Source organism: Peromyscus maniculatus, chromosome 7 (genome assembly GCF_049852395.1).
Source record: "Peromyscus maniculatus bairdii isolate BWxNUB_F1_BW_parent chromosome 7, HU_Pman_BW_mat_3.1, whole genome shotgun sequence".
Lineage (NCBI taxonomy): Eukaryota > Metazoa > Chordata > Mammalia > Rodentia > Cricetidae > Peromyscus > Peromyscus maniculatus.
In genome coordinates this window covers 36,063,374-36,129,149 of record NC_134858.1, presented here as the reverse complement: position 1 = coordinate 36,129,149, position 65,776 = coordinate 36,063,374, and the positions used below count along the sequence as shown (strand labels likewise).

The 65,776-nt window shown below is 35.9% G+C and overlaps 5 protein-coding genes and 2 pseudogenes across 5 annotated transcripts; 3 read left to right on the top strand and 4 right to left on the bottom strand.

Moving 5' to 3' along the window:
* The first annotated feature begins 19,413 nt into the window (after positions 1-19,413).
* Positions 19,414-20,349, top strand: LOC102924700 (olfactory receptor 10D1B-like). Its single transcript, XM_006992594.1, has one exon. It carries the CDS (start codon positions 19,414-19,416, stop codon positions 20,347-20,349), a length of 936 nt encoding a protein of 311 aa, XP_006992656.1.
* A 5,833-nt stretch (positions 20,350-26,182) lies between these two features.
* Positions 26,183-27,061, top strand: LOC102924385 (olfactory receptor 10D1B-like; annotated as a pseudogene).
* Positions 27,062-31,261: 4,200 nt separating this feature from the next.
* On the bottom strand, positions 31,262-32,188 carry LOC102914793 (olfactory receptor 8D1-like). The gene has a single exon (XM_006992570.3). It carries the CDS (start codon positions 32,186-32,188, stop codon positions 31,262-31,264), a length of 927 nt encoding a protein of 308 aa, XP_006992632.1.
* Positions 32,189-36,633: 4,445 nt separating this feature from the next.
* LOC102924073 (olfactory receptor 8D2-like) lies at positions 36,634-37,552 on the bottom strand (annotated as a pseudogene).
* Positions 37,553-38,217: 665 nt separating this feature from the next.
* On the top strand, positions 38,218-46,720 carry LOC102914497 (olfactory receptor 10D1B-like). Its single transcript, XM_006992569.3, has 2 exons — positions 38,218-38,244; positions 45,770-46,720. The coding sequence occupies exons 1-2, from the start codon at positions 38,218-38,220 to the stop codon at positions 46,718-46,720; spliced, it is 978 nt and encodes a 325-aa protein (XP_006992631.3).
* Positions 46,721-51,439: 4,719 nt separating this feature from the next.
* LOC102914174 (olfactory receptor 8D1-like) lies at positions 51,440-52,366 on the bottom strand. Its single transcript, XM_006992568.3, has one exon. The coding sequence runs from the start codon at positions 52,364-52,366 to the stop codon at positions 51,440-51,442; it is 927 nt and encodes a 308-aa protein (XP_006992630.1).
* An 8,824-nt stretch (positions 52,367-61,190) lies between these two features.
* On the bottom strand, positions 61,191-62,204 carry LOC102923765 (olfactory receptor 8D2). Its single transcript, XM_006992593.3, has one exon. It carries the CDS (start codon positions 62,187-62,189, stop codon positions 61,263-61,265), a length of 927 nt encoding a protein of 308 aa, XP_006992655.1. The 5' UTR covers positions 62,190-62,204; the 3' UTR covers positions 61,191-61,262.
* Between the last annotated feature and the right edge of the window lie 3,572 nt (positions 62,205-65,776).

Here is a 65,776-nt window from a genome sequence, read left to right as displayed (position 1 = left end):
CTCAGTTAAAAAAATGATAAATCTAATACAATTTAATAATAGAATCATAGAACACTACAAAACCAAGGAATTTATGAATCTTGAGCATAGACTAAGAAACCTAAATAAATGCACAGAAAATATATTTGTCAGAATTATTGAAGGAATATTTCCAAATCTGAGACTGAAAATCAGTTTTCTTCAATAGAGAGACTCCAGGTATATCCACTATACTCCAGGCAGGCTTTATGCTCAGTAATAGTTGGCTAACACAAAATGGACTATATAATTTTATATTTTTCCTCTTATTTTGGCTTTTGTTTTGAGTTTTTGAGAGAGAAGGGGGTGAGAACATGAAATTCAGTGAGTAGTGAGAGGAGAAGGAGCTATGGGGAGGGAAGAATATTATCAAAATATAGTGTATGATAATGTTTTTTTTAAAAAAAATAATTAAACAAAATACTAGTTAGGAAATTTATGAGCATGAATAAGACATAAAGAAAGAAAATCAGCAATGTGAGGTGCACCCTCCCACACACACACAATGAACGAAACCAGAGAGAGTCCTCCTTCCAATATAATAGTGAAACACTAAACATACAGAACAAAAATTATTGAATGCCACAGAAAGACCAGATAACACTTAGAGGTAAACCCATCTGAATATCAACTCATTATTTTAACATGATCACCTCATTAGATGCTTAAAAGGCCTGTGACAAAATCCAACATCCTTTCATGATAAAAGTCATGGAGAATGTGGGAACACAAGATACATAGCCCAATATAATAAAAGCAATATACAAGCCTACAGCTACCAATATGTTAAATGAAGACAAATCAAATAATTTCACTAAAATTGTGAATAAGACAAAGATGCCCACTTCTCATTCCTGTGAAATATAGACTTTCATATCTTATCCAAAGCAATAATATAGGTGTAGAGTAAATGGGATAAAAATAGGAGAGGAAGAAATCAAAGTATACTTATTTGCTGATGAAATGATTTTATACAAAGGAGAACCTAAAAACCTAATTGGAAAACACATATAGCTGATAAAACATTTATCAGTGTATGTGGTGGTAATCTAATTGTACTGAATTATTATTTTGATTGTATGTTAATAAATAAAGTTGTCTGGGGGTCAGAGCTATTAGAGCCATAGCAAGAGTGTGGCGGTGGTGGCACACGCCTTTAATCCCATAGATATCTGTGTGTTCAGGGTCAGAGCTATTAGAGCCATAGCAAGAGTGTGGCGGTGGTGGCACACGCCTTTAATCCCATAAGATCTCTGTGTGTTCAGGGATATAGCCAGCATTGGAGACATATGCCTTTAAGACCTAGGGGGCTGTACATTCAGACAGTGACGAGGCAGTCATGTGTTTGGGTTTACAACCAATGAGAAGGCAGAACAACATACTATAAAAAAACGAACCGACAGGAAGTAGGTCTCTTTCGGGAAGCTGGGACACCGCAGGCAGAAAGGTGAGATTTTAGCTCTGAGCTCTGACCTCTCGGCTTTCTCCTTTATATTGTTTCTGTGTTTCTTATTTAATAAGACGGTTGGTTACATCTACATCTGGCCCCCAACGTGACAAGAATCCATTAAAAACTGCTTGGCTTTTCGGCAGGTCCGCTTTCCCGCAAGGGCGGCAGGCGGCGGCAGGATGCGGCAGGAAGCAGCCGAAGTCCTAGTCCGAGCTGCCGGCTTCCTAGTCCGAGCTGCCGGCTTCCTAGTCCGAGTGGCAGCTTCTAGCCCGGGGCCTAGGTCTGTGAGCAGCTTGCTTAAAGCCGGTGCTACAAACAACTCAGACCTGCCCTGCCGAACAGGGCCCTGCCTGTAAAGCCAACCCACGTGGTCGGAGCTTAAGGAAGCCAGACCCAGGCCTTGACTCGGCACAAGAGGGAACACGTGGCTGCATTTAAACTTTAGCCAGCTACGCTTTCTTGTTTTCTCTCTCTCTCTCTCTCTCTCTCTCTCTCTCTCTCTCTCTCTCTCTCTCTCTCTCTTTGGATTTACACCTGGGACACTAGGTGGCTGTTTTGAAAATCCCCTCGGATTTCTACTGTTCTACGCAGATTTGGTAAGTCATAACATATCAGATATTTTAAAGGAAACTATCTAAAAGAGAATTTTTTCCACATTAAAAAAAATGGGTTTTATGTGTACATTGGAAGAAAATTGGTTTTTGTTTGAAATTTTAGGCAGTCTGATAATGGAACAACTATATAATATTAGTATTGGTGGAATTATGCAGCTTATCACTATACTAATCCACATTTTAATATTTAAAAAGATAGTCAATTTAAGTGCCAGGATAACAGCTTTAGAAGAACTTGTTAAACCTGTAAAAATTCAGACAGAAGAAATTAACAGTAAAGTTGTTTCAAGTCGGAATCATAAGGTTGCAGAAAGAAAGCCTGTTTTCACACAGTCACCCTTAATTTATCCTGTAACCGTACAGCAGATGCCTGATCAAATGGCTACACAAAATACTTGGGCTCCAATTGAAATGTTGGATTTAAAAAGGTTTAAGGAGGCAATAGTATCTTATGGCATGCATTCCCCAAAAGGATGGCCTCTCATAGTTATTGATTTAAAAGACTGTTTCTTTTCAATACCCTTACAAGAAAAAGACAAAGAAAGATTTGCTTTTACAGTGCCTACTTATAATAATTCTCAACCGGTTAAAAGATTTCAATGGAGGGTCCTCCCACAGGGAATGTTGAATAGCCCAACTCTGTGCCAATATTTTGTGCAACAGCCATTGGAAGTGATATGTAAAAAATTTCCTAAATCTATAATTTATCATTATATGGACGATATTTTACTAGCTGACTCAAATGCAGATACTTTAGAAAGAATGTTTGAAGAAGTAAAGAAAATTTTGCCTTGCTGGGGATTACAAATTGCTCCTGAAAAGATACAAAGAGGAGATTCTATTAATTATTTAGGATATAAAATAGAGCTACAAAAAATTAGACCCCAAAAGGTGCAAATTCGGAGAGATAGACTACAGACTCTTAATGACTTTCAAAGATTATTTGGAGATATTTCTCATCTACGAACTATTGTTGGGGTAAAAAATGATGAACTGACTAATTTGTTCAAAACCTTAGAAGGTGACAAGGACTTAAATAGTCCAAGAGAATTATCACCTGAAGCTGAGAAAGAATTAGCCTTGGTAGAAAAGAAAGTGCATGAAGGACACGTGAATCGTATTGATCCAAAGCTGGATTGCATTTTGGTTATCTTACCTTCTAGGCGTTCTCCTACTGGAATATTAATGCAGAGGGAAGATATTATATTGGAATGGATATTTTTACCAAATAAACCAAATAAAAAATTAAAAACTTATGTGGAAAAAATCTCTGACTTGATTTACAAAGGAAAATTGAGACTTCGTCATTTTGCAGGCATAGACCCAGCAGAAATTGTCGTACCATTAACTAAGGAGGACATTGAAAAATTATGGACAGAAAGTGAACCTTGGCAAAGAGCTTGCAGTAATTTTTTGGGAGAAATTAACAGCAAATATCCCAAAAGCAATAGAATTGATCTTATAAAGAGAGCTGAATGGATCTTGCCTCGAATTGTACGGCAAAAACCCATATCTGGTGTTCGTACATTTTATACAGATGCCAACAAAGAAGGAAAGGCAGGTTACAAATCAGAAAATTTAAGTAAAGTGGTTCAAAGTCCATATAATTCAGTTCAAAAATCAGAATTGTATGCTATTCTGTTGGTATTAATAGATTTTTCAGAACCTCTCAACATAGTAACTGACTCTCAGTATGCTGAAAGAGTGGTGTTACATATTGAGACTGCAGAATTTATCCCTGATGCTTCAGAATTAACTTCACTATTTGTTCAATTACAAGATACAATCAGGAAAAGGAATCATCCTTTATATATAACTCACATTCGATCCCATACTGGTCTGCCAGGCCCTCTAGCACAAGGCAATGATGAGATTGATAAATTATTGATAGGAAATGTGCTGGAGGCCTCAGAATTTCATAAAAAACATCACGTTAATAGTAAAGGTTTAAAAAAGGATTTTTCCATAACCTGGCAACAAGCCAAAGAAAGAGTAAAGAAATGTCCTACTTGTTCCTTCTACAATCAAACGCCATTACCAGCAGGATGTAACCCAAAGGGTACTCAGAGAAATGAAATCTTGCAGATGGACGTGTTTCACTTTGCAGAATTTGGAAAATTGAAATACGTACACCACACTATCGATACTTATTCAGGATTTCAATGGGCAACTGCTTTGAGTTCTGAAAAAGCTGATTCTGTAATCACTCATTTGCTAGAAGTTATGGCCATCATGGTATACCTGCACAAATCAAAACTGACAATGCTCCATCATATGTCTCTGTTAAAATGAAACAGTTTTTTGCTTATTACAATATAAAGCATATTACAGGCATACCACATAATCCTACAGGTCAAGCAGTTATAGAAAGATCAAACAGAACTTTAAAGGATATGCTAAATAAACAGAAATGGGTAACAAAAACCCCCAGAAATAGACTGCATAATGCTCTTCTAACTTTGAATTTTCTGAATGCCAATGAGAAAGGAACAACAGCTGCAGAGAGACATTGGATAATAGAAAAAACTACAGAGTTAAATCAGCCTATATACTTTAAGGATGTGCTGACGTCAGAATGGAAACCAGGGTATGTATTACATTGGGGACGAGGTTTTGCTTTTGTTTCTACAGGAGAAGATAAGCTGTGGGTACCATCAAAATTGATAAAGGTTCGATTTGAACAAGAGAGACCTCTTAATTAGAGGAGGTGATAGTTCATCAACCAGCATGAACATCCAGTTTAAACTAACTTGTATCAATAACACATGCCTTTTCATTTAATCAGATAATAACTTGTCAAAAGAAAACCTCCCCAAAATTAGTCTTGGGGAAAGGTTTTTGTTTTTGTCTTTTAGGAGAATGAAGGTTAAGGAATCTGAAGAACACTGGACAAATGGGACAACTGAAGAAAAGGGACAAATCATCTATCCCAAGAAACAGAATGAAACGGTGTATGGGTATATATTATCTAAAAAATTTTATGTCTTCCTAAATGTTTGTTTCTGCTTTTCTCTAAAAATTTAACACTATTGGTTTTCTAATAGTCCCATTTAAATTAAAATTTAAAGCTGACTTTGGAGTTGGAGAATGGCTCTCTCCTTCTTTAAAATCAAGCATGTTGTTAAAAGGAAAATGCAAACTCCCTGTATCATGCCAGAATAAAAGAGCCATCTTCTGCTATGGTACAGGACAAAAGCAAAATTAATTAAGGGACTATTCTATTACTAATCTCAACTCTTTTGATTCTATTCTGATTCTTTAAACTTTTCTTAAAGTATAAATTTTATATCAAAATTTACAAGATTAATATATATATACATTTTAAACTTTGTTAAGATATGAATGGTTATATAGAGTACTAACTAATTCTAGAAAAAAGGCTAGCTGCATATATATGTTTTTGTGTTCGAGTCTCTTATCAGTTTTCTGTAGGAAATCACGGCCAGGCCTAACATCAACTGAAGTCTTCAGAAAGAAGATGGGGCTCCACAACAACAACAATTCCACGTGGACAATAATAATATCATTAAGCTGACAAACATCATCCACAGATCAGTTTTGAACTACAAGGTGCTCAGAGCAATTTTGAGATGACTAGCTGAGATGATCCAGTCTCAAAGACTACTTGAATAAGGACTTGAGATAAACCCTGAACTTTGGCATTATACACAGACTGGATAATGAAGGATATAGTTACCTCTCCTAGAATTTGACAATTAACCTAAAATTTTTCTTTCAGGATAAAGAAAACTTCGCCCATACCCAGCAGGAAGCAATTTTAAGAATATGACGCCCACATTCCCAAAGAGGTGGTGTGGGGCGGGTGGTTTTTTGGTCTTTTTAATGGGTTTTGGGTCTGGGATAGTTTTCAGTATTTAGGGGGGTTGGTTACAAGTTATTGTCAAGGGTTAGGAAAAAGGCTAAGCAAAGGAGATTAGATTTAAGGTTCTTGTTTAAAAAAAAAGAAAGAGAGAAAAAAAAAAGAAAGAAAAGAAAAAGACAATTACTAGTTTTAAATACTTTACATTGGATTGAATTGTTTTATATTGTATACAAATTTGAAATTGATATTGTTAGAAAATGCTATATGTATATTTCTAATTGTATTTATACCATTCATTTAACAATGTAATGCAAATTTTTGATCCTTGAATGTTATTATTATCAACTATTAGGATATAAAGAAATGAAAGCTAGTAGTTAGACATTATCATAGAACTTGTAGTCATATTAGATATGTTTTAAAAATTGAGCAGAGATGTTTTAGACAGGTCATCTTCAAACCCTTCAGAGATCTATAGAATATGGCATTTAAAATGTTTTAATAACTTAGAAAATTTTTCTTTTTTGAGACATGTCAACTCCTGGCAGTACCAATCTACTTTAGAGAAAATATGGGCATTGAAGAAACTGCATATGGAGTCAACTTTCATTCTGGCAAAAGTTAGCCACTGGACAACAAAGTATCCTCGAATCAACAGGACAAAATGGACAGACAGATCACGAAACAAGGGACTACTGATTCTTGCCCAAACAAGTGTGGTTATGGCTTTATCAAAAGGCATCTTCTGAGGCCAGGACAATATGGCTCCATCCCTGAAGTGGCCTTCGCATCCAGAAAAGGTACAGTGCCCTTTTCTTCGAAGGCAGCTTAACAGGCAGAGGGCCGATGGATTCTGTTGTACAATGGAACAGCAGCTGAAAGCTCATGCCTCTCAAAAGTAGACTGGCATTTAATAGAGGGATGTGGAGAAGAAGGGGATGCTGAGATGAAGCCATATATACACAGCCAAGAAGAATGGACAGCTGAATTAAAAAACTGTCAACAATTTCCAGAATTTAAAATCCTGAATCATGACAGGACACTAGTGGAATTCAGGTGTTTCTGGTACGTGGACTGCTCTCACCCAATGTGAGGTTGAACTGTTGACCTTGTGTACATCCTACTTCACAAATGAGTCTGTCAGATACACTAAGCCTATAGGCTGAAGATGATGCCCCAACACTGCGGAGAAACCTCAGGTGACTGCCCAGGCACCTGGCTGTTTCTGTCAACTCACAAAATTTTTTGGAAGTTGCTTGCATGCACTTCCTGTTTTTATTTTTGTTAGCTAATATTATTCCCTTCTTGGGTCTCTGAGGGAGTTGAAGATTAGTTAGTTATGGTTGAAGATTAGTTAGTTATAGTTGAAAATTAATTAGGATAGAAAGTGCATTAGATACATCTTGGATTTACCAAAATAGGATAGATAATGGAATTGTTTTCTCTGATTTGTCAAATACCTGTTTAGGTATTTATTACTTGTATATATTGTATATAGTTATTGTACTTTTGTATATAGTTTTTCTTTTGTTAGTTATAACCTTTTGCTTTTTTTCTTTTTATTAAAATAGAAAAGGGGAAATGTGGTGGTAATCTAATTGTACTGAATTATTATTTTGATTGTATGTTAATAAATAAAGTTGTCTGGGGGTCAGAGCTATTAGAGCCATAGCAAGAGTGTGGCGGTGGTGGCACATGCCTTTAATCCCATAGATGTCTGTGTGTTCAGGGTCAGAGCTATTAGAGCCATAGCAAGAGTGTGGCGGTGGTGGCACACGCCTTTAATCCCATAAGATCTCTGTGTGTTCAGGGATATAGCCAGCATTGGAGACACATGCCTTTAAGACCTAGGGGGCTGTACATTCAGACAGTGACGAGGCAGTCATGTGTTTGGGTTTACAACCAATGAGAAGGCAGAACAACGTACTATAAAAAAACGAACCGACAGGAAGTAGGTCTCTTTCGGGAAGCTGGGACACCGCAGGCGGAAGGGTGAGATTTTAGCTCTGAGCTCTGACCTCTCGGCTTTCTCCTTTATATTGTTTCTGTGTTTCTTATTTAATAAGATGGTTGGTTACATCTACAAGTGTATAAGAATACAAAACCAACACACAAAGACCAGAAGACTATATATGTATGTATATATATTTATATTATATATATATATATATATTTACTAATATATATATATTAGTAAAATATGTTGGAAAACCTGTATTTATTTCATTTACCCAAGGAAATGAAAGACTTCTATAATGTAAGTTTATGACATCAAAGGAAAAAAAAATCAAAGAAAATCACAAACAATTGAAATACCTCCGATACTCTTAATATTGTGAATATGGCATCCTATCAAAAATTGTCTAAGAGTTGAATACAATCTTTCTATTCATTCAAACTGAAAACATAGTGTTAAGTATTATCAGGAATCACAAACACCCAGTATATTCAAAGCAAAGCCTGGAGGTATCAGCACTCCATATATCAAGTTGGTTATAGTATTTTAACACAGCAATAGAAGCCTTAACTAAGATCATTACCATGCAGAACTCGATGGTATGACATTATTGCTGAAGATGCCACATACTTGAGAAGTCGTAGGACATGGAGAAGTCATCTTGGTACTAATCTGGAAGTGTCAGCTCTATTGGCGGGCTTTCAGAATGCTGAAGGGTTCTATCCATTCAACTGCAGAAAAAAAAAAACTAACCAACAGTCTTGCCTATTTGTGATCCATGGTTGGCCTAGAAAGCTTTGTTCAATGTTGCAGTAGTGACAAAAATGTTATGGTAGTAGCCAATAACTGGATTTATGGCCTTCTCTACAAGATAAACGTCATACCCAGTGTCATTAACTGAGTCAAGAACATGTGGCTCGGTAGACCATAAGCCCTAGAGGTGAACCTACTACTAACTGCAAAATTAACATGGTGTTAGTGGTGGAAAGATGGCTCAATTTTTTATTATTTCTATAATTAATTTGTTTATATATGCATGTGTTGATAGTTAAATGTATTGCCGTTGACAATTATTTTTTAACAAAATGTTATCTGTTAGATCAATTAAGAATATAAAACATAAGGGCTGGACAGATGGTGCAGTGGGTAAGAATGCTTGGTGCTGAGCTCCACAAAAACTCAGGTAAATGACTGGGTGTACATCCTCCTGAGGTGAGACTTTGTAAAAGACAAAATGTCCTGATGTCCCTTTGAGTGAATTCATTTTTTTCTTCCCCTGCTGGAAGCAAGGGGGAATTTTTCTCTGATCTCTGTAAAAACCCTCTCTAACTCCAGGAATAAAACTCAGGGTCTTTATTGTCAGAATTGGCTACACTCAGCAAGTTCTTGTTAACAGGTTAGGATTGCAACCAGGCACTGCTTTCTGTAACAGTTTTTGTTTATGGATATTTGTGTTAATGAGTTTTGAGTCTCCACATTCTTTTCTTTACCCATTTTGCAGGCAGAGATTTATAGCAGGACCTGAACTCCTCTGGTGCAAAAATTATCAAGTGTTTGCCTTTGATATATAATGTAACCTTATTTTAATTCAGCTGTATGATTCCTTAGAAATAAGACAGCTGCTTCTTCCTTCATGCACTGTAGTTTGATATTTGCTACATAAAGTAATAGGGGGAAATTGTTTATCTGACTTTGTTAAGCATGTTAATATCTGATATATGGATTACAGCAAAAGACTGCTGGCAATGGTGGAGAGACGGCAGGAACTGACCTACTCTGGTGATTGGATGGCCAGACACCCTGATAGTTGTGCCATAAACCCCATCCAAGGACTGAGGAACCTGGATGCAGACATCCACGGCTGGGCCCCTGGTGGAGCACTGGGAGTCTAATTAGTGAGAAAGAAGAGGGTTTATATGAGCGAGAATTGTTGAAGCCAAGGTTGGATAAAGCACAGGGACAAATAACCAAATGAATGGAAGCACAGGATCTATGAACCAAAGGCTGAGGGGCCCCCAACTGGATCAGGCCCCCTTAATGGGTGAGACAGTCATTTGGCTTGATCTGTTTGGGAGGCAACTGTGTGTTGGTGCTGGGTCCTGGGCTCGTTGCATGAGTTGGCTGTTTGAATCCTGGGACTTATGCAGGGACGCTTGGCTCGGTCTGGGAGGGGCGGAATGGACCTGCCTGGACTGAGTCTACCAGGTCGATCCCGGTCCTCGGGGGAGACCTTGATCTGGAGGAGGTGGGAATGGGGGGTGGGCTGGGGGGAGGGAGAGGGGGAGAACAGGGGAATCTGTGGCTATTATGTTGAACTGAGTGGTGTTGTAAAATAAAAAATAAAAAAAAAGTGAGATGCATGTTCTTAGATAAGAACAATACAAGTTAGTTATTGGCCGGGAAAGTTTGAAAGATGGCATGGGACTGTGACTCATAAGGGGTCAAAGAAACATGCCATTATTTCTAGAGAGGCAAACATGGCACACGTATTCTTCACATTATATCTTAATCTGAGATCCACTATTGGGAATCACTTTCAGAAGATGTCCCTGTGGCTCTGAGACCTTTTGCCTCTGGCACAGTATGGTTGAGAGATGTGCACCCATTGCCAGAGTTATAGTGGAGTATTACTAAGTGCTGAATAAACAGATGAGATGATCATAAGAATGCCAGGAAGATTTCTCCTAATCTGGAAGAAAAATCTCTGAGTGACTTTTCCCTCTCCTTATGTGTTTTTTTGAAATTAACTTTATGAGGGCTTGAAGGTGTAATGGAAAGAGCATTAAACTCACAGTTTGTATATTTGAGTATGCCTTCTTTACTTTGTGTGTGTACTAAAGTTTGCATATTAATGTCCCTATTTGGAAATTGGAGCTCATTACCAAAACATCAATGGGATTTTATTGTGTACTAAAGTTTGCATTTTAATGTCCCTATCTGGAAATTGGAGCTCATTAACAAAACCTCAATGGGATTTTATGAGAATTTACCATGAGATCATACACCCACTATAAATTAAAGCCATATTTTTAAAAACCCACAATCTTAAAAGCTACTCTTTATGAACACTAGGAGGGCAGAATTAATACTCAAAGGGACATTATACTGTACTATGGTGGGACCCAATCTGCACGCTAAGAAATATGGAAACTTGTTCAAATCACAGAAATTATTCATACTTGAGTATTATAGAACAGGATAGAATATAGACTGTGGTAAGGATTGAGAAAGTTAATTTGTATAAAGTGACTATTCAATGTCTAAACTTATTTCTTTTCAATGTAACTTGATTTTTTTTCAGGGGGGTTAGTATCTTGCATCTATATATAAAAGTATCCATGTGAGCTTGGCCCATCCTAAGATCCTCTTGTTCAGGGTTACTTTGTTCTTTGCAGTGGAATGTACAGATTTCTTTAGAATGTATACACATTAAAATGCAATTAAAATATTTTAGTATAACCATTATACCAATAATAATGCTTACTATTTTAACAATAGATAGACTTGCCACATCTAACCTAGAGGACTGTTCCTACTCATGAGCAATTGAAATCATGGGCTAGATGGTAGGATTAAGTAATCTTAAGCTTAAAAAGAAAAGTTGTGTTTAGCAGAAGTTTCTTCCTTCCTGCCAGGCACCATGGTCCTATAGGGACCAGTAGCTACTTATAAAATAATCAGTCAGAGGCTTATATTAATTACAAACTGCATTGCTTATGGCTCAAGCTTCTTGTTATCTAGCTCTTATAACTTAACCAATTTCTATTAATCTAAAAGTTGCCATGTGACCATGGTGTTATCAGGCTGCTAGCATCTTGCTGCTTTTTGAGCAGTGGTTGGCATATCTGCCACTCTCCTTTATCCTCTCATTATCTATCTTGGATTTTCCTGCCTGGCTCCATCCTGCCATGGCATAGCCCAACGTAACTTTATTTATTAACCAATGGGAACAGCATATATTGACAGCATACAGAAAGATATCCCACAGCACTTCCCCTTTTCTAGCTAATAAAAAGTATGGTTTTAACTTTAACATAGTAAAATAATATATAACAAAGCTGTTATCAAGCAAGAATTACAGTTACAATATCTAGTCTATTTATATTTGACAAAATTAAAAAATATTCTACTATCTATCCTATTTTGTGAATCTAAATTTTTATATCTAATTTTTCTTTTATCATAACTAAGGAAAGCTATAATTATAATTATCTAGTCTTCAACTCCATCAAAGATCCCAGAAATATATAACATTATCTAAGTAAACAGGAAGTTCATTGTAATCAACTTCCAAAAATCTAGAATAACAGAGACATCTGGCTGCCTGAACAGTCACCCAGAGTTCCTCTGCAGCATTGTGGCATCCATCTTTAGCCTATACGTCTAGAGTTTCTCAGTTGCTTCTCCTGCAGAATGTCTGGTAGTCTCCTCTGCAAAGCAGGAAACTGAAGGACAATCTTGCCTTATTTTGGTACAATTCAGTGGTCACTTTTCTATGGGTCCTGCATGTCCAGTTTATACAACATCCTGTCAAACAATCCAGGCAAAGACATTTTTTTTCTAGTGGTTAACTTTTGCCACAAAGAAGGCAAATTCCACAATGAGTTTCTTCGATCTTCTATCATCCTCTTTGAAATAATTGGTGCTGCTAGGAGCAGACGTGTCTCTCTGTCTAGAAAAGTCTAAGTTCTTAAAACATTTTATTGCCATATTCTGTAGGTCTTTGAAATGTTTGAAGATTACCTACCTAATTGAAATATATCTTTGTATATCTAAAAAAATAACTAGCATGACTATAAATTTGACTATCATAGAAGACTATTAGTCTGTATTTCTTAATTATACATTACAATTTAAATGAGTTGCATAACCATAATACCTTAAAAAGAATAGAAATATATACACAGTATAACAACATGAAATTTAAATTTTTATCAATAAACCAAAATCCATAACAATATAAAACATTCAAAGAAGTTGTTGCTCTTTAAAAGTAGATTCAATAATCTACCCTTTTATCCTATCATATCTATATCCCTATATTTCCTTTTCTTCTTTTGAATGAGTTTGCATTTATAATAAACCTCCTTTAAATAAGAATAAACATTTATAAATGATATTTTGGAAATTTGGGCATAGCTTCTCATACTACTTCTTGCTGATTGGGGGTGCTGGCAATCTTATGGGGTTCTTAAGAAAATTTCAGATATTTATCAAGTCCTGGGAGGACCAGTTATAACCTTTGTTGATAGGTAGGTAGCATCTGTTAATATTCAGGAGGCCTTGCTTGATCAAACCTGATTCATCTTAACCTGGAACAAATCCATAACCTCTTCTTGGTTCCTGTGGAAACAAAAGCAGAGCCCCCTTTCCAAAGCAACATAACCTTAGATCCAAGTTTTGAAGTAAAGATACTTTTAAAATATATATTTGGTTTAACTTAACAACACTTACAATCAAATGTCTTTCTGCAGTTAAAAATCCCAAAGACAATATTGTAGCTAGAGTTTTCCTACCTTGCTCACAGTCAGGACAAATCTTTGTCACCTGCCAGTCCCACAGCCGCTCAGACCCAATCAAGTAATCACAGAGACATATTGCTTACTAACTGTATAGCTGTAGCAGGCTTCTTACTGACTGTTCTTATGTCTTAAATTAACCCATTTCCACAAAACTATACCTTGCCACGTGGTTCATTGCTTACCGGCATCTTTACATACAGAACATTCCATAGTACAATATAATTCAGACTCTGTGTAATATTCATCTTTATGTGGCATATATATATAATTATATTTATATATTTATAATTATATATGTATATATAATTTTCTTTTTTTAAGCTTTATTTTATTTTTATCGCTATCTATATCCTTTCTCTTCTCACTCTAAGCCTGTGTACCTTTTACACACACTGTAAACCATTTAGAGGTTTATTCTATCTGAATCTGTCTTTTGTGTACCTATAATCCTTTTCTTATCATTGCTTTAAACTACAGCTTGGCTAGGACTAAAGCTTTGGCTTTGGATGCTGACTCTGACCATCTCAGCTTCCCAACATGGCAGAGGTACCTTTACTGCCAGCTCTGGGCAGGGGGTCTATGCATACATACATACATCAAGCAGCATGTAGCCCAGAAACCATTTTTTTATTAGCAATAGCTAAATCTGCCATCCAGTGTGCTGCTCAGCTTGGAGATGCCTCTGTGTACTGCAACAGGAATCCACCAAGCTGTAGGTTAAGCCCGCATGCTGCAGCATCTTTGTATCATGGCTTGCCAGAGAGATATAACTAGGAAGCTACACTTGACTTCATTTTAGAATCCTTTTTTGTTTTGGGTGGAAATTCCTGATATATATATATAATTTTCTTTTTTAAGCTTTATTTTATTTTTATCGCTATCTATCTACCTATCTATCTATCTATCTATCATTTATCTATCTATCTATCTATCTATCTATCTATCTATCTATCTATCTATCTATTCACAGCATACAGAAAGATATCCCACAGCAGTTGTGATTGTAGTATCATTTCATTTTGTGAAGAAATCTTCTTATTATATCTCTAAAAGATGTCTTTTGAAAAATACTTAGAGCCTCTCACTCATAGGAAACTCATTCATTAACAGGTGGTTTATTTCACTGAGATTTTTTTTTCTTGTTATGCTGAAATGAAACTTAAACGTTAATTGATGCAATATCTCTTTACTGCTTACTTCATCAAAAAGCCCATAAGCTTTTCAGGATTTCAAGTCAACCCCCACTTTTTTTTTTCTTTTCTCAGAAAAATAGCTCACAGGAGCTACCACAGCAGAAAGATAAAAGGCATCAACTATGGAACCAGGATTGAGTTTTAATCTTAGATCAGTTATTTCCAGCTGGATGAATAATTTGTTATACCTCTGTGCTTTCAAATATACCTGATGTTCCAAAAAAATTACCATAATACCTCACAAATGCTCAAACCATGTATTTTTTAAATTAAATCAATTCCATATGGGGAGGTTTATAATATTCCTTGTGAAACATAGTATAATTTTTTTGAGAAGAAAAATAGGACACAAAATAATTAAGTAATTGACCTATTCATTAAATTGTTTTAAGTTGTGATGTGCATGTTAAATAACTACAGAATTTCTGAAATGTTTATATGACCTAAATGGAAGTATTATATTACCAAATGCAAATAATTAAACAGATAACGCAGACAAAGAAAACAGCTGTCATGATGTCTCAAGGTAGACATTAGAGTCCATTTCCCAGGCTGGCACACAGGAAGAGGATGTAGGTATTACCCCTGTCGAAGCTTCTTTTATTTTGGATGACATTGTTAACTTTACTCTAATTGGTCCCTCAGAGCTATAAATGAATGAGTCAAAAATGTCCACAGGGATATGAAAGAAGGGATCCAAGGGGAAATAAATGTGTTCAAATCTGGTAGTATGCACATGGATATCTTATGCAAACATCGATTCTCAGCTCCTGAGAATGAAGTGCTCTCAACTCTTCTAAGAAGCAAAGAATGTAACTTAGTCATCTTTAGAACACTGGAAAATCCTATGCTATACAAGTCAGCCCACATCTGCAATTCCAGCATATTCTCAGAAATATTGTGGATAGGACACCCAGGAGGGCTCCACACTAAAGTCAAGACCAGCATGCTGGTAACAGCCTGTCCTGAACACTGAGGCTTGAGATGTAGTTAACAGCAAAACTTCTTGTCTAAGAACCTGGGTGTGTCCTCAATTTTTGGAGAAAAAAACTACCATAGTCCTGGTGGAAAAGTAAGCGTTTTTATTTTTATTTTTTTCTCTTTTCTCTAAAGCCTTTTGTCCTTTCTTCACTGAAGTGCTGACACCTAAAAGAAGAAATTTCCTAGATTTTCAGGGGTTTTTTTTGGGAGGGGATTTTTTTTGGAGACTAATTTTCTTAGGCATATGTTTTGATGTCAAAACAAATGTCAAAATAAATTCAGCTTAATGGTGAAGCCCTCACTCATACATGTGAGGATCAAGATTCAAGATTGAATAGTTTCTCCTTACAAACAGAGTAAATTGCCATCACTCTCATGTAAACCTGTAGAAGTGGCAGCCTACCTTTTGTGACACCTGGTTTCTTCACTTTGTAGTTTATCCCTTCATAGCAGGTGCACAGCAGTATCTAACTATGGTTTTATTTGCACTTCTTTGGTAACAATAATGGATGCCTTCTACAGTATTTATTTACATCCCTGTGTCTTACTTGGTAATGTACATGTTAAAGGTAGTTTTCAAGTTTTCTTGAAGCAGCTAAGGAATTACTTGATTTTTATCAAGTTAAAAATACTATAAATGTTTTTTTTCTATAAATGTTGGATATGCAAATTATTTTATTCACTATGAACTACTTTTTTTCATTTTCTTGTTGGCAAATATTTTGTTTTAATTTTTAACATTGAATCAGTTCCAAATATACAGTACCACAAATCCCTTAATGATGTTTGAAATATATCAAACAATTTTAATTCTTTCATTTAAAGCTTAGTAACTATTAGTGCCACATTTTTAATGTTTTTACTTACTTTTTTATTCATTTAACATACCAATGACATTTATTATTGCCTAATGATCTTATTTTAACTTCATTGATTTGCCAACTACTGTTTTATTTTTGTGCCAGAAGCCTGCATCACTATTCTATTACATTTTACTGCTTTCTGTCTTTAGTCTCCTGTGTTTTTAATAGTTCTGAATTCTTTTGCTATCTTTCTTGACTTTGAAAAAATACTTTAATTTTAAGTTAATTCAAACAACAATATTAAGAGAAAATCATAGATTACAAGTATGATTGTATGACAAACCAAGTTCACAAAAAATGATTCTGTTAGAATTCAGATGAATTTTATGTTAGAATTTGATGTTTTACATGATACATTATATGTACTTGATCCATGTATACACACACACACACACACACACACACACACACACACATTTATATAAGCTGTTAGTTATGAATCTATGATGATTGACTTTTTGATTATTTGTTTGTATGGATATTTAATTATTCTAGAATTGATGTTGAAAAGACAATTCTTCATTTATATTTTTTGCTAGTTTGTTAAATGTCAAATAACCATGTATTTGTACGTATGTTCCTGAACTTTATTCTGTTCTCCCTCTGCTTTCACCAATGGTATGTGATCCCAATTTATATGGCACCACAGTAGTATTAAAATCTGGTAATGTGAGCCTTAAAAACCTTTGTTTTGTAAAGTTCTTTTCACTTTATAATATTTTATTTTTAGTGCAAATAATAGGATCAGCTTGACATTAGCATTTTTAAAGATAATTAAAAATTATACTAATTTTATATTAGTTAAAGAAAAACTGATTTCTTTTTTAAGTTGAGTTTTTCAACCTTTGAATACAGCCTCTCTTCCACTCACAAATCCATTTGTTTTTTGACCAATATTTTGTTTAAAATATGATGATCCTGCACATATTTTTCTTTTTAACTAACCATAGATTCTTTTCTCTAATAATATAATCTGAATAGTTTCCCCTCCCTCTTCTTCTCCATGGTTCTCCCTACCTCCTCTTCACTCCCTTTCTGTCTCTCATTGGAAAAGAACAGGCTCTAAGTGATAACAGCAAAAAATAACAAAGTAAAATAAAATGAAAAACAGTTTATTGAAGTTGGACAAGACAAGACAACAGAAAAATAAAAGATCCCCCGAAACAGGCACAAGAATCAAAGACCCATTCATTCATACATTGAGGAGTCCCATAAAATTACTAACTGAAAACTGTAGTATACATTGAAAGGGTATTTAATTATGTTTCACAGAATACATTTTTTGGTATAATAAATATCATTGTTTAATTGAATATCTTTCTTTTATTTGCTGATCTGAAATGCAAGAAATGTATGTCTTTTGGTTTTGTATCTACTCATCTAATTGTTTTTATTTTTTTCTAAAATTTGTTCAGTCTTTGCACTTTATTTATTAATATGCAAACTGTTTTATTCCTTTCTATTTAGTCTCTTGCCTTCTTTCCCTCTTTCTTGCAATGGATAAGGTTCCTAGCGTATTATTAAAGTTTTTCTTTGCTAAGTATCATATTTTAGCACCAAATAATTTTTACACTTATGTTTTAATACTTTATGTGTCTCTACAGGGAATATCTATCCTTCCAGTCAATTCAAATTTGTATTTTTAAACCTCAAGGAACACCAAGGTTTTAATATCTTTAATAATTCTAACAACTAGATAATCTCAAAGTTGCTTCTTTTCCCCAGATTTGATAGCATTTTCTCATTTATTTGTTTTGTACATTAAAAAGCATCTATACACCAGGCAGTGGTGGCACACATCTTTAATCTCAGTACTTGGGAGGCAGAGCCAGGCAGATCTTGTTGAGTTTGAGGCCAGCCTGGTCTACAGAGCGAGATCCAGGACAGGCTCCAAAACTACACAGAGAAACCCTGTCTCAAAAGAAAACAAAAAGCATCTATACACTCAAGACTATTTATGTTATATTATAGACTTTGAGGAATACAATAACTTGTATTTGCTTGCCTGTATCAATCAATCCAATTAGAATCAAGCAAACAGTTCCTTTCCTGCCTTCTATAGACAATGATTCTAGATCAGTTTCAAAGGTTTTTTAACATCTTGCATTGTGTTTTTTCCTTCAAATAGTCCACGGGGAAATTATCATGAGTTGTAGCTGATACTAAAATTCTCCAAAGTTTTGTAATAACACTTTTACACATGTATGCTTCATAAAATGAACCAGCTTTGTTCATTTGCATGGTTCCTTTGTCTACATTCACACACACACACACACACACACACACACACACACACACACACACACACACACACACACACCAGGGCAGATACATCATTGCAGGCATTGTCTGCAAAAAGATTCTCTACAAATATATTTTGTTTTTATGTTGCATTCTCATTTTCCCAAACCTGTTTCTGTTTTTGTAGCACAGCTGTGGGAAGCAGGAGGAAGAGAAGGAAAAGAAGAGATAGTTTCCAACAGGGAAGGGCATGGGAGAAAAAGAGGAATCCTTTATACTTTAGAAAGTAAGACCTGTGTAATCAAGAATCACTTAAGTATTAGCATGTCATTATCCTGAGGAGCCATGACATAACTGATTAGAATGTTCATCTCAAAACAAACACAAAACCAAAACCAAAACAAAAAAACAAGAGTACAGTGGATGGCAAAAGCAGATATTTTTGTGTGTATGGGATTTTTACAGATTTTATATTGTCTGCTTACTTCAGAGGCCTTAGGAAAATGATTTTTGTTTTGTATGTAAATCCAGATCTGACCTATATTTAACTTTCTAAAAGCACTTAATTCTAAATTATAATCTAAAACTTTATTTTCTTTATGTTTCATGTAGATCTGACCCATTAAAGAAGATCAATTGTGCAAAATCGAAAAACACTCTTCCACCAAAGAGCATGTCGGTTTGACTTCAGGGTTCATGTCCTGGGGAGCTTGGTCTGTGTTCTGTTTTGAAATCAGATATTCTCAAAACAATGAGGAATCTCTCAGTGGTGACTCAGTTTATCCTGATGGGCATCCCACACACAGAGGGTCTGGAGACCATGCTCTTTGTTCTGTTTTTTTCTTTCTACATCTTTGCTCTGGTGGGGAACCCACTCATACTTCTTGCAATTGTCTCCTCCACTCAGCTTCACACCCCCATGTACTTCTTCCTGTGTCAGCTGTCCGCGTGTGACATATTTTTCCCTTCAGTGACTTCTCCCAAGATGCTGTACTACCTCTCTGGAAATAGCCGGGCCATCTCCTATGCAGGTTGTGTGTGCCAGCTCTTCTTCTACCATTTCCTGGGTTGTACTGAAGGTTTTCTGTACACAGTGATGGCCTATGACCGCTTTGTGGCCATATGCTACCCTCTATGGTACCAAATAATCATGAACCACAGAGTGTGTGCCATCCTTGCTTTGGGGACATTATTTTCTGCCTGCATTCAGGCTACGTTTTTAACCACTGTCACCTTCCAGTTGCCCTACTGTGGTCCCAATGAGGTGGCCTATTCTTTCTGTGATATGCTTGTGTTGCTGAAGCTGGCTTGTTCAGACACATCTGCCCAGGAGATGGTGGGGTTCATCAGTGTAGGTCTCATGCCTCTCAGCTGCTTCTTCCTCATCCTCACCTCCTACAGCTGTATTGTCTATTCCATCCTGAAAATCCGCTCTGCTGAAGGCAGACACAAAGCCTTCTCCACCTGCAGTGCCCACCTCACTGCCATACTGCTTTACTTTATGCCTGTGGTCCTCATATACCTAAGGCCAACCACGAGCCCTTGTTTAGACGCAGCCATTCAAGTCTTTAACAACTTGGTTATCCCCATGCTGAATCCTTTGATCTATAGCTTGAGGAATAAGGAAGTAAAAAGTTCTCTGAAGAAAATACTACAGAAAGTAGCCTCCTTACTTGAGAAATGCTAGAGAAAGTATCAGAAACTATTACTTTAAAATCACATTTCCTACAAAAGGTTTTTATTTTGTGTGACAAAGAACATATGTATTACCAGTGCCTCATTTTACAAATGGTTAGGACTTGAATACCAAGAGCAAATCACTAAAGGTTAAGTTACTAATAAATTTCTCTACCAGGAAGAATGATATTTTTCTGAACTTTCTTTTCCTTTTCTTGCCTTAGGATGATCTTCCTATATATAGTTTCTCCACTATCACTGACATAATTATTTAATTATCATCAAATGTCTGCATGGAATATATTTTCATTTCACGGTTTAGCAGTTGCTACAAAAGAAGTAAGAGCAAATCAAACAAATGGCTTTGGCAACATTCTTGTGATTTGAAACCAAAGCAACTGTTTAGTAAAAATGAAAAATAGCCAAGTGCCTCTGGATAGGACCTAATTCAGGTCTCCTGCAGATGAATCATGGTTCTAGTGTGGCACAGCGTAAACGTCTGATGGTCTCAGACCTGGAGTAATGAATAAAAGCTTGGAGGCTGCAATCAGGAAGTTTCTGTGAATGGAAGGCTGGCTCCATTGGCTTGTTCACTATTTATTTGGCTGTGGAATCCTCAGCACAAGCAAAAGTCCATGAAAAGTCAAATCAGCAGTTTATTTGTGGCGCTGGATACTCTGTTTACATGCAGGGTGTAGCTTTACCGTTCCTTCTCATAAAATTCTTTCTTTGTTTTTGTTTATTTTTGAGATTATAACTTAATTACAATGTTTCTTTATTCTCTTTCCTCCCTCCAAATATTACCATATGCCCTTACCCCCTCTCCTTCAAATTCCTGGCCTCTGTTTTCATTGTTATTGCATACTTGTATGTGTTTGTATATACATATATATTCCTAAATATACCCTGTTGAGTTCTTTCTGTAGGTTTGAGGCAGTGTAGGTTTTTCCCATTCAGTTTGCAATGGTAGTCATAATTCTTACTTATAAAAGAGCTTTTATTAAATAAAATAAAGAAGGTGGTAGTATAATTTGCTGCTCATGCAACAAATAAATATTTTGGTTTCCTTAATCCTTTGGACCAAGGATAAGATAGTGAATAGTCAGGAAAGCAGAACATATGAAATGCGATGAGTGAGCTAGTACTGACATCAGTGGATGCTGGGGATGTCAAGGCTCTCTATGCCATTCTATTTTACCTAGTTACTTAATAAGGGCTCCAAAGGAATTACAAATAATGGAAGTTTCAAATTATTGTTTAGAAAAAACAGAATATTTAGAAAGAGTGACTGTTTTTATTTTCCTCATCACAGGTTGTATCAACTTTCATCCCTCAGCACCTTGAGAATAGCAATTTTCTATTGCAATTGTTTTATATTTGATATAAATAAGACAAAAACAAATTCTCACTCAGCTTATTAAAGGTATTCCAAAAGCTGATAACTGTATGTTTGTTGTCTTGCTCAATATTGAAATAATTATTTATGTGTATATGTCTGTGCTAATGTATGTCGTATGTCTGTCATTAATCAGAGAGCAAGGGCAGGAGAGGGCTCAGAATTCTTGGAACTGTAGCTACAAGTGTTTGGTAGCATCCCAAGGTGGGTGATGGGAACCTAACTTGGGTCACCTGGGGGAGCAGCAAATACTTTTAAACACTGGATCATCTCCCACTCTTTTATTCAACACTTTGTAACTATACCTTCCTATATCTAAGGCTTTAATACTAAAAGTCAGAAGAACACATTTCATAATCATGCTATTAAACACTGTTCATGCACACTCACATCACACTTTTTCAGCTCATCTTTCTGCCTTTGGATCTCTGACATATGTAACTAACGGCAATATTTCATTTGTTTCGCATTGCTATTGTTTCTCTCCCCAGTAAAACACAAAGAACGCATTAGGAACTCTTTCTATGCTGCTTACTGTTTTACCTAAAAAACCCTCATATTATTGTAAGGAAATTTTAGAGAATATAGAGTATGAAGTTTTGAAATCATACTTTTGACTTTTCGCTTAAGGCAATGATGATTTCCTGTTCCCATCCATTTTGAAATAGTTGTGTGTTGCATTTCTTATCCTTTCCCTTTCTGGAAACTTGTATGTTTGCACCGGTTTCTCCTAAAGTCTACTTAAACAGGCCATCCTCCTGTGCATGAGAATTTCTGGAAAGAAACTGTGACTAAAGAGGCTGATTAGAACTTCAATGATGTAGAGAGATTGGGACAGTGCGTGTCTAGAGCTAAATTACTCTGGGGTATAGTTAGTCTGCTTAGGATCTGCTTATCAACTTCCTGGCCACTTTTCTGACCATTAGGTAAATCCTTTTCAATGTCTTAGCAGACCCCAAGTATCTACTAACTAAAAAGCTAAAAATGGTGTCATCTATCATCTAAGGTCTAGAGTATAGAACACCTACTTCTACTTTGCTGTGACCCACCTAACTATGTACCCATAAATTCATTTGAAAATCATGTTAATTTATGGCTTTCTTTGTTCTTTTACTCTAAATTTTTTTATGAAACTGCTTGCTCTTTGTATCATGAGGTTTGGGGAAACCTAAATCTGTGTTATTGGGCTATGGTTACTCATATTTTGCTCTAGAATAAACCATCTCTTTTATTCTTTTGAGGTCAGAGCTGTTTTTTCATTGACCACAGCTAAGATTATCTAAAACAACTACTTTAAAACAGAAGACTAATTAGCCATACAATTTTAGCTTTCATTCTACCTAGAAGACACATGAACTGCTAACAGCAATGTGTAACACTGAATAATAGCATGGATATTGGTGTTGGTAACTCTTCTAAAAAAGGGGGACAGAAGGAGATATGTTTTTAATCTCTCAACCTTGTGCGCAGTAAGTTTTAAGATTCATTTGTATATTATATAAATACTCACATTACTTGATAAAAGCACTCCTTAGAATTCATGTTCTTTTCAAATGTGGAAACTGAGTTCTGACAGGAAAGTAACCTTTGCAAAATAACATTAAATCACAGGTATTTTCTTTTTATACTTTATTAATTTTTGTCAAAACACTAGCTGTTAAATAAAAGCAATCTGAATTATTAAGAGTTTCTTATATTCATCCATGATTTCTTGTGTACATAGTTTCATGAAATCAAAATACATTCTGGTTCACTAGATGAATAGAAAAAAAAGATTTCACAAAAATTGAAGGATTAAGCTATATGAAGAGTCAGGTGTATCAATAGATATAGATATGCATATTGTAAGTACACAAACTTGCTAGTCTAACAAGTATCATTTGGTGAATATTTTCTACATTACAGCCAACGAGAGTTTCTGATTATCATGAGTACCTAAGGAGCAAGAGGTATTACTATCCAAAATTTAGGAAAGTAACCCAGAAATATCTGGGAAATTAAATATTTACCAAATGAATTCATGAAAAATCACTTGTCATATTATAGGTATTTTTATTGTGTTTTCTTTTATTTAATTTTTAATTTTATACTTTAATTATTACATTTCTGCCTTCCATTTCTCACTTCAAGTCCTCCTACATACCCCTCCCCGCTCTTTCAGATTCAGAAGCAAACTCCAGAGATTTACACGAAGTTCCACTAGCACATAATATAAAATACACAAGTCTAGAGAAAAAAGTGAAAAACTATGGACATGATTACATGATGTTGTATACTTTGTTACAATATGTATATATTGATTGACAAAGTGGAATCACAAATCACTGATCTCAATTGGTCATTGTATATCTTACATTGTATATCTTATATTGTACAAGTTCATGGATTCACTTGTTAGTATTTTGTTAAATGCTGGTTGGGATAATGATAAATTAGGTTCTTTCAAAATGACGAAGCCAGATTAGTCTCTGCCTTCTTCTTACTATCCAGAAATCCTTTACAGCTACAAGCCCAACAGGAAGTGAACTATAAGTTTACAATAATCCCCTTAGCCATGCAAGTCATAAATGTTTGAGCATAACTTAGAGATCTATACCACCAGCCACATTTGTGGATCAAATCCTAAATATTCTAATCTAAGCTTTGCAGGAAGAGTTGCATGGGGATGCCATGCTTTATAAAAAAAACCCCACATTTTCCCCTCCGCACTTGCATTCAGTTCATTAGTTTTTGTAGTAAAGGGATTCCCACATGTTGCCTAGTTATGTTAGAAGATCCACCCATACAATTTCAGTCCTATAACTTTATTTATTTCTTTATTTATTTTTGGCATGTAAGTTACATCTCAGAGTTATCACCTTTCAGGCAAGAACCTTGCCTTTTTGCTTTTGCCTTTTATTTTATTTTACAATACCATTCAGTTCTACATATCAGCCACTGATTCCCTTGTTCGCCCCCCTCCTGCCCCCCTCCCCTCTCTCCAACCCATCCCCCATTCCCACCTTCTCCAGGACAAAGCCTCCCCCGAGGACTGAGATCGACCTGGTAGACTCAGTCCAGGCAGGTCCAGTCCCCTCCTCCCAGACTGAGACAAGCGTCCCTGCATAAGCCCCAGGTTTCAAACAGCCAACTCATGCAATGAGCACAGGACCTGGTACCACTGCCTAGATGCCTCCCAAACAGATCAAGCCAATCAACTGTCTCACCTATTCAGAGGGCCTGATCCAGTTGGGGGCCCCTCAGCCTTTGGTTCATAGTTCATGTGTTTCCATTCATTTGGGTATTTGTCCCTGTGCTTTATCCAACCTTGATTTCAACAATTCTCGCTCATATAAACCCTCCTCTTTCTCACTAATTGGACTACTGGAGCTCCACCTGGGGCCTAGCCGTGGATGTCTGCATCCAGATTTCTCAGTCCTTGGATGGGGTTTCTGGCACGACTATTAGGGTGTTTGGCTATCCCATCACCAGAGTAGGTCAGTCCCAGCTGTCTCTCTACCATTGCCAGCAGTCTATTGTGGGGGTATCTTTGCGGATTTCTGTGGGTCTCTTTAGCACTTTGCTTCTTCCTATTCTCATGTGGTCTTCATTTATCATGGTCTCTTATTTCTTGTTCTCCCTCTCTGTTCTTGATCCAGCTAGGGCCAGATCTCTGGACCTCATGGGTCTCTTTAGGGAAAGGTCCTTGATGAGAGAACATAAACATGCCCCCCCCCACCTCAGGAAAAGCTACTCTAAGCTGTGACTATGGGATGGGGCCTAGAGCCTGAGCACAAGAAATCCAGAAACTGAGTCCTCACAGGCCAAAAGACAATGGCAGTCAGCCCCCACTCTGAAGAGTCAAACATGCCCATTGCCATTGCATTCCTTCTATCCATCTGTCACACCCACTCTGTCCTTCTCCACTGTGCTTGGAGCTGGTCCACACAGACACCGTAGTGGCCACTTGGTCCTCCAGCTCTCACTGGGTTCAGAGACCATGGAGAATCCCATTGTCTGAGGTGTCAGGATGGCCGAGTGGTCTAAGGCGCCAGACTCAAGGCAACAGTCCTATAACTTCAATTCACCCTTCACACATAATCAGAAGAACAATGAGAAGGAAAGAAGCAGAATCTCTCCTATGAATTGGGTTCTCTTTGGGAGTTTATTTCCTTTCCCATATCTGCTTCCATTTACTTTGGAAAGTACTTAAGAAAAAAATGTTTTCTCCCTAACATCTTTCAATTTTAATCTTTGGCAAATCAAGTTCATAGTGACTATTGTCCAACTCAACTAAAGTCCCCAATTATAGTCTTCATGTTTTATCTTCATACAGATCTACTCTTAAAATATATGTTTCATTAAAACCATATGCATGAGAAAACTCCTTGGTTTGACTTCAGTGTATATATACTGTATATATACTCAAGGTCTGTGTTCTGCTTTGAAGTCAGACAATCTCACAGCTATGAGGAATCTCTCTGTAGTGACTCAGTTCTTTCAGCATCTGTGCACAGAGGGTCTGGAGACCACACTCTCTTTCCTGTTTTTTTTTTTGTCTTTCTACACCTTCATCCTGGTGGGAACCTGCTCATACTTCTTGCAATTGTATCTTCTACTAGGCTTCACACACCCATATACTTTTCCTTGTGCCGGTTGTCTATGTGTGGCACATTTTTCCCTTCACTGACCTCTACCAAGATGCTCTTCTACCTCTCAGGAAAGAGCTGAGTCTTCTCCTATGCATGCTGTGTGTTCCAACTCTTTTTCTATTACTTCCTGGGTTGAACTGAGGGTTTGCTTTACACATTGATGGCCTATGACTTCTTTGTGGCCATCCTCTAAGGCACTCAGAAATCATGAATCACAGAGTGTGTAACATCCTGACCACAGGGACATCAGTTTTTGGCTGCATCCAGGCTACCTTCCTGACCATTCTCACTTTCCAGCTGCCCTACTCTGGTCCCAATGAGGTGGACTATTACTTCTGTGATGTCCCTGCTATGCTTAAACTGGCTTGTGCAGACACATCAGCCCTGGAGATGGTGGGCATCATCAGCAATGCCTCTCAGCTGCTTTCTCCTCATCCTCACCTTCTACAGCTGTATCCTCTGCTCCATTCTGCAAATCCAATTTGCTAATGGGAGGCAGAGAGCTTCTTCTACCTGCAGTGCCCATCTTACTGCCACCCTCCTCACCTTTACGACAGTGGTTCTTATGTACCCCCAATCCCTGGCTCAATGCAGCTGTGCAGATCTTGAATAACCTGGTCACACCCATGCTGAATCCTTTGACCTATAGCCTGAGAAATAAAGAAGTAAAATGTTTTCTGAAGAAAGTACTATAGCAAGTGCCAATTCTGTCTAAGAAAATGATAGAAAAGGGCTTAGATCCTAATACTACATCTTTAAAAGTCATTCCTTTTAGTGAAATGGGTAATGTAGATATCACTACTACTTTAAAGACCTGAAGATCAAGGACAAATTACTCAAGGTGAACTAATAAATTATTTAATCTTCAAGGACAGTCTCTTTCCAGTTAGCAAAATATCTTAATTTTTCCTTTCCTTTGCCTGGTTTATGCTATTATTTATACAACTGCTTTTCTTTGACTATTTCCTTAATATACCATTTCTTCATGAACACATGACTTTCTAATACCTCCCTAAATATCTGCAATAAATAAGCTCCCATTTCAAAGTCCTGGGGTTCTTGATAGAAATAGAAACATTTCAATCACATGGTGTTGTCTTCCTTTTGTGACTTCTGAAACCTAATGTAGTTAGATATTTTAATGGCATAGTAAAATGACAATTATAAGCTCTCTTCCAAGATCCATGACTTTACTATGTCTATGTAATAGCAATTAATGAAAAATAAAGGCCAGAAATTAGAAAGAGATTGAGGAGGAGTACATAGTAGGTTTGGAGGGAGGATAGGGACTTGGGAAAGGATGTGATTAAAATATAATTTCAAAAAAGTAAAATATTTCCCCAAAACCATTTATTTAAAGAAGAAATATGATAGAAACAATATTTTCTATTTTATTGAGCACATAAACGTTTATGGAGTGCTTGGTCATTAGATTGTATAGTGAGAGGGAAACAAAGTGCTAATTAGTGAAGTGTTGGGGAACCAGTACTGGCACTCTGTGGATCCTAGAGATAGCAAGGCCTGGGCTAAGGCCATCATGTCCTAGTCGCTTCATTTAAGCCCCAAATAAAATGACTTGATTTTGTACCATGTACAAAGAACACAATGTGTATAGTAGGTAGAAGAAGGGATTCATTTTACTTTTCCTGTCACAATATATGAGCATTATTTATCCCTAGGTAACTTGGATATAACAATAGTTTCCCTTAAATATATTTTTAAAATTTTGTTATATTTTCCTTAAAAATTTAGCTGACGGCTTTGTAATACATCAAGCCTTTAATCTAGATCTCACATTTGCTACTTTTCTCTAGCACTTAAATTCCTTCCAATTTTGTATGAATAAGAATTCCTATGAAAATTTTTCTTATGTAAATATTAATGTATCTCTTATAACATAACAGAGTCATCATTGTTACTGATAGTATATTTATTCATAATGCAGGAGAATAAATCTTGATTGACATTAATGATAACAAATTATATCCATAGCCATTAGTGCAGCAGAGATGAGTGGAGTCCTGTAAGTGAACCACTGTCTTGTTGTATTTTTAGTCAATATTATCTTTAAGAACAGAACTGATAGAATGAAATTAATGAACAGTAAACACATGAAAACATATTTTGTATTTTTTATCACTGGTGACAGCAAGTTCAAAAGCATAAAATATCCATACATTCAAACTGTTAAAATTAAAATAAAAACATGAAATCACGTTTTGGCTTTAAAATAGACCAACTGCAACTCTTATCTATAACCATTAAATGTTTAAGTTTTACCTCATTCAGAAGTAGATGTGCAGGTGTATGAATGGCTAAGAGTTTAACATAGTAGACAATTAACATAATTTACAAATATTTCAGTTAGATATTATTTACATTAACATATATGTTCATAACAGCATAGAATTGATAATAACTTTATTTGTAAAAGACTAAAAGACCTTGAGTGATCGACAATAACTAAGTGATAGATGGTGATAAATCCATACAGTAGTATTCAAAACAATAAAAATGGGATTATTGATAAATATTTAAATTAATAACTTGTATAAAGCAAAGCTAAGAATATGTTAATAAAATATCCATTTACATGAAATTATAGGACTGCCAATCCACTGAGACCATGTGAAAATCAGCTTTTGTCTTTGGGCAGCGGTCAAAATTCATGACTATAATCAACTATTTTTTTATTTTGACTGCCGCAATAATTCCAAAATTGATAAATGTGTCAAAGGTAATCTTCGCCCTTCTTACATATGTGCAGTTTCAGGTAATTAAACTTGTTTCAATACATTTTGCATGATGGTATATTTCACAAACATAAAAAAAATTAATGCCTATATACATAAAAACTAATTTGGGGAGTTTGGTAGTGTATTGTCAAATTTGTAAATTAATTATACAATCTAGTACCTTTGTTGATTCATTCTATTCAAGAATTAAGTTTTCACTTGTTAAAGTCTATTTTTGGACATTTTAGGAGTAATTGATTGTTTGCCTAGGGAAAGATCTTCACTCATTTTGTTCAATTCATGCACTTATATTCTGTTTCCTCGTTGCTCTACCAGCAGGGTTTATGTCTTGTAGCTGGATATATTTCATACTGAATTCTGAATGTTCATTTATCTCTCAATCACTTACTGAAATTTTAGGTTAGTTTTATCACCGATTTCTTAGAAATTTTGTAGTATGACCTTATATTGTCTGCAGTTAAAGATAACTGTTTTCCTCCTTTCCTGATTGTTATACTCCTAGGGTATTTCTTATATCACAGGCAATTGAATTTATATTTAATAATACATAATGATGGTCTAGGGACACACTTCCTTTATATTGACTCATGGTAATCAGGAGATAAATGGAAATCAAGTGATCTCACATACTCTGAATAGAAAAATGTTAAAATATATTGAGCATAACTGTAGCCTGAATATGCCAATCTTTTCTGCAGCTGTTTTTCTTTTTCAGTTTCTCTTGATTATCTTGTACATTTCTCTTGTCCTGTCTAGGATTAATGGATGGACCTGAATCCAATCCATGTTTCTGAATCTTCCATATTAGTGAGCAGTCCAGAACCTCTCACACTGATTTTTTTTTGAAAAATAAAATTTATACTTTGACAGTTCTGTACATGTGTACCATACATTTTACATTTTGATTGTTCTTAAATCTAGCCTCTTTCTTCTCCCCCTTCTCATGTCTACTCCTTTTCCCATGATAATCTCCCTTTTACATTTGAGTGTATTGATTTCTATCCCTTGTTAATGACCAGGAACATCTGTGTCTATGGAATTAGAACTCTGCATTGGAGTCTGGTGGGAACAGGGGTGATACAAATGAAGACAGTGACTCCCCAATTCCCAGATCCCATCAGGAGTTCTATGAGGAAATTTATGACTAATGATTATCTAAATAGACATAATTCCAAACTGCATTCTAAATATGTTTATACCTTTAGGAAAAAAACCCTCCTCTTAATACTAATGAGAGAAGTTTCCATTTACACTTAACAGTGGTTAATAGAGACTCAAAGTTGCCCGGGATGGTGAGAATAAGTGATAGATAAGATATGAAGCCTAGCCGGGCGGTGGTGGCGCACGCCTTTAATCCCAGCACTTGGGAGGCAGAGCCAGGCGGATCTCTGTGAGTTCGAGGCCAGCCTGGGCTACCAAGTGAGTCCCAGGAAAGGTGCAAAGCTACACAGAGAAACCCTGTCTCGAAAAACCAAAAAAAAAAAAAAAGATATGAAGCCTAAACAAGTCATTTGTACTACTATACCCCCTAAGGCTCAAAAAACATTTCAGATGAGGGACAAAGGAATGTAAGCAGTATAAGATAGGGAGAAAGGCAGTCAAAGTATATCCTGTATAACACAATCATTGTACTCATGAACTAAAAGAACCTATGACTGCTCCTACTGAGCCTAGACAAGAGAGACCCACTCATAGTTATTCATGGATAGTGGAAGGGTTCATGGGTCCACACCCCTTACTGTTGAATTAAGAACAGAAAAAGGTTTCAATAAGCAACTACGAACATTCAAAGAAGAGACTAATGTTAGAAACAAATAAATTATTGTTTCATTTATATGAAAGAAAATGATCAGTTTTCCTGTAAAAAGCACTAATACATACCCTACAAAATCATCTTCTATTTTATTGAAAAAAATTGAAACAACAAAATATGGTAAAGCATTTTCAAAACTGTATATGGATACTGCATGTATATCTATGGCATAGAACTTAACTGGTATACAGGATGCTCTGAGATAAATCCCATAATGACAAACTCAGATACATTATATATTATGAGAGAAATAAAAATGAATAGAAATAACATACTTTGATTAGAACAATTTTCTTCTCCCATCTATCCTTTGCCAAATGTAAGACTTATCTCCTCACCAAGAATCTACCCAAGGCTTTCTTCACATCTTTGTTCCTCAAACTATATATTAATGGGTTCAGTACAGGGATCACTGTGGTATAAAATACAGAAGAAACCTTCTCTTGCTCTAGAGAGGTACTTGAAGAAGGCTTGAAGTACATAAAGGTGATAGACCCAAAGAAGATTCCCACAGCCATGAGGTGAGAGCTGCAGGTTCCAAAGGCTTTGGACCGGCCCTCTGATGACCTGATGCGAAGGATGCTGTTAAAGATGAAGACATAGGAGATGGTCACAGCTAGGGTGGGCACCAAGGTGTTGATTCCTCCAATGATAAATAGGAGAAGCTCATTTAGGTGTGTGTTAGAGCAGGAGAGGTTGAGGAGGGGGAGAACATCACAGAAGTAATGGCTTATGGTGTGGGTTTTGCAAAAGCTCAGTTTCATCATAGCACTTGTATGTGCAATGGCAGACAAAAGGCCTAGGATGAAGGAAATCAGAACTAACAGTGAGCAGAGTCTAGAAGACATGATCACATTATACAGCAATGGTTTGCAGATGGCCACATAACGATCATATGCCATGGCAGTCAGGAGGTAACCCTCAGCCACCACAAGGATCACAAAGAAAAAGAGCTGGGCCATGCATTCAGAGTAAAAGATCAAATTTTTCTTCCCAAGAAAGTTCACCAGCATTTTGGGTGTAATTACAGTGGAATAGCAGAGATCAACGAAGGATAAACTGCAGAGGAAATAATACATTGGAGTATGCAGCAGAGGGCTGACTGTGATGAGCAGGATCATGCCCAGGTTTCCCACAACTGTTACCACATAGATTCCCAGGAACAGGAGGAACAGGGGCAGCAGGAGCTCTGGCCGCTGCGTTAATCCCACCAACACAAACACAGCTGCAGTAGAATGATTTCCATTGCCCATCCTTTGAAGATTTCTGTGGAAGTCCAAAAAAAATAAAAAAAAAAAAGGTTTACTATCATACCAGCATGAACATGCCAAATTTCATATGCAACTAAAAATTACATGCAGAAGCCTTTACTCCTCTTCCAAATGTAACTGAAACTTCAAAGAGAGATTGGAAAATTGCCAATGTATTCTTTTCATCCATGGACCATGAACCACTAATTATTTCCTCTAACTTTCACAGGCATATCTGATGGTATCAGCAAAAGTTATAAAGCCAGCACAGCTGCTTGACAAAGACCCAGTAAGGCTGAGCCCCTAAAGTTACCTCTGCCTTACATAGAGACTTATATTGATAGGCAAAGAATTACATAGAAAGATGATAAACGAATGAGATGTCAGGACTTCCCTTTCTTAGGAAAGTTAGCTCATGCAGAGGTACTGTGATGTCATATTACCAAAGAACAATAGAATGCCAGGATTAGACATATAAACAAATTATATAAAGATATAAAATGTAAATGTTACAGAAATTGAACAGTAACTGAAGCAGCTTTGACCTGAGGATTCTTCTTGGGTGCTCTGACCATTAAGAGTTAATAATATACTGTTTGGGACATGGTAATCAGCCTGAGCTGGCTTGGAGATTTTGTTTTAGTCTAGCATCCTTGAAGCCACAAAAGCTACTAGCATGGGAACAGGATGTCATATGCATTTAAATTTTTAAAAATTGGGTTATGGGATTGATTAGTAAAAATGCTTATAAAAGATTACTGTTTATCAATGATGATTAAACTTGAGGTAAAATGGTTGTAAAAGGTAACCCTGTTCTGTCATGGTTTATCAATGATGACTAAAAGATATGCAAGAGGAAGTAAAACACTATTCCAAAAACAAAAATTATATTGTCTATGTTTTGGAGCAACATTAATCTATCCCTGCTTACTGAATTCTGTATATATAAATAAACACTCTCGCTGCTAGTCAGTCAGACTGCATGAATCTTCCAGCCACTCTGCCTGATTCACTTCTTCCCTCAATGACATGTTACATCCTCTCAGGACCTTTCAACTGCTGAGGCGCCACCAAGGAGGTCAGAAAGAAACAAAAAAGGACTATTTGGGGGTGGATTGATTAATGATCTCTCTCCTCATTGTCTGAGATGCCTCCTTCAGCATAAACAAATAAGCAGCAATTTATGTTTACCAATGGATGGTATATTTAAGGTTGGATTTACCCTTGGTTTCTTTCTCTTGCAGATATGTACAGGTTAGTGTGCAAGATACAGAGTCAGTAATAAATACATCCAATTGAAGTTCTTTATGGAATCAAATGATTCAGAGTCATGAAAATTCCTGTGAGGTTCTCTGTACCATGACTGGTTAAATTTGGACTTGAAATCATTTCCTCGGATTGTGTGTCCCAGCCATAAAAGATATCAAGAAAGGATGACAGTAAAAGAGACAGGAAGACATCATCTACTGGAAAGAATACTGAAACAACTACTCTGTGTGAGTGAACATGGTTGTTATGCCAGCTGTTCCTTTCTGAGTTATAAAACTTGTCATAAATGAAACGGAGCACTCACCTAGGTCTTTCAGAGAAAGGAAGGTTCTTAGAAATTACTTGGTTTCTTTTTCAGGTAGCAGATAAATTTTATGATATTCAAATTAATGCCCCCTGCTTTCTTACATACATTAGTGTCAATGGCTGACAAACTACCAGTGTTCTGAAGCATACCACCTCTATCTTCTCAGGACCAATAATCATGAGCATAGTGTGATATGGAGCTTTTATGTGATGCTCCTGAGACTTTAGATTTATTAGGGATACAAAACATTCATAGGTATATAAATTCCCTAGAGTCCCCAACATTTAAGAACAACCTGTAAGAATGCTTCTTGGCCTCCTGTTACCATTTGTCCCAAGAGTAATAATGACAGTTGGAAAGAAAGTCCTCGTTATGTATTAACAAGTTATCTATAAAATGCAAAATTAAATCAGATATCAATTGCTGGTTCTTGTCTAAGATTTTATTGATTTTTTTATACAGAAAAGAATTTCTTTTGTTTAGCTTTGAGTAACTAAATACAAAAGAGAAAAACAAACAAACACACAAGAAACTATTTATACTTTATTTGAGTGGTCTAAAGGGAGGCACTATATCTATTAGGAGGAACTAAACAAGTTCTTAGGCAGTTGATGCTGGGTCAGACATACATGCTATCCCTCAGGTGAAGCCCAAGCCACTGTACTTTTGAAGGTTTTTCTTCAGAAATATGTCAGAGATTTGTTACTCCACCAATAGACACAAAATTCCTCTCTTACCTCCTTAAACCATAGCTTTTTATGTTGTTGTTTGTTTTGGGGGTAGAATTTTGGGGTAGTCCAAGGACTCAAATATGCAATTCTCATGACTCAGTAGCCAGGTGTTTGGGTCGCATCAGCCTTGGTGCTTTGATTCATTTTTTTTTTACAGTTAATGAAAAAATATTTTCCCATCCAATATATCCTGATTAGTGTTTCCCTTTCCTCAACTTCTCACATTTCTTCCCATCTCCTCTCCCATCTGGACTCTTTCTGTCTCTCATTAGAAAACAAACAGGCTTCTAAGGAATAATAATAAAATAAAATAAGATAGAAAAACATTGGAATAAGACAAAATAAACAAAAAGAAGGAAAAGAGCCCCCCCCAAGATGCAAGAAACAGATATAGATGCAGAGACTCACTCTTGTGCATGCTCAAGAATCCTATAAAAACACTAAACTAGAAGCCATAATATACTGCAAATAAACTGTAGGGTAAAAAAAAAGAGAAAAATCTCTCTCTCTGTCTCTGTCTCTCTTTCTCTTTCTCTCCCCCCCTCTCTCCTTATAAATATATGTGTGTTTATGTATATATTAAAAATACATAGATACATTTTATAGTATAACATATTATATATGTATGTATAAAAACAAATATTAAAAAAGCCTTAACAGTACATTAAGAGAAAAGGACCCCAGAGGTGCCAGTGAGTGCCATTTTTTTCAGGTTTTCCACTGCTGGGCAGGTTATTTACTTCCCCAGTGAGACTCCCTTGGAGAAAACCAAATTTTCATTTATAAGTAGTTGTCAATTGGAGACAGCTTCTGGGTTAGGGACAGGGCATGTGTCCACTTCTCCTTTCAGCTCTAGGATACCACCTGTTACAGAACCCTACAGGCACAGAGCATACTGTCTCTGTCTCTATGAGTTCATATGGGAGCTGACCCTGTTGATACAGAGGGCCTGATTTTCCTGGAGTTCTCCATCCCCTTTGGCTTTTCTGCTCTTTCTGCCTCCTCTTCCACTTCCAGGATGCTTTCCTAATACAGTGTTCTATTCAGTGTAAAGAGACATTTACCAATGTAGCTTTTTCTCAGTTAACTTATAGAATTATTTAGTATTAAATATCTTTTTGTTTATAAGAAAACTGATTAAATTTAACCACTCTTTACATGTACTTTTTATCTTAAAACAATTTGATGAGGTTGACAAACTGCTACATCCTCAAGTAAAGCATTATAAAGGCTGAAAGACAACAGATGGCAAACAAGCAGCATGAATTATAAGTATTCGTCATTGTAAATGAAGGATGAATTTCAGTGGATAATTTCAGTTTTTCTCAATTTAAAACTTATTGGTATACAGTGAGTTTTCAATTTGAGGACATCATGATGTTTTTTTACAATTTTTCCATAGCAGTATCTTGTCTATTCAGTGATCTTTCTTCAAGCACTTTGGCTCTTTTAGCCAACACACAGCTTACATTAGGATGCCACCTTGAACTCTGATTTTAAAGTTGTTGTAATGATTTCCTTAAATGTAGTAGCTGAAATTTACAGGAACTTGTGAAGCTACAATTCTAGAGCCATGTTTAAAATTAGATTTAGCCTACCTAAACTGATGCTGAAATTGCAACTCACTCCTCCTAGACATTACAAAAGAAGAGCTATACAAATAGTTCTGAGGTTCTTGAAGCTCCTGGAATGCCTTGGTGTGTGTGTGTGTGTGTGTGTGTGTGTGTGTGTGTGTGTGTGTGTGTGTGTGTGTGCATCACTCCAGCCTCTATCTTGTGACCATAAAGGGACAAGTATGTGTATGAATAAGTTCATGTTTCCAATACTCAAGAAGATCTTTCTTCAAACATAGCTATGCTATCTCTACTGTATGGCAAGTGAGAGCAGTATTTGTACTATAATCAAAATATTTCAGTGTGTTTAAACCCTTCCTCTTCCATCAGTTTCTAATCCTTTGCTACATTTACAACAATTGCCCTATCCATCGGTAAATTATCTTGTTTGATAATCTACAAAAATATCTCAGACATTGTCAAACACAAAATAACCATTTCTCAAGTAATGAAGACTAATTTTCTCTGGAGGAAAAAAATACAAAGAAATGATGATAACTTCTCAGTTATCATTTTTTTCTCTCAATTTTAGGATGACTGCCTTACCCCAATTGCCCTTTTTGGTGCATTCTTTACATCCTTGTTCCTCAGGCTGTACATTAGGGGATTCAGCATTGGGATTACTGTGGTATAGAACACAGAGGACACTTTCTCCTCTTCCGTATTATTACTGGAAGGTGGTTTGAAATGCATGAATGTTATAGACACAAAGAAGATTCCCACAGCCATACTATGGGAACTACAGGCGCCAAAGGCTTTGGAACATTCTCTACTGGATCTGATGCAAGAATACTAGTTAGGATAAATGCATAAGACATGATGATAGCCATTGTTGGCACTAGAGTATTAATTCCACCAATAATAAATAGCACTATCCCATTGATATGGGTGATGGAGCAAGACAGAGACAACAAAAACAGAACACCACAAAAATAATGGCTGACAATATATGACCCACAGGAGGACAACATTGTCATACATGTGGTATGGACAGTATCCCCAAACAAACCCAGTGAGTTTACCAAAACCATCATTTTGGAACAGACTCTTTGGGACATGGCAATATTGTAAAGCAGTGGGCTCCAGATGGTAATGTAGACTTCATGGACCATGGCTTTTATTAGAAAGCCTTCTTGCTTGACAAAAGTGAGGAAGAAGTAAAGCTGAGTTATAAACTTCAAAATGGAAATGTTCTTCACAATATAAAATTGACTAACATCTTAAGAATAATGACAGAGGTGTAGGAGAGGTCAATGAAGAATAAATTGTGAAAAAAATACATTGGAGAATAAAGTTATCAACTGATGGTGATTAAAAGTATCATGCCCAAGTTTCCCTTCATGGTGGTCATGTATGTTGCAAGAAACAAGAGAAACAATATGAGCTGAAGCTCTGTTCATATCATTAGCCCCTCAAGGATGAAGTCAGTCACTGAAGAGTGGCTCATAGTAGGTTTTCTTTTCAATAAAATATCATCTATTAGAAGAAGGGAGAGAAAGTGTTGATAATCACTCTCATTCTAATTTTCCTGATTCTCTTTTGATGGATTCCACTTCTGGTAGCCTCATTTTCTTCATACTTTTGCACTCCAAAAATCTTTTCTAAATTATTTTATTTTATAAAATTATAAGGATATCATTTCCCTTTCCTCCCTGAAAACACTTCTTAGTATTCTCCTTGCTCTATTTCAAACTTATAACCACCTTGTCATTAATTATTGTCACAGGTGTATATGAATATGTTTATATATGTATAGTCATTATTCAGACCTGCTCAGTCTGTATTACACTGCTCAGATGTATATTTCCAGGGATGATTTTTGGTATTGGATAGGAATCTTTGTGCTCTTCCATATGTAAAACTATTTCTCCTGCTTTCCACATGACTTCATTGCCTGTGATTCTTTGTATAGCATAGAGGCCTCATGAGCCTTAAAACTATAGACAAAGACTGAATTTAACATTGCATAGCTGAATTATTCTCCCCCTTGTTGACTGTTCTTCAAATCATTTTGTTCATAGACTTAGTGCTGTAAGTACTTCAAGTTAAAAATAAGCAAACACTCAGACCTAATTATTGTATTTGTATAATTATCATACAGCATGAAATTGTATGCCTCTCAGACTTTACTCTAGATTTGTAACCTCAGTATACAGAATTATTGTGAATGTTTTTATGTTTTATATATTTGTTATTATTTTATTTATTTTTAATTTTATGCTTATAGGTGTTTTGCCTGCATGTATGTATGTGTGTTTTGTACATGCCTGGCCAGAGGCTAAAATGGGGCATTACATGCAATGCAACAGAGTAGTTGGAGAATTGGTGATCAAGTTAAGACACTTGTCACTGAAGCTGAGGACTATAGTTCAAGACACAGGATTCATGAGGTAGAAGGAAAGAACTGACTCCCTCAAGTTGTCCTTTGACTGCAATAGGGACACTATTATATGAACACACAGACACAGACACAGACACACACAGAAACACACACACACACACACACACTAAATCAAAATGCAATAATAAATGTTTGAAAACATGCATGACAACAGCTCGAGCCTGTTGAACATGTAGATTCAGAGACTCAAGATGTTCTAAATAAAGCAACTGTGCACATTTTTGTACACATCTCCCCACAGAAAATTGGCAATACTCCTCTTGGATAAAATTTCTGCTACAGACTGTTCAATTACAGTGTGAATATCTCTTTAGATTTAGAGTAAGTCGTGAGGTTATTTTCTAAAGTAGGGGAGCAGTTTCCCACTGCAAATGGAATTTCTCTGATGTATGGCTACTCCTAGCCCACAATTGGCATTGTCAACACTATTTTAACCCACTGTGATATTTTGTTTTCATATTTTCTTAAATTTGTCAAAAACAGAAGCTAATAAATAGAAGTAATCTGAAATTATTAAGATTTATTTTTGTTTCACACATGAGTTCTTGTGTACATAATTTCATAGATTCAATCAAGATAAATTCCAGTTCACAAGATAAATAAGAAAATATTGATATCACACAAAATTGAAGAGTTATGTTATGTGAAGAGCTGGGTCTATCTTAATAGATACAAATGGGTACATCATTTGCACACAAAATTACACCTCTAACAAAAAACCATTTGGTGAATATTTTCCACATATCGGACAATAGGATGCTCTAATTATCATAAGTACCTAAAGAGCAAGAAGTAGCACTATCCAGACTTTAGCAGAGTAAGATCAAAATATTTAGCATGAATCTTAGAAGGTCTTATTAATAAAACAAACCTGGGACCAAGTATTGGGGTGAATCCTGAAAGATCAGAGAAGCAGAACAAGCCACAACTACCTCACCTCGACAGTTCCTCAGCTGATCCTGTTTCCTCAGATTAGAAACCTCTGAGTCATCCAGAATGAATCTCAGCTGAACTGCTACTCCAAAGCCTGAAAGCTTAACCAGCTAAAAACTTCTAGTTTCTGGTCTTCACACCTTGTATACCTTTCTGCTTTCTGCCATCACTCCCTGTGATTAAAGGCTCACTTTCTGGGATTAAAGGCGTGTGCCATCATGCCTGGCTGTATCCTTGAACACACCAAGATCCAGGTAGATCTCTGCCTCTGGAATGCTAGGATTAAAGGCATGTGCTACTACTGCCTGTCCTCAATGTTTAATATTGTGGCTGTTCTGTTCTCTAACCCCAGATAAGTTTATTAGCATGCACAATATTTCGGGGAATACAATACTACCACATAAATATCTAGGGAATTAAAATTTCCCAAATTAAGTTCTGTAAAATCACTTTTTTGTATTACAGTTATTTGTATTATTTTTATTTTATTTAATATTTATTATTATATTTTAATTATTGCATTTCTGCTTTCCCTTTCTCCCTCCAAATCCTTCCTATGTTCCTCCTGCTTTTTAAAATTCACAACCTCTTTTTTTTTACTAGATTGTGACTGAGTAGGACCCTGATTGGCTACCAGGCTGAATGTACTTCCTGAGGGTCTGATTGAAGCCAGACATTAGTCAACATAGGCTGGTGGAGCACTATGGGACACAGGTCTTAACATCCTGGCCTCTGGAAAAACAACAACAATAAAAAACTGTCCCAATTAGTGTCATTCCTATTATAAAAGGGGACAGCTACTTCCTATTTCAGGTACCAGACCTCAAGTCAGTCTCATATCAGTCAATAATAACAGGTACCAGGACAGAAGGTTGAGAGGCCTTGATTCTGGAATCAGACCTGACCTAGATCTGTCAGCAGCTGTGTGACTGAGTTATTAAGTGTCAGTGTTTTATTTTCCTCTCCTACTCAATGAGGTGTTTTTAATTAATCGAGAAAATAATCATTGAATTTAAGAAAGTAATACAGTACCTTACAAATGTTCGATCAATATTGATCTTTACATTAAATCATATCTACATCAAAGAGTTTATATCAACATTACTGATTTATAATTTTCCTTTGAATATATTGTTTTAACATTCTTTTTAAAGTGTCTTACTGTAAGGACACATAGGGTGATTGAATATTGCTGCCCTATTCATTAAATGATGTTTTAAATTGCAATGTGCCTTTTAGATAGTTACAGAATCCTGAGAAATGTTTATAGAATTAAAGTGAGAGTGTTGGAGTGTTGCCCAAGGCAAGACTTTAACATGTGAGACAGACAATAGATGAGTCAAGTACCTTCCAGTATTATATTAGTCTATCAGGCAGGCTGGCACACTGGATTTTTTTTTAATTTCTATTTCCAAACCTCTATTGTTTAAATTTAATGAAGAATGTAACAAACTTTCATCTAATTGGTCCCTCAGGGATACCAATGACTAAATCATGAAAAATCCACAAGGGCATTTGAAAACATTGATCTAGGTGGCAGTGAAAGTGTTCAAGACTTGATAACATGCCCATGCCATGAACATTGCTCTATAAACACCAAATCTCAATTCCGAGGCTGAAAGACCCTTTGCTTTTCTAAGTACCAAAGAATATGACTTGGGTAACATTTACAACATTGCAAAGAGTCCCATGCAATATAAAGTGACAAGTATCTCCAGTTCCAGTGTCCTTGCAGGAAATAGATTGGATGTCATCAGTGAGAGTATCGTAGTAAGTTCAGGATGAGCCTGAGCTGGTAACACATTATTTCAGAAAACCCAGGGCCTGGGATACAGTTCAGTGATAGGGCACTGACCTAGCAAGCTTACATACTGGGTCTAATCCTCAGCTTTGGAAGAAATCCAACTTGATCCTGCAGAAGAATTATTTGTATTTTTTTCTTTACTCTAAAAACAACAATCTTCCAAACACTTAGTTATTTGAAAATGTTTTACTTTTCTGAAAAATGGTCTTAATTAAGAATCTCATGGAAGCATTTTCTTCAATACATGTTTTTATATAAGAATAAAATACCATTTCTTTCTCATAAGCAGGTAAAAGAGGTCATCTATATTCTGTGGCATTTGGTTTTCTCATTTCATATTTAACCTTAAAATTATAAGTGCATAATAGCATCCCGTTGTGATTTAACTTGCATTTTTTGACTGATGACGTTCAATATATTTCTATAACTTATTTGCCTTTATTTAACTGTTTTGATTAAAACTGTCTTCAAATCAGTTCCTTGTTTTTCTTAAACTAGAGGAGTCTCCTGGCTTTTTATATTTGCATTTAAAAAACTTATATGTACATTATTTCTCATTGGATATACAATTTGTAAATATTTTCTGTATGTAAACTAATATTTTCTATTTTGTAAAGAAATATACAAGATTTTTAATATTTTAACTTTTAATTATAATCAATTATAGAATTAAGTTTCCAAATTTAATGTAATTTACAAATATTCAGTAACTACAATATCTTGATGGCAACATGTATCGTATTATTAATTTATTCCCTTTATTTATTGTCAGTACAACTATTCCTGCCTAGTGACCTAATTTTAATTTTACTCCTTTGTCATCTAGTGAACTACTGTGGTGTCAGTAAATTACCAGGAATCTCCCACTGCATTTTTTTTTGGTTTCTCTCTTTAGTCCCCTACTGATCTTTATTCTCTTTCATGATCTCAATATAGAAAAATTTTAATTTTCAGGTGGTTTAGTTTGTTTTGTTTGAAAGAAAATCATGGATTGCAATTCTGATATGTCTGAAACTAAGATCATAATAAAATGCTTCTGTTATTTTCTAGAGGAATTGTATATTTTTAAAATGCATTTAAACCATGATGTATGTAAGTATATTTTTGTATAAGTTGTGAGACATGATTGATTGAGTTTTCATTTTTTGTATAATTGTTCAGTTATTCCAGAATTAATATTGAAAAGATTATTTTTGGGCTACTTTTTTTACAGTTTGTCAAGGATAAATTAACCATGCATATGAGAGTTATCTGAATTCTCCATTTGGTTCTGCTGAGATATGTCCCTACCTTCTTGGTGCACATGAACTCAATTAAACAGTGCTAAAGTAAGTACTTAAATCTGTTAATTATGATTGTGTAGTGTGGCGTTCTTGTGGACTCCCTAAGAGTGGGATTGGGGATGTTTCTGACTCTTTTTCTTGTTCTTGGGACCCTTTTCCTCCTTCCCTGTTGCTTCTTCGAGCCTCTATATGAGTTTACACTAGGGTTTGTGCCTAGTCTTTTTGAAACTTGTTATGCTGTGCTTGATTGTTATCCCTTGAAGGCCTAATATTTCCTGAAATGAAATGGAGGAGGAGTGGATCTGGTGTTAGAGGAGGTAGTTGGGGAGAGAACTGGGAGGAACAGAGGGAGGGGAAACTGCAGTCAGGATGTAATGTATGAGAGAAGACTAGGTAAATAAGTAGTAAATACATGAAATCTGGCAGTTTGAGCTTTACAACTTTGTTTTGTATATGAAAAGGGGAAATAGTTTATTGTATTTTATTTAGAATATTTTTTTTTCTCCCTACTAGGATCATTCTGTTTTAGTGTAAGGTAGGAAATTAATTTGTTATTATCATTAAAAATTCTAATATGGTTAAGGTTAAGATTGCATTGATTGTAGTCTGAATAGAGTAATTCCATGAAAGTACAATTTTCCTCCAAGTATAGGTGTCTTTTCCGACTGTTTTGTGCAAAGTTTTGTTTAAAATGTACTTGAGAATGTGTACATTTGGTTAGCCTTTTTTATTCAAAGCAAGTTGAATGAAGGGTTTATGTATATTTTTATTTGTTTTGTCTCTGCATCTGTGTGTGCCTGTGTATGTATATATGTGTCTATGTATGCAGTAGCATACATGCTGTAGGCATGTGGACATTAGAGGACAACTAGAGGAGTGGATTTTCTCCATCTGGCATTTGGGTCCTGTGGATTGAATCCATGTCCTCAGTCTAGGGAGCAAGTACCTTTATCCCATGAACCATCTGGTTGGCCAATCTCCATATCTTAAAGAATTGGTACTCAACCTTTCTAATACTTCACCCTTTTAATATATTTCCTCAGGTTGTGATGACCCCTAACCATAAAATTATTTTATTTCAGAACTGTAATTTTTCTATTGTTATGAATCATAGTGTATCTCAGGTATAGGATATCTGATATACAAGTTCCAAAAGGGTTGTGATCATAGATTGAGGACCACTTTCTTAAAGTATATATGTTGCTTCTATCATAACTGGATATCTTTCTTTGTTTGTATATATGCAGCAGTACAGGGTTTGGGGGGTATTGTTTTGATATATTCTGATCTTATTATTCTAATTGTATGATTTAGTTCTAGAGGCTTTTCTTTTTCTGGAATCGTTGAGACATATATAAATATGGAAATTGTTTAGTTCTGAAACATATCCTGTTGCCTCTTTTCTATCCTTTGATGCAATAGCTAAGACTAACATTATGTGTGTGTGTGTGTGTGTGTGTGTGTGTGTGTGTGTGTGTGTGTGTGTAAATATATAATCTGTTTGCTAGGCATTTATTAATTTTCAATGCCAAAATTTTGTCTACTTGATTTTTATACTTTGGATATATCTATTGAGGTAGATCGGCTGTAGACTTCAAATCTGCCTATTCATACCTCATGAAATGTTATAGTAGATGTTTTTTTATCAAAATAATGATTTAATATCAAATGTTTTATTGTCAAAGATAATATCTGTATAATCTCAGAGCTTATTATCTCCTGATTATATTATCTTGAAAAGTGATAGCATATTCTTACTTGCTTTCTAGGTTGCATTCAATACATTTCCTATATTATTTAGATCTTAGATTGTATTGAAATTTTCTAGACAGTACTGACTTGTATTAGCTTTCTTGTGTCAATCTAAACAGTATCAGACAAGTGGTTCCTCCTGTTTCTCTTTATAGGCAATGCTTCTAGAACTAGCTCAAAAACTTTTACAGTGATATATTGGTTTATCTCCAAGTGTCTCACTGAAAGTTGAACAAGTGGTTTGAGTTCTCCACATCTCTGTGATAATATTTACCTTCGTTCTGTACATATAATACCCAGGAACAAGTCATGACTTTGTTACACAGAGAGAGAGAGAGAGAGAGAGAGAGAGAGAGAGAGAGAGAGAGAGAGAGAGAGAGAGAGAGAGAGAAACAGAGCAGAGACAGAGAGACAGAGACAGGCAGAGAGATTGAGACAGAAACAGACACAGAGAGACACAGAATCAGACACAGACAGATGCAGAGAGTGTTGAGAAAGTAAACAAGTCAATGTAAGATTCCTCTGTCCAAAAAGTTTTTCTGAAAGTTTTGTTTCTCATATTGTTCATACATCTTTCCAAATCTCCTAAGAGTTGTTGGAGGCTCAACTGGAAAGAAGTGGGAAGAGATAAATGGCAGGTGAGAACAGAAAGGAATTACTGGGAGGAAGATCAAGGAAAAAAAACTAATTATCTAACATTTTCTACAGACAAAGATACATGTCATCAGGTTCCACAGTGAAAATGTGGCTAACATTATATATTTCAGTTTGATTATCATTAATAGTCATGCCATAATCCTATAATTTATTTTCCTTCATTTATTTTTGAGATTATAATATAATTATATCATCCCCTCTCTTTCTTTTCCTCCCCCAATTCCTCCCATATACCTTTCCTTGTTGTCTTTCAAATTAAAAACCTTTTTTTTTCATTATTTGTCGTTATATGTAAGCCTCTTTACATAGTATTGGTTGCAAGTTTGTTTTCAAGGCTGCTCATTTAGTATTAGATAACCAGTTGGTGTGCTGCCCATAAGAAAACTGTTTTTTCCCACTTGTCTTCTAGTTTTGTAAGAAGCTCCTCCCATGAAGTCTCAGTCCAGTAACTTTAACTCACTCTGCACTCTAAATCAGAAGAGCAAAGAGGAAAGAATAAGTTGAAGCTCTCTTATCAATGGGGTGTTCTTCAGAAGTGTATCTCCATCTCTCCATAGCTGCTTCCAGTTACTTAGCAAAATACCTAGGAAAAGGAATTATGTTCTACCTAATATCTTAAGTGTAATCTCTGGCAAACCAAGTTTGTAGTGATTATTGTCCAACTCAACAAAAACTTATAGTCCCCAATTATACACTTCATGGATTTTTTTCTCCATGTAATTCTGCTCCATAATATAAGGGTTTTTGTTAAAAATGAAACCAATATATGTATGATAAAACTCTGTGGTCTGATTCCAATATTTGTGTCTTGGAGATCTGTGTTCTGCTTTGAAGTCATGCATTTTTGAAACCATGATGAATCTCTCTATAGTGACTCACTTTGTCCTGCTTGGCATCCCACACACAGAGGGTCTGGAGACCACACTCTTTGTCCTGTTTTTATCTTTCTACATCTTCACTCTGGTGGGGAACCTGCTCATACTCCTTGCAATTGTATCTTCTTCTAGGCTTCACACACCCATGTACTTCTTCCTGTGCCAGCTGTCCATGTGTGACATATTTTTCCCTTCAGTTAGCTCTCCCAAGATGCTGTTCTACCTCTCGGGAAACACCCAAGTAATCTCCTACGCAGGCTGTGTGTGCCAGCTCTTCTTCTACCATTTCCTGGGTTGTACTGAATGTTTTCTGTACACAGTGATGACCTATGACCGCTTTGTGGCCATATGCCATCCTCTAAGATACTCAACAATCATGAATCACAGAGCGTGTGCCATTCTGGCAACAGGGACATCATTTTTTGGCTGCATTCAGGCTACTTTTCTGACCACTCTCACTTTCCAGCTGCCCTACTGTGGTCCCAATGAGGTGGACTATTACTTCTGTGATATACCTGCTATGCTAAAACTGGCTTGTGCAGACACATCAGCCCTGGAGATGGTGGGGCTCATCAGTGTGGGCCTGATGCCCCTCAGCTGCTTCCTCCTCATCCTCACCTCCTACAGCTGTATCCTCTGCTCCATTCTGCAAATCCGATCTGCTGAGGGGCGGCATAGAGCTTTCTCCACTTGCAGTGCCCATCTTACTGCCATCCTCCTTGCCTTTATGCCAGTGGTCCTCATATACCTCCAGCCTACCCCCAATCCCTGGCTCAATGCAGCTGTGCAGGTCTTGAATAACCTGGTCACACCCATGCTGAATCCTTTGATCTACAGCCTGAGAAATAAAGAAGTAAAATGTTCTCTGAAGAAAGTACTACAGCAAGTGCCAATTCTGTCTAAGAAATGATAGAGAAATGCTTAGGTCTTTAATAATTCTTTAATTATACTATATCTTCTTCAAAACTTGTCCTTTCTGTGCAAGGGAACACAGAAATCACCACTGCTTTGAAGACTTGAGGATCAAGGTAAAATTACTCAAGGTGAACTAATAAATTATTTCATCATCAAGGACCATATCTTTTCAGTTTTCAAAATGTCTTAATTTTTTTCCTTTGCTTGATTTATGCTCTTATTGACACAATTTGTTTTCTTTTACTTCTTTCTTATTTTATCGCTTCTTCATTAACACATGATTTTCTATCTCCCTAATTATCTTCAATAAATGAGCTTTCATTACAATGTTTTTCTTGCCTGCTATAAATGAGAAAATTTTAATCACATGGCTTTGTGTTTTCTGACACACAACTAAGTCATGTATCAAAAACCTACTCCTGGATGGTACCTAGTCATACTTATGGATGAAACAGAATACTGATATGCTCAGCCACCTATAAAGCATTTGTATTTGTTTTATACCAGGAGTGGTGAAAGAGAATGTAGGCAGAGTAGACAGGGAGACTATGTAAGGACATGACAGAATCTTTTGTTTTCCACTTCTAGAAAATTTGAATTTTAGTTTGGAATCCTCAGCACACCTAAATGCCCATGCAAAGTCCAAGTTGCAGCTGATTTATCATTCATATGCTTTGCTTAGAAACGAGTGATCTTTGTGTCTTTCTGCAACTTTCCTTTCCTCCTGTTGCCATCAATGATGGACATGTTGAATCCTTGTATTCATTCATATATTCATTCATTCATTCATTCGTTTATTTATTTTATCTATCATCTATCTATCTCTATCTATCTATCTATCTATCTATCATCTATCTATCTGTCATCTATTTACTTTGTGTGTGTGTGTGTGTGTGTGTGTGAATGTATGTAACCATGTGAGTATATGTGTATTTGCAGGTGCTTTTGTAGTCCAGAAGATAACTTTTGGTGCCAGAGTTGCAAGAATTTGAGCGATGCCAGAAGCAGATCTGGGTTCTGAGCCATCTCTCTAGTCCATTATTTTTAAAATCATACTGATAGCTTTCATCTTTAAAAAACATTATTAACTATGTGCATAAGGAAAACTATAATGTAGTTAAATATTTTTTGGTGTAGTAAAGTGGAAATTGTAAGTTATTCTCCAGGATTCATGTCTTACTAGCTCTATATAAGAACAATTAATAAAAAGTAGATGGTATGATTTAGAAAGAGAGTAAGAAAGAGTACTTAGGAGGGTTTGGAGAGAGGGAAGGGATGGGGAAGTGATATAAGTATAATATATTATCAAAAAATTAAAATAGTATTTCCAAAAAGCATTTATAAAAAGATAGACTATGGTAGAAACAATGTTTTCTGTTTATTGAACACATAAACATCTATGGAGTGCTTGGCAACTGGATATGATAGTGACAGAGGAAAACAAAACACTACTTAGCAAAGTGTTAGGGAACCAGTACTGGTAGTTTGTGGATCCTAGAGATAGCAAGGCCTGGTCTGAGGCTATCTTGTCCTAGTTGCTTCATATAAACGCCAAATAAAATGGCTTGATTTTGTACCATGTACAAAGAACACAATGTGTATAGTAGGTAGAAGAAGGGATTCATTTTCCTTTTCCTGTCATAGTTTTTGAGCATTATATTTCCCTCAGTGACTTGGGTATAATAATTTATCTTAAAATATTCATTTTAATTTTTCTTATATTTTTCTTAAAAATTTATATGAGGGCTTTGTAATATATCAAGTCTCTAACCTAGATCCCACATTTGCTGATTTCTGCAACACCTATATTACTCAAAACTTTTGTAAAAATGAGAATTAATGAAAATTTTCTGATCTAAATATTAACATGTGTTTTTTTAACATAAGAGTCATCATGGTTATTGATAGTATATTTATTCATTATATTCATATTCATCATATTCAATAATTGACCTTATTAATAACGAATCATACCAATATTGAATATTTCAGCAGAGATGTGTGAGGTCCTGTGAGAGAACCCCTTTCTGTTGTAGCATTGGTCAGTCTTATCTATAGCAACAGAACTGATAGAATGAAATAAATAAACAATAAGCACATAAAAACACATTTTGTATCTTTAACACAGAGGAAAGCAAATTTAAAAACACAAAATATGAATATATTAGAACTAAAAAATAAATTAAAATAAAAATATGTTATCAAGTTTGGGCTTTAAAATGGATCAACTGTAACTTTTATCCATAACTGTTCAAAGTTTAAAATTACCTCATTCAGAAGCAGAGTTGCACTTTGAGGGATGGCTAAGAGCTCCCTTAACATAATATACAAATATTTCAACTAGGTATATTTGTTCTAATTAAATAATATATATGATCATAATAGTATGGAACTGATTACAACTTTATTTATAATATACTAAAAGACCCTGAGTGATCACCAATAAATAAGTGAATAGATTTTGTTAAATCCATACAATAGTATTCTAAACAATAAAAGTGGATTTACAGATAAATATTTAAATGTTTATTTTGAATAAATTAAAGCTAAGAACATATAAATAAAATTTCTATTTACATTAAATTATAGAAATGCAAATCACCAGTCCACTGTGACAATGAGAAAATCAGGTCAAAAGAAGAGTCATGAAACATAATCAACTATTTATTATTTTGACTCTAGCAATAGTTTTTAATTTAGAAGTGTGTCAAAAGTAATCTTTCTCCTTCATACATATGTTCAGTTTCACATACTTCACCCTCCCCTGGATGAATTTGAGTATGATGAGGTTTCACTAAGTAAAAAAGAATCAGCTAGAACCATAAAAAATGATGGGCATTTTGTTAGTGTTTGTCAAATTTGTAAATTTAGTGTGAAAATTAGTATCTTTATAGGTTGACTATTCAATTTCAAGTGTTAAGTTTTCACTTGCTCAAGTCTACTTCTTGAACTTTGGGAGCATTTGACAGCCTCAGATAAGATCTTCTCTCCTTCTGCATGCACATATGTTCTATCATCTCATTACCTTACGGCGGGGCTTATGTCTTGTAGCTAGATCTATTTTTCAATGAATTCTGAGTGTTATTGTTATTCTCAATACCTCACTGAAGTCTTGACTTAGTTTGATCACTGACTCCTTAGAGATTTTGGAGTAAGCTATTACATTCTCTTGTATTAAAGACAACTATTTTCCTTCTTTCCTAATTGTTACACTCCCGAGGGATTTCTTATATCACAGCTAATTGAACAATTTATATTTAATAATAAATCATGATGGAGTGAGGATACAGTTCTTTTATTTTTGTCTTGGTATAAGGAGATATTGACTTATGACAGTCAGGAGGCAAGTGAAAATCAAGTGATCTTGCATACTCCCAATAGAGGGGAAATGTTAAAACACATTGAGCAGAACCTGCAGACTGAAACTGACAATCTCTTCGGTTACTGTTTTTTTCCCTATGTTTCTCTTGATTTTCTTCTGCATTTGCCTTGTCCTCTCAAAGGATTAATGAATGGACTTAGGAACCAGTTCCATGTTTCTGAAACTTCCATATTAGTGAGCAGTCCAGTACATCTCATGTTGCACGTTTTCTTTTTGAAAAATCATATTTGTATTTTGACAGTTCCATACATGTGTTTCATGCATTTTGCATTTTGATTGGTTTTTAACTATAGCCTCTCTCCTCTCCCTCTTTCTCATGTATACTCTCCTTTCCCCTGCTGATCTCCTTTTCACATTTGTGTCTACTGATTTCTATCTTCTACTTACTTTCAGAAATATCAGTGTCCTTGTTATTGGAACTATGTGTTGGTTTCTGATTGGCACAGTGCTTGCAAAAATTGAAGATCGTGACTCCCAACTCTCAGATTTTATTGATAGTCTGTAGATCATTTCTATGAGAGGAAATTACTAATAATGATTATCTAAAGAGATAATAACAGATTTCTTTCTAAGTACTTATGTTTATACCCTTAAACAAAAACTATTCTCAACATCAATGAGAGATGCTTCTATTTACATTGAACAGTAAATAGAGATTCATGACTGCCTGGGATGCTGAGAATAAGTGTTAGATAAGGTCTGAGGCCTAAATAAGGCTTTGTACTATACCTTCTAAGGATCAAGAAACATTGCAGATTAGGGACAGAAGGAATATAAGAGGTGGAGGATAGGGAGAAAGCAGTGAGTGTATAACACCGTCATTGTACTCATGAACTAAAAGAAGCTGTGACTACACCTGAGCCATTTCAAAAGGCCCACACACAGTTAATCAAGGATAGTGGAACAGTTCACAGGACAAACACCTCTTGCTGCTGACCTACAGACAAAGAAGCTTTAAATAAGCTTTAACCACTCTTGAACATTAGGACAAGAAGACTGGTGTTAGACAAAATATTGAATTATTATCTCACTTATATGAAAAACAGGTAAGTTTTCCTACCAAAGCACTAAAATAGGTGCTTTACAAAATAATTTTCCATTTTTTGGAAAAATTGAAAAAACAATACAGAGTAAAGCATAAACATAAATATATATTGTGTGCATAGCTCTGTGTTGCACTGCTTGTCCATATACAAGTTGCTCTGAGATCAATCTCAGACCAGCAAACGTATATATGGAGTACATTATAAGGGACAATAAAAATGAAAGAAAAGAACATATTTTCAGTAGAACAGTTCTCTTCCCCAGTCCACTGTTTGCCAACAGTAAGACTTATCTCCCCACCAAGAATCTGCCCAAGGCTTTCTTCACATCTTTGTTCCTCAAACTATATATTAATGGGTTCAGCATGGGGATCACTGTGGTATAAAACACAGAGGACACCTTCTCTTGCTCTAGAGAGGTACTTGAAGAAGGCTTAAGATACATAAAGGTGATAGACCCAAAGAAGATTCCCACAGCCATGAGGTGAGAGCTGCAGGTTCCAAAGGCTTTGGACCGGCCCTCTGATGACTTGATGCGAAGGATGCTGCAGAAGATGAAGACATAGGAGACAGCAACAGCTACGGTGGGCACCAAAGTGTTGGTCCCTCCAGTGACAAATACGAGAAGCTCATTGAGATGTGTGTTAGAGCAGGAGAGTTTGAGGAGGGGGAGAGCATCACAGAAGTAATGATTTATGATATGGGATTTGCAGAAGCTCAGCTTCATCAGAGCACTTGTGTGTGCAATGGCACACAAAAGGCCTAGGATAAAGGCAACCAGAACTAATAGTGAACAGAGTCTTGAGGACATGATCACATTGTACAGCAGTGGTCTGCAGATGGCCACATATCGATCATATGCCATAGCAGTCAGGAGGTAACCCTCAGCCACCACAAAGATCACAAACAAAAAGAACTGAGCCATGCACTCAGAATAGAGGATCAAGTTTTTCTTCCCAAGAAAGTTCACCAGCATTTTGGGTGTAATGACAGTGGAATAGCAGAGATCAACAAAGGATAAGCTGCTGAGGAAATAATACATGGGAGTATGCAGCAGAGGGCTGACTGTGATGAGCAGGATCATGCCCAGGTTCCCCACAACTGTTACCACATAGATTCCCAGGAACAGGAGGAACAGGGGCAGCAGGAGCTCTGGCTGCTGCGTTAATCCCACCAACACAAACACATCTGCAGTAGAATGATTCCCCGTGCCCATTCTTTCAAGGATTCTGTGGAAGTAGAAAATAAGACTTTAATATACTATGATACCAACATGAACATGCCTGACCTCAAATACAGCTAAAATTTACATTATGGAAGGCCTTATTCCTCTTCCAAATGAAACCGAAGTTTCAGAGAGAATTTAGAGATAACCAAGGTATTGTTTTTTATCTATAGTTCATGGACCACTAATATATCTCCTTTAATGTTGTAAGTCAATTGTGAGTTTAGATCACAAAATGAACCTCTTCCTCACTGTCATAGAAACATTTGCCTTTTGGAATTAGCATCAAAATAAAAATTTTGTTCTGTGGAAAGAAAGAAGTGTTTGCTGACAGGTGAAGAGTAGAAATACTGTGTGTGTTTGCTCATGCATTTATCATCACAACTCAAGGAGCTGAGACAGAGGATTGCTGTTACTTTAGGAACAGTTTGGCTGTATAGGGTATAGCATTAACTTGGGTTATAGTGTTAAAATCTTTCTGGGAAAAAACACAAAAGTTCCATATATAAATCAAGCAAGAATAAAAAGTAGACACAGTTGTGGAAGGTTTTAAAACTGGTTCTCTGGTTGGTTTCTTTATACACAGATATCTTCAAAATACCCACAAACAAGGAACAGATGATTCCTCAGCACCACTGCATTGAAAATAATTTTTTTACCCAGCTGTACAAAAGGTAGAAATGCTCATGTACAAAAATAATTGAGTCACTCCAAGAAGGAAAACGACTCTAAACTGGAGTATCCAAGTAAGACCTCCTGGATCCCTATGATGTTGGTGGAGGCTGAAAAGACAGCTGTTTCCTCGTTTCACTCTGGTGAAACACAGTCTCCTGTGATATATTTGCTTACCCCAAGTTTAATAAGGAGAGTTTCCTCCCACTCAACTATTCTTAAAAGTGTCAGCTGCTTAGTACCCCAGTTGCAAGCAAAGAAGCCATCACTTATCACCCTTAAAACTGATAGACAATCATTATAAGACAGGAGCATTTGCTGTTGAGCATACTAGGAAGAATTCTATTACTATAAACTGGTACCTTCTAGTAAATGATTCCCACCGAGCTCTTGACCTTGGATCTGAACATATAATATCATGTGCTACATTTCTTCCCTCAAGAAATATCAAAATCTAGTGTTACCACAGGTTTTCAGCACAAAATGTTTTTGGATTGAGCCATATTGGATGACAGAGTGTGTTGTTGGAGTACAGTTAGAAAAAAGCAGCTAAAGATAACAATGAACTCTCTTACATCCCCTCTTCTATGTCCCCCTCTTTCCTCCTTCTTTCTTCCTCGTATATTCCAGGTTGTTCCCATGCACTTTACCTGCTTTATGACCTTGAATTCTTTAAAACTCTTGAAGGTTTATGTATTTCTCATGTAGAAATCAAGGTTTGGATAATTTAAGAGTAGATTCAGAATTTGAACTGAGTGTATATTGTTCTAGAACAATCCTTTCACCAGTTTATATTAGAAATGATTGATATTTCCTGAAATTAGTCATCTAAATTATTACAAAACTGAAATATGAGAGACTGCCAATGTGAATCATTTCAGACATCAAAAGATGGTTCAGACTTCTAAAGCTTCTTATAAAGGGGAATTCTAGATGATGTGCGAGAGAGGTATGAGGTCCCCTTGCAGTGAATGACCTGAGAATGGAGCTCATCCTAGACAGTTTAACACAGCAAGAGAACTATTACAGTAAAGAATACTTTGTCCCAGAATTTTATCTAATTTGGAAAAAATAGGATTGTGGAAAATAGATGTTTCTTACACAGAGGTGCTTAAGGAAATCAAAAGCTTCAGAGTCATGGAAACTGCAATGAAGTTTTCAGTACCACAGCTGGTTAAATTTGGACTCAGAATCATTCCTTCAGATCGTGTGACATAGTCATAATAATGTATAATAAACTAACAGAATGATGACAGGAAAACAGACAGGAAGACTTTACCTACTGGAGAGAACACTGAAATAAATATTTCCAGGTAAATCCGAGGTATTGCATGTGAGTGAATATGGTTTGTATGCCAACTGTTCCTCTAACAGACTGTTGCCATAAATCAAACTGGGCACTTACCTAGGTCCTGTACAGAAATTGAAGATTTGAGAAATTGCTTGGTTTCTTTTTCATGTAACAAATGATTATTCATCTAATAGAATAGACTCTCAGTGTCCTGAAGGAGATCACCTCTTGTTTGCCAGGACCCATTAGCATGAATGTCCTGTGATGTGAAGCTTTTATGTGATGCTTCTGGGACTTTGTACTTATTAGGAATAGAAAACATTTACATGTACAAAAATCCCCTAAAGTCCCTAGCATTTAAGAACAGCTTGTAAGAATGACTTCTGAGGTTTGTGTTAACATCTGTCCCAAGAGTAATGATGGCTGGAAAGAAAGTCCTTATTATGTATTCACAAGTTTTCTATGATTATGCAAAATTAAGGCAGATGTCAGTTGCTGTTTTCTGACTCAGATATTATTGATTTTTTTAATAATTAAAGGAATGTCTTTTGTTTGTCTGTAACTAAAACTAAAATAATCAACAAAAACACAGTTTATATTTTGAGAGGCCTTGAGAGACGGCACCCTAGGAATCATTCCCACATGGCTGGGCTGGACACACCCAAACTCTTGCTCAGGGTCAAGTCCAGACACTGTGCTTTTGAGGATTCTCCTTCAACATCATCTTTAGAGAATTGTCACTCCACCATTAGACACAGATACCTACACTTTCCTCTTCTCTTACATATTTTAATAGTTTGGTTGTTGTTGTTTTTTAGGTAGAATCTTACTGTGTAGCCCAAGGACTCAAATTTAAAATTCTAAGCCTCAGTATCCAAGTGCTTGAATCACACAAGCTCTCAACTTTTGTTTTCTTTTTTAATTTCATTTGCTGAAAATATATTTTTCTCGTATAATATATCCTGATTATAATTTCATTTTCCCCTACTCCTCACAGCTTCTTCCCAATTTTCCCATGATGGGACACACATAACAAATATTGAAATCAAACCATGGAGTTTCCTCATGGATATGTTGGTTTCATTTTAAACAAAACCCCTTTATATTATAGGAGCAGATCTACATGGAGAATTGGATGTCCTTCAGGAATTTACCTCCTTTTGCATATCTGCTTCCTTTTAACTTAGCAAAGTATGTAAAACAAAATGAAGTATTTTCTGAGTAACAACTTAAATATAATCTTTGGTATATCAGGTTCATAGGGACCACAATCCAACCAAGTAAAAACTAAGGTCTCCAATTATACAATTCACATTTTTTTCTCTCCTTTCACATTAAAAGTGTTTCTATATGCTTCACTTATATTATGACATTGAATTCTGTAAAACAAACAAACAAACAAACAAACCTGAAGAGCTATGCATTTGTGATGTAAAAATCCAGAATCAAATAATTTGAGTGTATTTGAGATTTGAGTCCTGTGTATATGTCTCCATAACAATCATTTCACCAAATTATATAAGTAATGGTTGATATTTCACTGGCATTTGTCATCTAAATCATGACAAACCTGAGAGGATGAGTGATTGCTAATGTGAGTCATTTCAGATGTCAAAGGATGCTCCAGATTTCTAAAGCTTCTCATAATGGGAAATTCTAGAGGATGGGCAAGGAGTCCCTTGTAGTGAACTACCTGAGAATGGAGCTCATCCTAGATAACATAACACATAAAAAGAATAATTGCAGCAATGAACATTCTGTCCCAGAATTTTATCTAATTTTGAGAAAATTTGTTTTGGGGAAAACAGAAAAGGGAAAATAGATGTTTCTGGTTTTAAAGGAGTGTTAAATATTTTAGGAAACATTAAAGATTATTCCAAAGTGTCTCCCAAAAGAAAGAATGCCTTTTGTGAACAAATTTGAGGTACATGTTCTACACTATAGTCTTAAGATGATCTGTGAAGACAAAGAAAAAAGAAAAAAACAGATACTCAGGATTTCCAATGAGCCTTTCCACGTTATTTGACAGTCAGAGTGAACATGTGTGTATTGAAATCACCAAATAATACAGCTGGAAATAAAGCTGTCCAATTGCATAATCCCTGTATTCCCCATATCTTAGAAAAACAAAATGGCAAATTAGATTAAAAAGCTAAAATTGTGGATAGATTCAGATTCAGCTGAGGCTTAACTTTAAAGGGTGACTTCATGACTGATCAGTTTGAGTCTTTGGACAAGCCTTTGAATAAGTTTTAAAGTGAAATAAGAATGACAGAACAGCTTTCTAAGAATCCCTAAGAACGATCAATGCCAGAAATGTAAATATTCAGCATATAAAACAGGAATCAATATTTCTAATGTATTAAAAAACTTGAACATGGTCATACAATGGGGAGAGGTGAAAATACACCAGCTTGAAATGAGGACTATAGATTTGTATATTTCTTCTTCATCCTAAACTCTTATCTAAATGAGAATGATGACAATATATTAACTTTTTAGACTATTTGGATTTTAAACATTTCCTAATTTTGGAATTTCAGAGCAAGATCAGAAATACCAAGTAGTATTCTGGAGGTCTGAGGGAAATTGTCACATTGAACAATCTTTATTTTACAGGGTATACTCCGACTAGAGCTTCTGAAACCGGGAGGAAACAAAACAGGACTGTTTGGGGTGGATGGATTAATGGTCTCTCTCTTCATGGTCTGAGATGATTGCTTCACCAGTAAAGTGGCAGGAATTTAAGTTTCCCAAGGGATGATTTATTTAAGGTTGACTTTACCCTTGCTTATTTATTCTGAGAGATATGTATAGATTAATGAGCAAGATACAGAGGTACTAGTAAACACATTCTACAGAGGTGCTTAAGGAAATCAAAAGATTCAGAGTCATGGAAACTCCAGTGAGGTTCTCTGTAGCACAGCTGGTTAAATTTGGACTCAGAATCATTCCTTCAGATTGTGTGACATAGTCATAAAATAGTAACAAGAGATGATGATAGAAAAAGAGACAGGAAGACATTATCTACTGGACAGAATACCGAACCAAATATTTCTAGGTAAAGCTGAGTTATTGCATGTGAGTGAACATGGTCCTTATGCCAACTGTTCCTCTAACAGACTGTTGCCATAAACTGGGCACTTACCTAGGAACTTCACAAAAAGAAAACTTATTAGAATTTGCTTGTTTTCTTTTTCATGTAACAGATAATTATTATGACATTCAAACAAATGCCTCCTGTTTTCACACACACATTAGTGTCAAGGGCTGAAATTATACTTTTTGGTTCAAGTGAATTATTAATATTCATCGAATATAACAAACTATCTGTGTCCTGATGCAGATACCCCGAGCTTCCCAGAACCCATCAGCATGAGTGTGGTGTAATGTGGAGCTCTTATATGATGCTTCTGAGACTTTGTACTTATTTGAAGTAGAAAATATTCACATGCACACAAATCCCCTAAAGTCTCCAGCATTCAAAAACAGCCCGTAAGAATGACTTCTGTGACTCCAGTTGACAACTGTCCCAAGAGTAGTGATGGTTGAAAAGAAGGTCATATTATGTATTCACATGTTATCTAGGAAGATGCAAAATTAAGTCAGATGTTAATTGCTGGTTCTTGACTAAGATTTTATTTTATTTTTCATACATAAAGGAATTTCTTTTAGTTGGCTTTGAGTAACATAAGCAAAACAAAACAAAACTGTTGACAGTTTATTTGATCAGCCTTGAGAGAGGAGGTTTGTTTATGAGGAGGAAGTAAACAAGGTCTTAGGCACTCAAGGAATCATTACCATGTGGCCGAGGCAGAAACACTCAGGCTACTCCCATTGTCTCAAGAGCAGATACCCTGAGATTTTCAAGATTTTCCTTCAACAATATGTTTAGAGATTTGTCATCCCACTATTATACAGAAAATTCTTCTTGTTACCTCATTCTCTCATTATTTGTAGCTTGTTGTGGTTATTGAGGAAGAATTTTGCTGTGTAGCCCAAGGACTCAGCTTTAAAATAATCTTTCCTCAGCATCCAAGCACTTGGATCAAACACGGGCCTGATTGCTTTTGTTCTTTTTGTTAATTTCACTTCCTGAAAATATATTTTTCCATATAAGAGATCCTGTAGGGTTTCCCTTCCCTCTACTCCTAACAATTCCTCCCAATCTCCCCTCCCATCTGAATTCACCCCCTTGCTGTCTCACATTAGAAAACAAACAGGCTTCTAAGGGATAACAATAACAGGGGATAAGATTTAAAAAATCAAATAAGACAAATTCAACAAACAGAAGGAAAAGAGCCCAAGAAAGGGAACAAGAAACAGATAAGAGATGCAGAGACCCACTAATTTGCATACTCAGGAATCGCAGAAAAACACTAAGCTGGAAGACATAATAATATATATGCCAAGGACCTGTATATTTGCATGATATAAATTAAAAACTAAGTTTTAAAAAGCCCCGGCACAGTATTATGAGACAAGAATGACCAAAAATACAACTGAGTTCATTTTCTGTTGGCATCTACTGCTGGGAAAGGGGCCTATCTTTAAGAGTAGTTTGTTTCTCAGTGAGACTCCCTTACCAAAATCAAACTTTCATTTGTAAATGGTTATCAATTAGGGACAGCTTCTAGGCTAGAGTGAGGCATATGTCAACTTCTCCTTTCAGCTCCAGGATATAATCTGTTGCAGACTCCTACAGGCCCTGAGCATGCAGCCGCTGTCTCGATGAGTTCATTTAAAAGGCCTCTTTAACTAAGAGTTCTCCATCCTCTCTGGCTCTTCTACTCTTCCTGCCTCCTCTTCCACTTCCAGGATGCTTTCGTATTATGGTCTTTTATTTGGTGTAATGAGACATTTTACAGATATAGTTTTTTCTTGGGTACCTTGGAGAAATCTTCAGTCTTAAGTATCTCTTTATTTGTAAGAAGCCTGATTAAATTTAACCACACTAAACATGTACTTTTTCATTTGAAACACAATTTGTTGAGGGTGGAAAACTGCAACAAAAGGACTCAAGGAACACATGAAGGATGAAAAACAACACAGATACAGATAATCTGCAGAAAACACTTTCAGTTTCTCTCAATACAAGAGGTGTAAGTGTAGAATATGCTTTCATTTTTAGACACCTAACGAAATCCTCCTGTGTACCTGTCCCATGGAGATTCATCCCAGAATCCAAAAGAGATGCTACAAATGGCTGGGATTCTAATCCGAGGGATATAATTGAATCTATATATGCGGAGCTCTTTCAGTCTGTTCACTTTATTGTTCTATGCAAGCTAATTCTCTGCCTCACTTCTTGCCTGACTTCTCACATTTCTAACCAGAGACTCCTTGCAATCCTGAGAAAAGTTAGAAAACCCTCAAGGCCATAGCACATTCCTAGAATAGACAGTAAGGAGCAGAGCCATTACCATGGTAATGCAAGGTTCCAAGATCTCAGGACCAGAGGTAGGGGGCTGAGTGCCCAGTTCCACAAACTCTGAGACATAGCTTTTTGTCAGCAGACTTGGTAAGTGAATAATTGGCAGGCTTTTCTTTGGGTGTTTTGTGTTATTAGCCATGGTAGACACCTGCAACTCTGACCTTGTGCATAACTGTGAAGTTTTAAACTTATGATCCATATACACAGGCCTTTAATCTGGTTTGAAGCTGATCTGAGGTATATTTGAACTAAATACGCTGCAGTCTGTGTTAGACTGCGGAGAGATTATTATTTTCTGTGTTAGTCTAAGGAAAAGGAACAGAGCAGGCTTTAAGTGTCTACAGTCTCATGGGACAATGGATCTGGCGATGAAGCATATCCTAGAATATTCTCTATATATCGAAATTATACAGCTAAATGGAAAGCCATCTTCCTGACCACTCACAGATACATGTGCCCGTAAGATTGAGATGTAATCATGAAATTACATATACATATTTTATGAAAATGCATGGTAATGGGAAGATACCATAACTGTTATTGTATAAGAAGTTTACAAGAAACAGCCAATTCATTCAAGGCAGTAATTCCAAAACACCTTATGTGACAGTTTCCTCCACCAGAACCTTTGGTTCTGATAGGCTGACCTTCTGAACAAGAGTTGTCACCTCCTATATACTCCTATGCCCTTTGGCTATGAACAGCTCTCATGAGACATCAAGGCTCTTTTTTTTTTACACGTTTCCCATTTTTATGCAATCATCTAGTACATTCAGTGATATTTCTTCCATCACAGCAACTCTTTTTCTCTACATACACCTTATAGTATGATATGCAATGTGATGGAAATCACTCTTCAAAAGAAGTATTGACAAAATGACAAAGCATTGCCTTAAACTCTGTAATGACATTTTACAGTTGTTGCAATGATTTCCTTATATGTGGTGGCTTAAATTTACAGGAACTTCTTAAGCTACAGTTCTAGAGACATGTTTAAAATTTAAATTAACTGACCTAAACTGGTGCTTAGACTGCACTTCACACTCTTCAAACAGGCAACAAGAGAAGAGATATACAAATAGCTCTGGGCTTCTAGCAGGTGCTGGCATCCCTTGCTGGGAGTTTGCATCACTCCAGCCTCTATCTTGTGGCAATAAAGGGACAAGAACATTCAGGAAGACATTTCTTCAAATGTAGCAATGATATCTTTACTTTCCAGCCAGTGAGTGCACTATTTTTATTATAATCAAAATATTACAATGTTCCAAACCTTCCTCTCACATCAATTTCCATTCCATTTTAACATTTATAAGGATTCATTATCAATCAGTAAGTTATATTACTTGATAGTGCACTAACATGCCTCAGATATTCTCAAGTATAAAATAATCATTTCTCAAACAATGGTGACTGTTTTCTCTGTAGGAAAGAAAAATATACAAAGAAATGACGAGAACTTCTCATCTTTCATTATTTTTCACCTCCCAATTTTAGGATGACTGCCTTCCCCCAACCATCTTTTTCAATGCATTCTTTACATCCTTGTTCCGCAGGCTGTATATTAGGGGATTCAGCATTGGGATCACTGTGGTATAGAACACAGAAGACACTTTCTCCTCTTCCATGTTATTACTGGAAGGTGGCTTGAAATACATGAATGTTATAGACCCAAAGAAGATTCCCACAGCCATAATATGGGAGCTACAGGTACCAAAGGCTTTGGAACGTCCTTCAGTGGAGCGGATACGAAGAATACTATTTAGGATGAAAGCATAAGAGATGATGACAGCCAGTGTAGGAGCTAGGGTATTAATTCCACCAATAATAAATAGCAGTATCTCATTGATATGGGTACTGGAACAAGACAGAGACAACAAGGGCAAGATGTCACAAAAATAATGGCTGACAAGATGAGACCCACAAAAGGACAACATTGTCATGCGTGTGGTATGGACAGTAGCCCCAAAGAAACCCAGTGAGTACACCACAGCCATCATTATGGAACAGACCCTATGGGACATGACAATGTTGTAAAGCAGTGGGCTACAGATGGCAACATAACGGTCATAGGCCATGGCTGTCAGGAGGTAGCCTTCTGCAATGACAAAAATGAGGAAGAAGTAAAGCTGAGTCATGCACTCCAAAAAGGATATGATGTTCTTCTCAGACACAAAGTTCACCAACATCTTAGGTGTAATGACAGAGGAGTAGCAGAGGTCAATGAAGGATAAATGACTAAGAAAATAATACATTGGAGAGTGAAGTTGAGAACTAATGGTGATTAGAATGATCATGCCCAAATTTCCCACCACTGTGATCACATATATTACAAGAAACAGGAGGAACAGAGGGACCTGAAGCTCTGGACGTTTTGTTAGCCCTTCAAGGATGAAGTCAGTCACTGAAGAATCATTCATTGTAGCCAGTACTTATAAAATATTATCTATAAGGAGAATGGAGAGAAAAGGTTGACGGTCACTATTAATTTCTGAATCTTACTGATGGATTGCATCTCTGATAACCCCATTTCCTCTTACCTTTGTGTACTTCATAAACAGATTTTAGAATTACTTCTTTATTTTGTGAAATTAAAATATAATGACAGCATTTCCCTTTCTTTAACAATGTAAGTACTTCAGATAACAATATGCACAGTCAGACCAATTATTGTATTTGTATAATTAAAATACAACTACCTATCCTTTTCATCTGAGTACATGCGAAGGGAACCATCAACTTTGTGATATTTTAGTTTCAATCATAGCTTAGAAAATCTAAAAACAATCTCTTTCAGATTCTCTTTATATGAGTCAAAATCACAATCACTAAACCCGAGAGTACCCACACAATAAAGTGAATCTCCAAAGCTGGGAGCACAGACACAATTAAAGGGAGTCTGTGTTTAAAATAAAAGATTATTGAAATTGGTCTATTTACCCTAGACTTGCAATCTTTCACATCTCTTCTCAGAAGAGGAAGCAAGACTAGATAAAGGCATTCTCCTTGGTATGGATGTAAGAAAGAGAAACATGTTAATAATGTTGAACCATAAAGTATAGCTGAGCCCAGCACTGTCCTTGAAAGATCAAAGCAGAGCTGACTTCCAGGTGTAATATCTAAAACACCAATAAATCAATGTTTCCTTCATGTGCTTTTTTTTCCCTTGCAACATTTGAAGCCAACTTTTCGCTGACCTTTCTTTCTAATCTATTAGATCAGAATGGCATGCTTTCTTGATTTTTGTTTAGTATCTCCTAAGTTCAAATATAGTTGAAATATATGGTTTTAAAAAGTTCATGTTTATAATTTTTATTGAGTAATTTTGTATTGAAACAGTCCCTTCAGGCAGCAGAGATGGCACAACAGTTAAGTGCATACTACTCTTCCAGAAGACCTGAGTTCATTTCCTAGTACCTATCTGCATGCTTGCACCCATTTACAACTCCAGTCCCCAAGTTTCATCTTCTGGTTTCTGCAGGCACCAGGCATGCAAATGATGCATTGACATACACAAAGACAAAACATCCATGCACATCAAATTACTATAATAAGATAAAATGTTTCTAAATTTACGAAAGGAGAAAATATGTCAGAAAATTGATGACTTTAAATTACATATTTTTTTAAATAAGAGACAAATAAATTGAGAAAACATTCATGTTTACAATAGATATCCTACCTTTATTTTGTAATTTTAAAGCATTCTTAAAGTTAAAAAAGAGTAGAGAAAGTTGTTTCAGTATGTTTTTGAAATTCTTCTACAACTTATTAAAAGTATTCAGTGTATCTGTATATTTTAGAACAAGATTTGATGAGATATTATTGCACTTGATACAATAGGATATTATTTTCAAGAATAGAGTAATGAATCTGAATCATGAAAAAAAAAAAGTGATTCTCTAGCCTGGGCTGCATAGCAAAGTCCTGTCTCGGAAAACAAAACAAAAAGGACCATACTTTTAGGATAATTTCAGAATTACTAAGGTGTTCAGTCCTGTTTAGAGTGGAGTATCTTCAGATGGAAGCTCTGAACTTCATCACTTAACCATAGGAATCAGACTGAGAGATTTTTAATTTATACCAATAGAAAGGTTCCATGCAGCACAGCAGAAAGAGGCATACAACAGCTTTTGGCACTTAATAGATACCACAGTTTTGGTTATGTGCAAACATTACTGGCTGGATTTCCTTTTGTAAGGAAGAGTCATCCAAATAAACTATAGATGATTTTGAGGTTTCAATTGCTCATTTGATGGAGCAAACAAACTCCATCACTGCATGTTTTGGCAGAGCCCAATAGAAGATGATCAGGAACATCTCCCTTATTTGGAGATGCTTATTTAGTGAGTTGAAACCTCAGGGTTAGAAAACAGTATCAGAAAATATCTATACAAAACCAGTATAGAGATCATAACATCCAAGTACTAAGATTCATTCTCTTACCCACTCATGCTTATTCACTCTTAGCATCCTACTCTTTTTGTTTGTTTGTTTTTTGTTTTTTTTTTTTTTTGGTTGGTTTTTTCGAGACAGGGTTCCTCTGTGTAGCTTTGCGCCTTTCCTGGAGCTCACTTGGTAGCCCAGGTTGGCCTCGAACTCACAGAGGTCCACCTGGCTCTGCCTCCCGAGTGCTGGGATTAAAGGCGTGGGCCACCAATGGCCAGCAGCATCATACTCTTTAAGTAAATACTTTTGTTGCAAATGCAAGAGGTAAAAATAAAAGAGCAAACTTAGAAAGATTTAGGGAGACAAGTGAAAGTGCTTAATTCCAGCTGAGTATTGTTAGAAGGGCAGCTTAACAACAATGAAAGGGAGCTACTAATTCAATTGAAAAATCAGTAAAATCATTAAGTCCTCCTACTGCAAATTTATCTAGATCTCAGAAAATTTGGTAGTGTTAGAGTAGACAGGTATTTCTAAATAGTTCATGTAAATATAATTTATATGAATGTGTTTTGACATTGTCATCTGAAAGAGCAAGGAGAGCCTGACATATTAAAGTCCCTACTTAAGTAAACCATAGTGGAAATCACAGATGAGAAAGATAAGATATTATATATGCAATCTTTGACTGGCAATAAAATATTATAAACAATGTAAGTGAAAATGAGCAACATCCAATTGCATAGGACATGTGCTCTCTGTAGGAAGATAATGAGATACTGATTTTTGGCTATTTCCCCCCTCTCTGTTCTGGCACCCACAATTCTATTGTCTTTGTAGTTCAATAATATGCAATGGTAGTAAATAGAACACATCATTTAAAATAATGTTCAATATGTAAGAATACAGATGCTCACAAGGTCTATTAAGTTTCCCATGAAATAATCAGCATTTAAATACATGTATCTATCTATCTATCTATCTATCTATCTATCTATCTATCTATCTATCTATCTATCTATCTATCTATCGATAGATAAGTAAATAAATAGGTTGATAGATAGATAGATGGGCAGACAGACAGGCAGACATGCAGACAGACAGGCAGAGATATAAAGACAGAAATTGAGAGAGATGAAGTATGTGTCTAAAGTGAAAATATATGTTGGGGTGTTGCTCCTCTGTTAACATAAAATATGGAAATAATTTCTATAAAGCCCTCACTTTTAATCATATGACTAGAATGGTGTACAATCAGGCAGACAATGAGCAAATGACAATATGTTAAATCCATGATATGCCATGATTTTAGAGTTGTTGGTTTTTTATGCAATGGTTGTGGTTGTAGTCACATAAACAGTAAGTGAATATAATCTAAAAAATGCTATATCACAAATGATATAGCATAGTGTTAAGAATTTTAACATCACTGTGGAAATATTCTTCATGGATTCAGATTTTAGGTTACTTCATTTTAGTCATTAACTACATATTAATTACCTCGGCAGTGTATATATTTTGTGGAATTCCTTTTAGAGAATTAAATGAGACAATGTAGGTTTTAATTTAATTTTCAAAGTATGATATGTAAAGTGTTATGGTTAGTAAGGTGAAACTACAT

What these genes read in the sequence shown, in the direction of transcription:
- LOC102914174 (XM_006992568.3), bottom strand. Translation starts at nt 52,366, where the DNA reads ATGGGCACGGGGAATCATTCTACTGCAGATGTGTTTGTGTTGGTGGGA.
- LOC102914497 (XM_006992569.3), top strand. Translation starts at nt 38,218, where the DNA reads ATGCCTCTCAGACTTTACTCTAGATTT. An exon ending in TCAGACTTTACTCTAGATTT is followed by an intron (nt 38,245 to 45,769) that starts GTAACCTCAGTA and finishes TCTGCTTTGAAG; the next exon opens with TCATGCATTTTTGAAACCAT.
- LOC102914793 (XM_006992570.3), bottom strand. Translation starts at nt 32,188, where the DNA reads ATGGGCAATGGAAATCATTCTACTGCAGCTGTGTTTGTGTTGGTGGGA.
- LOC102923765 (XM_006992593.3), bottom strand. Translation starts at nt 62,189, where the DNA reads ATGAATGATTCTTCAGTGACTGACTTCATCCTTGAAGGGCTAACAAAA.
- LOC102924700 (XM_006992594.1), top strand. Translation starts at nt 19,414, where the DNA reads ATGAGGAATCTCTCAGTGGTGACTCAGTTTATCCTGATGGGCATCCCA.